The sequence below is a fragment of the Poecilia reticulata genome, chromosome 17, assembly GCF_904066995.2.
Source record: "Poecilia reticulata chromosome 17, P_reticulata-male-v2, whole genome shotgun sequence".
In the NCBI taxonomy this organism is placed as follows: Eukaryota; Metazoa; Chordata; class Actinopteri; order Cyprinodontiformes; family Poeciliidae; genus Poecilia; species Poecilia reticulata.
Window position 1 is genome coordinate 558,948 of NC_088846.1, and position 52,289 is coordinate 611,236.

Below are 52,289 nucleotides of genomic sequence, written 5' to 3' on the forward strand. Positions count from 1 at the left end.
GAATGGTCTGAAAGGAGAAAATAATAGTGTAGCGTACCAAGACATTTTTGATGATCTCTGCTGAAGGTTGGAAACAGCTTCACAAAGTAAGGAGGAGTGACTCTGGCTTAGATCAGTGGTGTCCAAATTTTTTGCCATGAGGGTCAAAATAAAAGCACTTAGAAGTGGGCTGTGGGAGGGGATTTTATTAATTTTTTATTTCTCTTTTCTTTTCAATAATGAACTCAATGCACAAGATTGTATTGAAACAAACAAAATAGACCAGTGGTCCCCAAACTTTTTCCTGTGAGGGCCGCAAAACGTTTCCCCTTCTCTGGTGGGGGCCGGATTCAGTTTGTAACAGGAAAATTGTGAAACGTTTATCACCTGCGTTGGTGCGCATTTCTCCATTGATTTTTACCCAGAAAGCACATGGGAAAAAACCGTTAGTGAAACGGTCACTGGGACTGACTAGTATATATTCCATTGAGGGAAAGTAAAGGCTCGTTTTGAAGGTGTTGCTTCGAAGAATTCGACCTGGAATGCGGCGTTCATAACAAACAAAGGTTCCAGAAGAATCACCTCAAACCAGATGTTGAACTGGAATTTATTTCAATGTCATTTGTGAAAGTTAGAGCCTCATTTTCAATAGTGGAGCTATAAAGGTTGAAAAAGGTTATTATTTTGGACAAAATCTCATCAACATCAATATTTCCACTAAATAAGAGGCAAAAAAAAGGTAACACTTTATTTGAAGGGGTGTGAATAAGACTGTCATGACACTGTCATAAACACGACATAACAAATGTCATGAACATGAATATTTATGACTGTTGTCATAAAGCGTCATTCGGTAAATTATGACACTTTTAATACAAAGTTGACATTATTAAAAATGTCTTTGTTATGACAACTTGACATTAACCAAGAAATCATTACTGTGTAAACTTTACCTTTAATGACATAAAGATACCTAATTTTAAAGTGCAATCAGTAATACTTGATACCTGATATCAGTAATGATTTCTTGGTTAATGTCAAGTTGTCATAAAAAAAGACATTTTGAATAATGTCAGTTTTCTATTAAAAGTGTCATAATTTACCGAATGACGCTTTATGACAAGTCATAAATATTCATGAAGGCTAATTCATGTTCATGACAGATGTTATGTCATGTTTATGACAGTGTCATGACAGTCTTATTCACCTCCCTTCAAATAAAGTGTTACCGACAAGGTAATTTCACATAATTATTGCGGTAGAAGCCATTTGTTTGTTAAATACTTAATAAAACATATTTACCGTATTTGATGTTTGTTGTAAATGACGTAATCACACAGAACGAGGTAATTAGTCCAAGTTTGTCGTTTATTGAACGTTAAGAAACTACGGCGGCTGTGATGAGCCACAGCCTGGTGGGGGCCCGTGAGGAAAGAATGGTTTCAAGTCGCTTAAATGTTTGATTATAGATGGAGAAAGTGCGCCCCCACCTGTTGAGAAAGGTGTATTTAATGTTAAACTTACCTTCCCCAATGGAATGTATACTAGGCAGCCCCAATGGCTGTATCACTCACGGTTTAGGCGAAATGCTTCCTGGGTAAAAATCAAAAGACAAACGCGGAATCCCCCCCCACCCCATATATATATATATATATATATAAAAATATAATTATGTATATATATATATACATAATTATTGCGGTAGAAGCCATTTGTTTGTTAAATACTTAATGAAGCGTCATTAATATATATATATATATATATATATATATATATATATATATATATATATATATATATATATATATATATATATATACAGTGGTGGAGAAAGTACTCAAAAAATGTACTTAAGTAAAAGTACAAATACACAGACAAAAATGTACTTGAGTATTTTTAAAAGCCAGTACTTTTTTACTTTTACTTAAGTAAAATGTTAATGTGGTACTTTGACTTTTACTTAAGTATTAAAAGTAAAAGTACTTGCTGAATGAATTGCCTAATCACTAATATCATTAAGTGTACCGATTGTATTTAATTTTAATACATCAGTAATGTGCCATTTTAATTAACAATGCCACAGATAAAACATGTTTTTATTGCGTTTACTCTGTAACATAGTTTTGACTTAGATATGTGATTCTATGCATAATAATTTCAGGGATGGAAACATCTTGTCTCTTGTCCTAACATAACATAACATGAACTTCACTTTTTTGCCACACATTTATTTTGAAAGAAATCCAACTGGCAGAGGAGGACATGGAACCAAGGAGCCACGTAGCAGAGTTGTAGTCTAGACCACCGAACCCAAATATTGCCAATGTCAGAAATAATAATTGTCTGCACCATTAAACATAGCAATTAACAACGCTCAACTATGAACACTGTCAAAGGCCCAATAAGCAAGAAGTAACCAAGCAGGAGGAAGTAGAACCAAGCAGTAGGAGCACCGTGACTGTTCTCATCCTCCCTCCTGCTGCAACGTCTGCCACCATGACAGGTGACGAAAACAAAGAGCAATGATCATGCTCTGTGTTCTTATGTTCTTGTTTTATTTATTCACCAATTAAATATAAAGATATTTTAATGAAATAAAATAGCTACTGCAGTGTACGCAGAGCATTACAAGAACAAAGAACGGCTCTCAGTGAGGCTTCAGTACTATAGGACTTGGTCAAGATCCATCCAGAAGAATCGGATCGTCCATGAATGTCATATCACTATATTGCACTTTGGTCACAGCGTTGTCCCATATATGCTACACCTCAGTCAAAACCCCCACACAGTAATTCAGCGCATGAGTGACAACTTTTTTTCATTGCAGATGCAACATGTGTCTCAGTACAGCTAGCTTTGCTAGCATCACGTCCACAGAGCTTACCTTTCTTTAAGGTTTCCTTCAAGGTGACGTTAAAAATTGGACGAAGTCCCACCATCTGTGAAAGCGAAGCGCTGCTGATTTTACATGTCGCCATATCTTATGATTTATTATGCAGCGCTATTATATTACTGACGATTAGAGGAAACCACTGCGCATGTCTGGAGCTCCGCGTGCGAGTAAAGGTGGAGCGGATGGGTGACAACAGACACTAAGTCACGTTATTGCTTGGATTTTACGGCGCCACCTTAAGACCCTGAACTTCACATTTTAACGGAAAAAAACACAAAAACAATTCGACTTGGATGTAACGAGTAACGCGGAGTAAAAGTAGAAAGTATCCATTAATAAATCTACTTAAGTAAAGTACAGATACACGAAAATTGTACTTAAGTACAGTAACGAAGTACTTGTACTTCGTTACTTCCCACCACTGTTTATATATATATATATATATATATACATATATATATATATATATATATATATATATATATATATATATATATATATATATATATATATATATATATATATATATATATATATATATATATATATATATATATATATATATATATATATATATATATATATATATATATATATATATATATATATATATATATATATATATATATATATATATATATATATATGTATATAAATTAGCTGCATATGGAAATGAACTGAACATGGGTGGTAATAAGTGGTGTGCGTCATACATTGCGCAACCCGCTGCGCTGCTGTGTGTGTTTTTTTGCTTAAGAAAGACGGTGGAGGAGAAGCTTATTTTGAAATCCTCGACAGGATATGTGGCTTGTTTTGGCTGAGGTACAGCGGTCCACCTGCTGCAGCAGAGCGGCTGCCAGCCGAAGGAGACAAACCTGGTGACTGAATGACCGGAGCTGCGGTGGGTTCAACTCTGCTCTGCTTCAAAGACGCCGCACGTTTCTGCACGAGACTGTTTTTCCACTGACAGCACACAGGCTGGACATGTGTGGAGGACACGGCGACTGGATTCCTGCGCTGACGGGTTTTTTTTTCGAACAGCAGAAACTGAACCGAAGGTGCGACGACGGACACATCTGCTCTGTAGGCAGCGACCCTTCATTTCCACCCCGTCAGGTGATGGAGGCTGGCCTGTAGGGAAACAATTCCACTCGGTCCAGGTGTGGGCGGACAAGGACTTGGCAGGAATTTCGCCAAAATTACGACGGGAATCAAGTACAGTTCACTGTCTCCCGGTACCGGGGGAGACCAGCGGCCGCTCGTCATGTCTCGCGCAAAGGAGCGACTGAAAGCCGGGAAGGAGACGAAGGACAGCGTCACCCTCCTGCCGTGCTTTTACTTTGTGGAGGTAATCTATCTATCTATCTATCTATCTATCTATCTATCTCTCTCTCTCTCTCTCTCTCTCTCTCTCTCTCTCTCTCTCTCTCTCTCTCTCTCTCTCTCTCTCTCTCTCTCTCTCTCTCTCATGTACATTTATTTCAGTGTGGGCAGGTGAGGTCTGTGGTTTGTGGTCACTGCTGGTTCTTTACATCCCATCCTCTCCCTCTGTAGTTATTCAGATTGTGACTCGTGCGGGTTGGAAGTTGTGCAGTTTGATGCTCATTCCTCTCTGTCGTGTTTGGTCCTCTTGTTCTGGCTGCCAGTGACTCTGCAGTCTTTTCCAGGATATTATTATTCATCCAGCATCCAGCAGTTTGGTGAGGCAGGGCCCAAAACTTCTGAGGCAAATATTTGATTGGTATTTAACGGTGAAGAGTTCACACAAAGCATATAAGACAGTCCTATGCACTAATGCACTTTAGTGCCTGGTTCCATTTAATTATCTTATTGGACATTCATTCTCACAGTTTAGGGTTTAGTCATTTTTCTAGCAAATCACTGACTTTCAGTGTAATTGTTTTTTCCTCTCAGCTCAAAGCCTGCAGTCATGTTGAACTGTTGAGCTGCCCTCCAGCATGTTCTCTCTTCTTGCTGCAGATTATATGTTTTCCTTGCTGACATCCCAATTTACAAAATCACACAATGGTTATTGTTGTTGTTAAATAGACCTATGAAATGAAATGCTGTAACTATTCTGCTATATTACATAGCAGTCCTCAGAATGAAAGCAAGTAAAATTAACAAACAGCAGAAAATGTGTTTTCACTTAGAAAACAGAAATAAACTTACATTTATTTCTATTAAATTAGAAAATTCAGGCTGAATGGGCGACTTTGGCTCAGTGGAAAGAACAGTTATCCTGCAATAGAAAAGTTGTTTCCTTGTTCCACATGCTGACGCTCCAAACCGTCCGGTCCATCAACACGCGGTCAGAAAGACGCATTTAGTTCAGAGTCCATGAGATGATATTCAGAAAGGATTTTTTTATTAACTGATTTTAGTTGCCTCTGCGATGAAATCTTTGCGTAAAGTCTGTAACGTGTGCGCATGTGCACCAGTCAAGGGCGTTAATTATAACCTGTCAAATGACCGACTGGCTTTAAATTTTCCTGTAGTTTAAAAAAATAACCGGTCAAATAAGGAAAATATTCCGTTAACGCGACCTCTGTATTCAACCCTCATTAGCCAACAAGGTAACATAATAGCGTTGCCAGAATTTTACCGCAGTTATTCGGTAAAATTCCCCCAGAAATCAGACTCACCCTCCTCCCCTCAAAAAAAAAGGACAAAAAACAAGAGCTCCGTGTCGGAAGCTGTTGTTACAGGCCTCAGTGAGGGTGTTAGCTGCAATTAAACAGATAAGGTACGTCTGAAAGGGTTGAAGGAGAAAATCTTTTCTCTCAAATAACAATACTAAGACATCTAGAACAACACCTAGATATTGAATCATCACGTACAGAACCATATTTGTAGAAAACTAAAAGCAATGTAGCACAAACACCTTATGCATGTCAAGCATGGTGATGGAGCGGTAGTGATCTGGGTTTCTTTTGCAGTCACAGATCCATGACACGTAGTCAAACTCCTCTGTATGAAAGTGTTCAGAGGAGAGGCTTCATGTTGAGCCACTTCATCCTTTAGTTCTAAATTCAGTTCAGACCATATATATATATATATATATATATATATATATATATATACACTCCTGATCAAAATTTTAAGACCAGTTAAAAAACTGCAAGAATTTGCATTTTGCACTATTGGATCTTCTAAGTAGAGCTTCACAATGTTAAAGGAAAAAATCAGTGCAAGAAACAGCGGGGAATTTTCTGAAAACTGCATTTACACTCAAACCTGATTTTTTTTCAGCTAATCAAAAGTTTAAGACCATAGTCTATAAAAGCCAAAAGCTGTGCAAAAATCTGGATTCCATGTCATTTTCTGTCAAGTCTTTACACTGTCAAGACCTCCTGATGGCAAAAGCAAAAAAGCTCACTGACTTTGAACCTGGTAGGATTGTTGAGCTGCATAAGCAAAGCCTCTCACAATGTGCCATCGCTGCTGAGGTTGGAGGCAGTAAGACAGTCATTTTGCATTTTTTAAATGATCCTGAGGGTTATGGAACAAAAAGGCAAGTGGTAGACCCAAAAAAATTTCACCAGCTCTGAGCCGCAGGATCCGATTGGCTGTCCGTCAAGACACGGAACGATCCTCTACCCAAATTAAGGCCATTACTGGTGCTGACTGCAGCCCAACAACCATCAGACGGCATCTGCGAGAGAGAGAAGGGCTTCAGAAACAAAAAACGTCTTCAAAGGCCACGTCTTCTTCAACACCACAAAATTGTGCACCAAACATGGGACATTGAAAGGTGGAAGAAAGTTGTCTTCTCTGATGAGAAAAAAATGTAACCTTGATTGTCCTGATGGCTTCCAACGTTACTGGCATGACAAGGAGATTCCACCTGAGATGTTTTCTACACGGCACAGTGGTGGCGGCACATCATGATTTGGGGTCCGTTTTCCTTCAATGGAACAGCTTCAGGTTGTGCAGGGGCGTCAAACAGCAGCTGGCTATGTGGAGATGTTGCAGCGGCCATCCTTCATGACTGAGGGCCCTCGTCTGTGTGGTAATGATTGGGTTTTTCAACAGGACAATGCTGCAGTTCACAATGCCCGCCTGACAAAGGAGTTCTTCCAAGAGAATAACATCACTCTTTTGGACCATCCTGCATGTTCCCCGGATCTAAACCCAGTTGAGAACATTTGGGGATGGATGGCAAGGGACGTTTACAAAAATGGACATCAGTTCCAGACAGCGGATGCTCTTCGTGAAGCAATCTTCTACACTTGGAGCAACGTTCCCACTAGCCTCCTGGAAACACTGGCATCATGCAAACCTAAACGATTGTTTGAAGTCATCAACAAGAATGGTGGAGCTACTCATTACTGAGTCCTTTTTTTTGACACTGATTTCTGTTTTGCGGGGTTTTCAGGTCTTTTTGAGCAATGGTCTTAAACTTTTGATCAGCTGAAAAAATCATGTTTGAGTATAAATGCAGTCCCCGCTCAAAAATTCTTGTCTCTTACGCTGATGTCTTCTTTTAACATTGTGAAGCTCTACTTAGAACCTTCTTAAGATCCAATAGTGCAAAATGCTAATTCTTGCAGTTTTTTAACTGGTCTTAAGATTTTGATCAGGAGTGTATACACACACATTATTTACTTAACAAAAATGTGTGAAACAACTGACAACATGTCTTATATTCTAGGTTCTTCAAAGTAGCCACCTTTTGCTTTGATTACTGCTTCGCTCACTCTTGGCATTCTCTTGAAGAACTTCTAGAGGTCGACACCTGAAATGGTCTTCCAATGGAGTTCCCAGAGATGCTTAGCACTTGTTGGCCCTTTTGCCTTCACTCTGCGGTCCAGCTCACCCCAAACCATCTCGATTGGGTTCAGGTCCGGTGACTGTGGAGGCCAGGTCATCTGGCGCAGCACCCCATCACTCTCCTTCTTGGTCAAATAGCCCTTACACAGCCTGGAGGTGTGTTTGGCATCATTGTCCTGTTGAAAAATAAATGATGTTCCAACTAAACGCAAACCGGATTGAATAGCATGCTGCTGCAAGATGCTGTGGTAGCCATGCTGGTTCAGTATGCCTTCAATTTTGAATGAATCCCCAACAGTGTCACCAGCAAAGCACCCCCACACCATCACACCTTCTCCTTCATGCTTCACGGTGGGAACCAGGCATGTAGAGTCCATCCCTTCACCTTTTCTGCGACGCACAAAGACACGGTGGTTGGAACCAAAGATCTCAAATTTGGACTCATCAGACCAAAGCACAGATTTTCACTGGTCTAATGTCCATTCCTTGTGTTCTTTAGCCCAAACAAGTCTCGTCTGCTTGTTGCCTGTCCTTACCAGTGGTTTCCTAGCAGCTATTCTACCATGAAGGCCTGATTCACTCAGTCTCCTCTTAACAGTTGATGCAGAGATGTGTCTGCTGCTAGAACTCTGTGTGGCATTGACCAGGTCTCTAATCTGAGCTGCTGTTAACCTGCGATTTCTGAGGCAGGTGACTCGGATGAACTTATCCTCGGCAGCAGAGGTGACTCTTGGTCTTCCTTTCCTGGGGCGGTCCTCATGTGAGCCAGTTTCTTTGTGGCGCTTGATGGTTTTTGCGACTGCACTTGGGGACACTTTCAAAGTTTTCCCAATTTTTCGAACTGACTGACCTTCATTTCTTAAGGTAATGATGGCCACTCGTTTTTCTTTACTGAGCTGCTTTTGTCTTGCCATAATACAAATTCTAACACTCTATTCAGTAGGATTATCAGCTGTGTGTCCACATGACTTCTGCACAACACAACTGATGGTCCCAACCCCATTTATAAGGCAAGAAAACTCACTTATTAACCTGACAGGGCACAACCTGTGAAGTGAAAACCATTTCAGGTGACGACCTCTTGAAACTCATCAAGAGAATGCAGAGTGTGCAAAGCAGTAATCACAGCAAAAGGTTGCTACTTTGAAGAAACTAGAATATAAGGTGTACTTTCAGTTGTTTTACACTTTTTTGCTTAGTACATATTTCCACATGTGTTAATTCATAGTTTTGATGCCTTTAGTGTGAATCTACAATGTCAATAGCTATGAAAATAAAGGAAACTCATTGAATGAGTAGGTGTGTCCAAACTTTTGGTCTGTACTGTATATATATATATATATATATATATATATATATATATATATATATATATATGCGTGTTTAGCTTACACAGACCTAATATTGGACTTAATGTACTTGATTTACATGTTGCAAAATTTTGTTTTTAAGTTGCATTGTTTCAAAATCAGCTTCATGTAGCCCTGAGGATTAAATATAATTTCTTAATGTAGTATAGTTGATTATTTTTTACATCTTTCGTACTTCTGCCAATTGATATGTATGACTGGACAAGCGCCTATTAGTCGCTGTGTGATTCATTGAGTTATGTCCACAAGTAAGTCATGTAAATAACTAGCCAATCAATGAAGTGGTTTCAGTGCTGGTTGGTGCTGCTAGTTCTATTTTTGAAGTAGGTACGGAAATCTGAGAACAGTCGGGCTGAGCCACGCCGGATTTACTAATGGAAAACGAATCTGGCCGAGGAACCGGACCGGTTAGAGACCGGCTAGTGGAACAGCGCCTTAAAAAATCAGGGTCATAGTAATTGGGGCCATATATGTTAACTAATGTCACTGTATTCATATTCAAAACACAGTCAATGAGCAAGAATCTACCATTCTTATCTTTTCCAGCTAAGTTTAGTTTGAACATTATACTTTTGCATTAGACGTAAATGAGGAAAATAAGACATGACCGACCCATTTAGCTCAGAATGTTCTACATCAGTGAGGTGCGTTTCCTGAATAAATACTACACTACATGTAATATTTTTTCTCTTTATTGGTGTGTTAATTCCCTTCACATTCCAAGATAAACAGTTTTGATGAATATATGGGAATATTTGGGAAGTGTTATCCATACTATGTGGTAAGTGGTGTAATTTCTGAAAGTACTGAAGAACATAAGCATTGATCGTACATCCTGAGTCCCTCCTCCACGGCTTACCTACTCAAAGAAGAAACAATAAAAGAAAAACCCCACTCTAACAAAAACAGAGACAAACAGTAGGTGGTAGAGATGTGCCGATCAGATACGATACCGATCACCCATGAGGGCTGATCATCGATACCGATCACCGATACCGATCACATAATTATTTATTTATTTTTTAAATCATAAACACTACAGGTTACATTATGTGGAAAAAGGAACCATGAATTCACCTTAATTTAGACAAAAACTTGTTTTTAATAACTTTTTCCAAGAAGAAAACTAAACAAAACAGGCATTGTGCAAATTGTACTGCTATCAATAATACTATCTTTAACAGACTGATAACATATGGAGGCTCTGAAGAGGCTAAATAATGCAAAGAGCCAAAATAAAACCTCTCAACATTGCCAAAAAAATTCAAGTATAAAACTTAACATTCAAAGGCAAATACAGGATCCATTACAATAAACAATCCTGAGTTACTGAATGACAACTTCCTGATAGCATGGCGGCTAACTGATTACTGCTAGTTCTGAATGATTGTTTCTGACTGAGCAGAGTAATTATGCAGAACAGGGAGGAGATCGATTATTTTTTTAGAGATTATCTGTCTCATGTTAGGACAGCGAAAGTTTTAATACGTATGTAAAATGTATTTTTTAAGTTAGATGCTGCAGCTTTAAGCAGAGGTTCGGTGTGAGAGTCACTACCAGGTGGAGCAGAAGCGGCGCTCCGTCTGAAATATCACTACCTGTAGCGTAGCAGCGGTTCAACAGTGAGAACAGAACCAGCGTCTTACATCGCAGCTCCAAGACTTAAATAATTTTATGGGTTATTTGTTTAGCTTTCTGACCGTCATGCTAATAATCCGGGTGAGTGTTTGTAGCTGTGCGCTGCTTTACCTGCTATCTGATCCTCCATATGTCTTTTTTACTGCAGTGAGCCTCGATGTAGCCAAACTCCATCAAGTATGGCATTGTTTTTATGTCTATTAGCTTCGTTGTGTTGATGTATTTTGACGTGCTTCAATTTTCCGCAGCAACATGCAAACTTCCCCATTCACTCAGTGCGTTATAGTTCCACATCGCTTAGGATTTGTTGCTGCGCGTTTGCGCAGTGTGAAGGAAAGAGGAGACCAGCTGCACAGGCAGGCTGAGAAATGAGATGCAGGTGATCGGTATCGACAACAAGAGACCGTGATCGCTGATCACCGATCATGCACTTTTTCACGAAAATCGGCCCGATTATGATCGGTGGCCGATCGATTGGCACACCTCTAGTAGGTGGCATATACTTCTTCCCTGCATTGCAGATTCAATAGTTGCTAAAAGTCTAAAACTAATCAACCTCTATCCATGATGCTAAAATAATCAGCATCATGGAGCTGAAATGCAGTTATAACCTCTAATTCTAAATTATCGGGATATTTGCCACACAGTTTAATCTCAAAAACAGAAGAACTGGAAAACTGCCTTCCTGGAGTATGTTATGTTTAATAATATGTTAAATAAAGTCAAAGGGTGGTTGTGACTTACTCAGGTCCATTGAATAAAATATAGGTCCTGTGGTAGGACTTGCCTGGATGTAGATCCATAAGAAAAGTGATTACACAACAAACTTTAGTTTTCTTGCTGGTGTGAGAAGTCCAGTGCAGTTGCACTCCACAAACCTGGACTCATAGAAAAATGATAATTTTCCATACCTTTAGACCAGGGGTCCCCAAACTTTTTCCTGTGAGGGCCACATAACTTTTCCCTTCTCTGGTGGGGACCCGAGTCAGTTTGTAACAGAAAAAGTGTGACGATTGCAGGAGAGCCTAAATGTAAAATATTGTATTGTTTTCCAGAAAGCACAATCAAATAACCCCCTCTGGGTTTTTCACAGAAAAAAGTCCAGGAAGGATTATAGTCCGTATTTTCCGAACTATGAGCCACACTGGACTATAAGCCACAACACCAAAGTTTTTTTTGTTTTGTTTTTTTTTTAAACGGTAAACATACACTTAAAAGCCACAGATTTCTCTGCCGCTCCAGGTTTTCCACAACGATGCAGCAGCAGCAGAGGGGGGAGGACACCCAAAATTTGAGTCATAACAGGTCAATTGAATATCACATTTATTACATTGAAAAAGAAAAGTTTCCAAGTTTAGATTTAACTGAACTGATTACAGTAGTTTCCGAACGGTAACTGTAACAGTAAAAGTGCTGATCCTTCGTGTTGCTACTAGCATGTGCTAAATGAAAATGGCCGCTTTCTTCTTCTTCTTCTTTAGATTTCAACGACAGCTTGCATCCATTATTGTTGCACTACTGCCATCTACTGGATCCTAATATCTATACCTCAAATTCTCAATGATCCCAGTATTATTTAAAAATATATATATATATATCTTTTCCCCCTCAATGCTATTTAACTGATCAACAACATTCTCAAATTTCAATTCCCTATTAAAACCTAATTCCATTTTAACGAGCGCTTTCTTCTTTTAATTCCAATTTTGACTTCCAATGATTCACTTCCTGCTAAAGAGCCCCCTGGTGGTTGAAGAAAAATCCACATATAAGCGGCTTATAGTCCGGAAAATACGGTATATGAAAAAAAATCTGAATGCTCTGTGGTATTGTTCAGGGGGCCGGACCAATTATGGAGGAGGCCGGATCCCGCCTCCATATTTGTAACTTTCCGTTGGTCTCCTTCCAATAAAATACATTGAGATTTGTGGTTTCAATCTGGACACCAATACTGTGCAACTGTTCTCAAGTCCTTTTTGAATTAGAAGCACATTGCTTTGTCTTGGCACTGTGGTTTTATAGTATTTTTCTGTTTACTTTGTCTGAGGCCTATATGTCTATTTTCAAGCAACTCTCTCTAGAAGTGTGCCTATAGCTCGCTTAAATGTGGCTGAAAATAGACTGACTAGACTGCAGATGATTGAGGAGTTGTTGACTTATTGCTGAATTGATACGTTCATAGAAATGTTGCTGTTTTCTGTTCTTCTGTTCTTTCTGATCTGAATGGTAAGGGAGGTTCAGTATAGTTTTGGGTTAACCATCAGAAGTGCTAATTTCTCCGTTTGCTTCCTTCTGTCCACAGCAAAGCTGTGATTGTACCTCACACACTGCCACACTATGTTACCCACTTGCTGGCTGCTAGGCAACATGGCCTTCTGAATGGGGTGTATTTTTATATCTGTGTGCTCAGGGCTATGGATGTTATGAAGAAGAAAACATTCTTACTGCAGCCTGTTTTCTGCTGCATGCTCAATAGGAAGCCTTTGGTTCAATTATCATTATGCATTATCTTCAGATCAGTTTTATGTTCTTTACAACAGAAGATTTGACTTTAAACTTTCTTTACAACTAAATTTAGATAACTGTTCTTTCTATGCGTGTCTGTGCTGGGGAATTTACCTGCATAGTGAATCCTCCCTTGATAATTTCAGCATGTGAGTCGATTTAGGGCAATAAATTAGGGCAAGAGCCTCATTGCAATGCAGCACAGTATATTCTGGCAGCAGTGGGACTATTTTACTGTAGAGAGTATGACATTATAATCTGATGAGCATTTCATTAGTTATCAATGAGTGTGAGGATTATGCTGACTAAAAAAATAAAAATAAACACCCAGAGGAAATGGTTCAGTTTGGAAATGGGTTATTCCATGGAATTGTTATAATTAGTGGAAGCTGGTTGTGGGACTCGATTATCTTTGTGCCGCTGCTACATGTTTTTAGCATTGAGCTATTATAGGCTTGAATAGCTTCACTTATAAGTTAACTCCTTTTAGCACAACTTGATGGTGTTTTCTTAGCTTCCCATCAGATGGTTTTTTTAATCAGAAATGAACCCCCAGTGGGCTGTCACTGTTGTTAGCAAATGTCGCTTGTACGTCAGATTTAAGGTTGAACCAGAAACACAATACAAAGATTCTGGCTCAGGTGATTAAAAATCTGTATATTCAATTAATAATCAAAATTGACGCGTTAAAGTCTCATCGCTAGTTAAAATTTATTGCAATTGAAGCAGTTAATTGCATACTAATATTTTGGTGTACAGTAATATTGCAATAACAATATACTTGCCATACATTGTGCAGTCCTAGAAAATTGTATTCTGGACTTTTTTTTCTCTTTGTGTTGCTTTTTGTAGCCTTTTTATCTTAGAGTAGTTGCCAGTTCAACCCGGCAGGAACTAATTTGGATGATTGGAATCAAGAGACGTACTGGTGAGACTAGCGCAGATGGAAAATGGAAAAAAAAAGTATGTGATCTAAAGAATATTGTCTCTATCTGAACTGGTTCCCCTGTGTCGGCTTTGGCCGGCAGGTTATCTCAGATCTCCTGGATGATATGTAAACAAGACTCTCTCTCACCTCATTCTCTTCCTGAAGACATTGACGCAACTTCAGAGCAGAGTTCTCCCAAGGACTTGCTCTTAGATAAGACCACTGTGTCACTGTGCCTGGGAGAGCTGGCTGCATGGGGCTCACGGACTGTCTGCACACATATCTCAAGACAAAAGATGCACACTCCCTGATTTCACTACTTTTCGCTGGCCGCATGTCTGAATGTTGCTCTGTGTGCTGGGATTCTCTATCAATCCTTCCTGATGTTATTTCATCACTGTCTATCTGTTTATTTTATTATGAATTGTGGAGTACTTATTACTTTAGATCTACATTTAGCTTCATAATTTGAATAATGGAGTGAGACTTAGAGAAACTCGTGTTTATACGTTTATAAATTATTCTTATTATCCCAGAACAAGAATCAAAGATCCAGAACCAACATTTAATGGTATTCTTTACTAATCTAGAACAAACTTAGAATTGTTTTTTCTTTTATTGTGCTTGTGTTGTTTTTGTTTTTCTTCTAATTTATGTAAAGCACTTTGAACTGCCTTGTTGCAGAAAAAGTGCAATATTAATAAAACTTCTTCTTGAGTTCAGCAATCAGACCGCAGTTGATGGGCTCCGTTCTCCTCCAGTTACATTATGCAAACCGCATGGTTTTTCTAGAAGGATAACTTTTTGGTTGATTTAACACTTTAAAACATTAAATAATTAATTAGAGACCAAATACAGCAACCAGATTTTTAATTTGACTTCAGAAAATATTTTTCTACCATTTAAAAGAACCTTAAATATGCACGATTGGTACCGTAATCTGCCTTCTTCCTCCTCATTACTCTTCTCTTCCCTCCAATCTGCTCCATACTTTGGATTTGTTAGTTTCCAAATACTTCAAACTAAGTTAGTTAATACATTTGGCCATTTGAATAAAACTGGTATTTTATTCAAATTGCTTCTTAGCTTCCGTTGATAATGTACATCAAATAATTATAATGTGTACTTATCTGACTTAATAAACCCGATTGCTTTACTGGGACCTCAAGCCCAAGCTGTAGACCAATCACTTTTTCTATTGCAGTGCTAGTGATGAGTGATCTACATTTGTCTCCGTTTGTTTATTGATTTTCGGTAAAGATATATTATTACTGAAACAGCTGATATTCATTTGCACTGATAAGGTTCAGGATGTCTTTCTGATCACTGATGGATTTTAGCTGGTCTCTTGGCTTCCCATGCCTTTTTCCACTTCCCTTTGTATATGTTCAATATTTTTCCTTGTGTCATTTCACATTATTACATGACTTAATTTCTGAATTTGATTGTTTTGATTTCTTCTATGTATGATTATTTGGGTTGTTACCAACAATATCAATATTCACCTTTATCACCAATATCACCTGTCATTATGATAGTATCATATGTTTACTATGACAAACTGCGATGTGTTCAACACTTATTTTACCCTCTGTATTTAGCTGAATAAATATTAGGACCCAGAAATAACAGGCGGGTTGTCCACCCCTATGCTTTATAGTGGTGGAGGTGATATGCTTCAGTGATCATGTTAGTGCTGCCTGGTTTTAAGTCTTTCTCTGAGGTTTTGTTCTGATCTTCTCTCTATGTCGCAGCTCCCCATCCTGGCCTCCTCTGTTGTCAGTCTTTATTTTCTGGAGCTGACTGATATTTTCCAGCCAGTGCATTCTGGGTATACTTGTAATGACCGCAGCTTGTCGTTGCCCTACATCCTGCCCAGACAGGAAGTCTGCCCACTCCCTTTGCTCTTCAGCTTGGCCTTTGCAGCTCCAACAGTCACAGTAAGTTTCACAGACATCACATTTTGTTAATGAATTTCAGACACTGAAATTGAATCTGGTCTTATTAATGAACTATCAAAACAGATATACTGAAATTCTGATCTGAGGGCTAAAGCAACACATCAGTCAGACGAATTTATCACAGTGAAAAAAATACAGGCCATTTATAAATTGTGAGATGAATATCATATTATCTTGGGTTTGTAAGTTAAGTTGCTTTTAATCCCTAATGTCAGTGTGATCATGTAATTAACCACTCAGTTACACACCACTTTCAGTTTTCATATTGTTTATTTCAATCAATCAATAATTTTGCTAATAATCCTCTAACAGTAATCTTTTCTTTATTTTTATATCCTCAACACCAATAGCTTTTTAATCAGTATTTTTATTTTTCCTCAATGCTGTAATTGAATAAACAACAACAATGTGTTATTAAATGCAGAATTAATGAAAACATTAAACTTTAAAAATGAGTGAGAAACTGCCAATGTTGGGAAAATGGTTGATCTATTCCCACTAAATTATTGTAGGTTCTGTTCACCAGCGAAGAAAGTGTGATTTTTAAAAAATGGTGCATAAAGCAAATACATACTGTACAAACACATATGAATGCATATATAGTTTTTCCAGCACTTTAGACAGCTGGCTCCACTGTCTAAATTAATTTGTCAGCAATTTACATTGTCTGCCATCTTTGAAGTTAGTTGTTAAATGATAAGAAAAAAACTGTTCCAAAAAATCTGTCACGTTCTAAAAAAATACATTTCATCCTAGATTAGCCATTTCTGTTTCCACCTCACTGGAACCTTTATGTTTAGAACATGATGGGGATTCATGTCCTTGTCTGGAAATGTATCTCACTGTCAGATGTTGCACTAACTGTGTTTCTATTACAAACGTGCAAATCTTTGTCCATTTCCTGCTAATGTCAAAAAAGCACAATTTTGCAATTGCATTGTCTCCATTAAATAATCAATTTAATTAAATTCACATGTGAATAAGCTTGCTCATGAGATGAGTCATTAAAAATCATGGCAGCACTGAATGCAAACAGTTACATGATACATATTCATAATTCAGTCATGGCACTTGTCATCATCAGTCAGAGGAGACGTTGCCGTCTCATTCAGCCGTTGGAGCGCTACGTGTGCGGCATTTTGGGAAATTGTAGTCAGTGAATTTACATAAGAGCTATGGATTGTTGAGAATAAATCATTCAGAGTTTTCTTTTTATTTAGCCCTCAAAGCTAAGATTACAGGATACTTGGAGCTAGGTAGCGCCGTCTTTGGGGCATAGCTCAGAGAAAGGGCAACAAAGGGAATGGGAAACTCTTGTGGGATGCCATTTTGACTGTTAGCTCTTAAAGGCAACAGGTCATAATGGACCAGCTGTATTTTCACTGACTCACTGACTCTTCTGTAACGTCATACACCAAGAACTCTGCATGGAGAATGGATAATTCTCTACAGGATTCAACATGTTCAAATGACACATAACTTTTTTGATTGGTGTGATGCTGTGAGAGCTCTGGTGGAGCCAGCTGTCTGAAAAAAACAAAAAGAAGCCATCTTCCTCCTACGACTTCCTGCTGTCTTCTTTGTGGTTTTTGCCAGTAGTAACAGCCAGTTGTTGTTCATGTGACTCGTGATGCAAAAAAGTGTTTCCATTGTAGTTCTCCAAAATACACCCATTTCAGTCTGGCTGAAAAGCACCTCATCCTAGTGCAAAAAACTTTATTGAAAATTTTATTTAATTTAGTTTTATTTTCTTCCATTATTTCTATTAAGCAAATTTATTTTCATAATTTCAATTTCTGCAATTTTATGGTTAATGGAAATGCAGCAACTGGTAACTACTATTTGTTGTTAAACTAAGTAGTCATTTAGAATAGTTTTTCAAAAGAGTCTGAAGTATTAGTGGATTTCAGCGAATCGTGGGGAGTTGTGAAATACATGAAGGTCTATGCATTCCTAAAAACAAAAAAATATTTACGTCTGCAATCAAACGTCTTACACTACTCAGGGTTTATTTAGTTTTTTTTATCTTAGCAGTTTAGTTTGTCAGTAGCTGTAAAAGTCTGGTTTGCCAACTCTTTTGTGCTGTAGATCCTGATAGGAGAAGCCATCCTGTACTGCTATCTGTCCAGGAGGTCGTCAACCACTCAGACTGAAGCTAACATCAACGCCGCAGGCTGTAATTTCAACTCCTACATTCGCAGAGCTGTTCGCTTTATAGGTGGGAGAATATATGCCTTGTACCACAACAGATTAGAAACATCTCCATAGTGTCTGTAAGAAACATAAAACCAGCAGCTCATCACCCAAACTGGCAGAGCTGTTTTCCAGTGTGAGAGGATATGGTGGCAAACAGAACAACTGAAGAAAGCAGAACGACTACAAAATATGTGTATTAATCTGTAGGTGTAGAAGTTGCACATTATCATATGATTATTAACACAAGCATGCTTTGAATGGGCTCTGTTGCATAGGCGTCCATATCTTTGGCCTGTGTGTGACGGCTCTGATAACGGACATCCTCCAGCTGTCCACTGGGCTTCATACGCCCTACTGGCTGGATGTGTGCAAACCCAACTTGACCCACATTAACATGTCGAGCTGTGATGAAGCCTTCATTCTGGAGGATATCTGTTCCGGACCGGACCTGGGACTCATCAACGCTGGGAGGTGAGGCTCAATGAGCCACTCAGGATGTCAGAGGATGCTTGTGGGAGTCTGGGGATTATTTTTTGAGTTCATTGTCTTGGTAGTCACACTGACTCACATAGGGTTCAATTTTGCCATCACAGTTTTTTGTGACCTCTTTGTTCTCAGTTCACGAATGGCCATATAAAGAAAATTCAAAATCAAATAAATTGTCGTGTTCCACATTATATACTTCTTTTTGTATATGTGCATATGCTTTGAATAGAGATACAAGACAATTTTCTCCCAGATCAGTTTTCCTCAGTCGATGCCATAACAAGAGATGGTAGTAAGGGTTCATGCAGTGACAATACATTCAGACGTGACAAGTCTATTCATTTTGATCCGTCAGCCAGTGGTCATAATTATTTTCTTAGAATCAATCTGAGCTGGATTGAAAATCAACTGGTCATTACTATTAATAGTGGGACCATTGCTTTTCAGATTTGGATCTTGGATAAACATTTTACTGAAAGCCTTTCTGTAACATCAGAATGGCTGGTGTTGATATTCCTTTGGTTCTAATGAGAAGTCGATTTCATTGTCTTCACAGAAGCCACGTTAGAAGCTCCACTAAAGGAAAAACAACTTACACAAATTGGAACTGCTACCCTGATTACACACTGCTCTTCCATGTCAGCATATCGCAGCTGACATGGAAGTAAATGCTAGTTTTAACATTCTTGGATCTGTCATCTTTTCTACATTTAGATATTTTTAAAAAGCTAGTCAGGTTTATCTCATTATTTTTGGGAATAGGAACATTCAAATTATTTGTTGATCTGGAAAGACGTGAGATTTTTTGGTAGATATTTGTTCAATTAAATTAAATTCAGTTTTTTTAATATTGCGCCCATCTACAACAGATGCAAGGCACTTCATAAAAAAAAAATTATTTTCAATCCAATTATACAGACAGATTCAAATCAATTGCATATATTCAAAAGGGCTAAAAAGTGTCCCACTTGGCCAGCAGATTGGTTCAAGTCATTGATTTGATGCAATCAGCATTTATTCCTCCTGAATGAGCATGTGGCCACAGTGGACAGTTGGTGTCATTGCAGCAATCCCTCATGCTGAGCATCAGGATTTATGGATAAAAATAGCTGAGTATCATCAGGATAACAGTGGAAATTTATTCAACTTAGCCTTGGGCTGTTTCCTTGATCACTACAATATGTTCAGGCCTTTATAATACAAGGATCAACTGGATCAAATACAGTTTCAAGAGGATTTATCATCAACATGAACAAACTAATCATCAGGACATGAAGTAGCAACAACTGTGTGTTAATGTAATAATGTGTTTTCACTAATCCAAACCAAAGCTACATTTTAAACCACACTAAGGAGGCATAATGTGTCATGATGTGTGGTTAAGAGATGGTGAGATGCATTGGACCCAGGTTATGGTGAAATTTGTAGTTTTAATGATGACAATGAGGAGTACAGAAAAGTCCAGGCAGCACAGGTGAGCAATAATGCTCGGAGCTCAGACTCTGGTAGCAACTGGAATAACTCAAAACAGGCACTGGGGAGACACAGGCTACCACGACAAACGACAGAACAGACGAGGACCCGACAAGGAAACAAGAGACACAGGTGGATTTAAATACACAGAGTGTAATCAGGGAAACGGGACACAGCTGGGATCAATCAAGGGTCAACGGACAACACGGAAACTCAACAGAACAGAGAAACCTAAATTTACACAGGAAAAAAACAAATCCTCACATAATGTGGCCTTAATTGTTATTCTTTCACATGCTGCATTTATTAAACACCTGCTAGTGCAGTGTTGCCATACACATAACTCATCCAAGTTTCTTTGAAAGTCACATTCCTCTTTTAGATAAATATTCAGTGTTGTCCTTGACTGTGTGAACATGGTGCAGAACACTCAGCTTTCCTTGGTTTTTGTCTTTTAGGAAGTCTTTTCCATCCCAGCATGCCACACTGGCTGCCTTTGCTGCTGTCTACATCTCCGTAAGTAGCCTTTACACTTTCATATGTGCAGAGTGAAGCAAGTAAAGGCTGAACTCTGTCATTATTCTAAAAATGATCAGAAATAATAAGTGGTACACTTGTAACTATGTCTCTTAGATGTACTTCAACACAGTGCTGACAGACTCAGCCAAGCTACTGAAGCCTCTGCTGGTTTTCTCTTTCGTCATGCTGGCCATCCTGGCCGGATTGACCCGGATCATTCAGTTCAGAAACCACCCCGTGGATGTGTACTGTGGCTGGTTACTGGGAGCCGCCATCGCTGTTTATTTGGTAAAACCCATGTTTTAACATTGAGAGAATATACTTTAATTTGATAGAAGGGAGTCAGTCAATAGCACACACCACAAGGCTGCCACTACCAGCCAAGGTGACTGGTACTCTGTTGTCTTTATTGCTCTAGTTATGGCTAATTTTAATATTAAATCTGAATGTGAATAACATGCTGAGGCAACATATCTCAAAATGAATTGTTTGATTCAGTTCCTGACAGTTTTTGGGTCAGTTCATCTTTATTTACACTTGTTTCGTCAACACTAGCAAGATGATAAATATCAACTTAAGGAGGTTAGCGAGAGCTTAATGCTGGCTACAATCTTTGTGCAATAACAAGACTGCTGATCCATCCCTCTGCCCATTTAGAAGGGCGAACTGAAACTGGGAGCTGGGTCCGCAGCGGAGCCTGGTAGTCAATGACTTGTTTGTTCCACTGAGCTGTACGGCACAGGTTGGTGCATTCAGTACATTACTTTGTCTTTCCATTGTAAAAAGCGACTATGCCGCTCCATTCCTGGGCTCCCTTCAGCTGCAGCTCCATAACACAGTGGTACTGGACAGTTAGAGTGGAGCTCTGGGTGTCACACAACACAGTCCATTGATTGGGAGACAGCATGAGACATTCTAGTGCGCCACCTTTTTCTGAGTATAACGCTTCATTAGACTTAGGTTTAACCCCACCTGCCCAACTGGCAGTAGAAATGCTGTCCCGAGGAAGGCAGACCATACATTAGTGTTGGCCTTTTGTACATTACTATTTTAGTAATCTATCAATTATTCTGATGATTAATCGAGTAATTGAATACAATACATTTATGAAATAAAATGTTGGTAAATATTTTATCCATATTTTATTGGTAAAATATTACAGTATCAATATCAGATGTCAAGAGTGGCCCAATTTTTCATATTTGAGCATCCCTAACAATTACTTTTTAGTAGTTTAGAGAATTAAAATGTAACAATAATAGCTCACTTTTTAAGTTAACCTAGACAAAAATTATACAAACATTTGAAATTATATTTAATTTAATAATAAAGCAACAGATTCACAAAGACACTTCTACAAAATTGTCTACACTTCATTTTTTAGTTTATGTATTCATCTTCAGTCAATTTAATAACTGAACTCTCACTTTGCACAGCCATTTATAGCTTCTTTGTTTATATCTATCTGTATATGTATACGGGTGAGTCTCTGCTTCACCTGGATACATTTACCTGCTAGACTCTTCGCTTCTGTTTGCTCCAAACTGGTCACTAAGCAGCAGCTCTGGAGGAAAAAGTCTGTCGTAATCCAGGCATCATGCCAGTCATTTTAAGGATGTCTATTGGTCCTCCCATAAATGATAAAAACCCGGACATTATCATCAGTCAATAAAATTCTCCTGGATGGAACTTGAAAATTTGACGCTACACTGCTAGCTCTTAGCATTCATCAACAACTCATAGGCAGAAGTGAGAACATAGCACAATACAAATAATAATCACCGGCCAGAACACGGTGCACTAAATAGTAAAACATAATTTAACCAAGTGTCGAGGCAGATAATTTCCACTAGTAACACCAGTTGTTACTAGTGGAAACACAAAGTGTCGGTGCGTAGCGAGCTCTATCACCATTTAAGCACTGGAACCAGTTTCCCTCAAACAGTTGTTTCCAATTGTTCCAATTTTTGTACATGAACCCTTTCACACTGAACATACTTGTATTTAAATTTGATACTGACATTGGTTTTCCAGCTATTATCACACCTACAGCCACTCTCACTCACCCCGGTAGCATCACTTGAAAGTTGGTGAAAGGTTGGCTTACTTTGAACATTTGAGCTTTATCAGGGCAAACAAAAATCTTCTGTATGAAGGATTGCTACAAAGCCAACGACACCAAGCAAGTGATTGTTGCTACGTGACTTGATGCAATAATCGTCTGAATTTCCTTATATAGAAACTTTAACCTAATTTGATTGATAAAGTGAAATTGATGCGCCTTTTGAAAACTAGGATTAGTTGGAATGTTTGTTTGATTGAATTGATTTTAAACCTTATGCCCACTTTTCATTTTTTTATGTTTGTGTTATTTGAACAGTTTTGTACTGTATATGCAAAAAAGACTTTAATAACAGTATCCTGGTCGTTTAATTTTTTTACATCACAAAATCCTGGCATTTTAACAGAGGCGTGGGACATTACTAACTAGAAACAGTCTGTGTATTTCCTTGAAAATGTAGATCTTACCTATAAGACTACTGACATTTTTAAAACCTAGTCTGTTGAATTTCAGTGAATGTGAAAATGTATGACCATTAATAGTTTCAGTAGAAACCATATTTTCACTACAGTTGAAGCAAATATTTATGATCCTTTTTATGTCCCTCTTGAGGGTACAATCAATCAGCACCAAGTAAAAGGATTTCTGTTCCTGCATTGGCTGCTTTGCAAATACAGGCAATAGTGTACCTAGAAGCATTGTGCATAGGTATTTCAGCTTTCCAACCTGCATTTTCTATAAGGCATTTTTAGACATGCCTTATAGAAAAATCTAGTTAATCAATCAATCAATCAAATTTTATTTCTATAGCACATTTCAGCAGCAAGGCATTTCAAAGTGCTTTACATAATTAAAATTAAAACAGCGTGTGACATTAAATAAACAGTGAGAAAGAGGAAGAGATTTTGAAAAAAAAAAGATTAAAAAAGATAAAAACATTAAAACCCGCACCCCTTTTAGGACTTCAGTTAAACGGCGTTTAACAGGGACTCTAACCCTCTGGGACTTTAGTCAAAACGCCATTTGACAAGGACTCCAACCTCTAGGTTTTTAGTTGAAACTCCGTCAACAGAGACTCTAAACCCTGTAGGACTTTAGTTAAACGTCGTCTAACTGGGACGTTTTCTGGGGGGCTTTTACATCATTAAAACGGAAACATTGAGAAAGAGAAATAAAAAGAAAAAAAAAGTGCTTCAGCCTTCAAAGTGCTTTACATCATTAAACACAAAAACAGAGTCATGCAACATTGAATCAACAATCAAAAACATTAAATTTCCTGCAGAGTCAAAGTTCTGCCCTAAAAAAACCAAACAAAATAAAAACGGGGGAGGGGGGTACTCCAACCCGTACCCTTTTTCTTCCTAGAGCTTGAACCCGGATTCAAATTGGGTTTCAAATCCCAATTGTCATTTCTGTTCCATAAGCAACTCTAAACAGGTGGGTTTTAAGTCGAGATTTAAAGGCACTCAGTGTTTCAGTTGTTTTACAGTTTTCTGGAAGTTTGTTCCAGATTTGTGGTGCATAGAAGCTGAATGCTGCTTCTCCTCGTTTGGTTCTGGTTCTGGGGATGCAAAGCAAAACAAGAGCCAGAACCTGAGGGATCTGGAAGGTTGGTACAACAGCAGATCTTTAATGTATTGTGGTGCTAAACCATTCAGTGATTTATAAACTAACAGTATTTTAAAGTCTATTCTCTGAGCTACAGGGAGCCAGTGTAGGGACTTTAGAGCTGGTGTTATGTCTCCATCTTCCTGGTTTTAGTGAGAACATCAGCAGCAGCTGGAGGATTGATTTGTTAGACAGACCTGTGAAGACGCTGCTGCAATAATAGATACGACTGAAGATAAATGCATGGATGAGTTTCTCTAGATCGTGCTGAGACATCAATCCTCTAATCCTGGAAATGTTCTTCAGGTGATAGAAGGTCGACTTTGTGACTGTCTTAATGTGGCTCTGAAGGTTCAGGTCAGAGGTCAGAGGTCATCACTACTCCCAGGTTTCGTTCTGATCACTGGTTTTTAGTTGTCATAACTGAAGCTGTGCATTGACTCTAGTTTGCTCCTCTTTAGGTCCAAAGATAATAACTTCAGTTTTGTTTCTGTTCAGCTGGAGAAAGTTTTGGCACATCCACACATTGATCTGTTCTGAGCATCTATTCAGTGATTGGATGGGTTCAGAGTCACCTGGGGACATCGTGATGTCCAAGTCGGTCTTGAAAATGAGATCTGGATCTCAACGTTGTTTACCTGGTTAAATAAAGGAAATAATAAAAAAAAAAAAATGTAGAGCTGTGTATCATCTGCACAGTTATGGTAGCTAATCTTATTTCCTGTTATAATCTGACACATTGGGAGCATATAAATATTGAATAAGAGGGTTCCTAGGACTGTACTTTGTTCTTGTAGTGTCAGGAAACAAATTAGTCTGTTTTTGTGGAGAATGTTTTTGGCTTAACTATCATGATGTGGGACAAAAAGCACAACTGTACAATATGAGAAGCATGCCTGCTGCTCAACCTGCAGTTTGTATTCAGAGCATCAAATCAGCGAGTTTTCGCTCCAGGATTTTTGGGTATCAAATCCATCCATACATCCATTTTCTTGACACCCTTGTCCCTCAGTGGGGTCGGGAGGGTTGCTGGTGCCCATCTCCAGCTGACGTTCCGGGCGAGAGGCGGGGTCACCCTGGACAGGTCGCCATTCTGTCACAGGGCAACACAGAGACAAACAACCATGCACACACACACTCACACCTAGGGGCGATTTAGACAGACCAATTAACCTGACAGTCATGTTTTTGGACTGTGGGAGAAAACCAGAGTACCTGGAGAAAACCCACCATGCACAGGGAGAACATGCAAACTCCATGCAGAAAGACCGGGGCCGGGAATCAAACCCAGAACCTTCTTGCTGCAAAATAACAGCTCTACCAACTGCGCCACTGTGCAGCCCGGGTATCAAATCAATTAAGTGATTTGATTATTCATATCATCCTAAATCCGAGTATGATCCCCATCACTTCAGCCTGTTCTCTCACTTCGTTTATCACTCTGAACACAGCCATCTGGACCAACCTGCAGGGGTCTCTGCAGTTGTGGGTTGTGTGAATAGTAGACAGGTGGCTGGTGACCCTTCTGAGTCATTTATTTGAATATATTCTAATGATGGAAAAAGAAAAGAAAGAATTCATTATTACCTTCATTAGCAGAGTGAGCATTATAATATCAAAATATAGTATATTTTAATAGTGTTTAGCATCTAGTTAGTCAGTAAGCTATCAAAGTTGCTTAATAAATGGTCAAACTTATATAACATATGGTACATGTTATTTAGATGTAAGATTCTTAGAACCAAGCTTCTTTAAGGACTGAGAGGAAATCCTGAAATGTAGGAACTGCTTGGTTGATACTCATATAGTATAATGCCTCCTACACACCATAACCCTCGGCCCACTCTCTGCTTTAGACACTGCCAGTATACACTTTCAGACTTTCTGCTGAAGCATTGACACATCCACACATTCTAACACTTCCCTCTGTAGCTACCCACGTTTTTTGTTGTTCTGGTTTGTCCTGCAGGATGAAACTCTGCTAGCAGATATGCCTGGTCATGTTGAGAAACTTTTAATCAGAATCAAAATCTGAATTTACTCATAGTTAAAGGAAATATACTCGTCTGACATGTCCTACTGTCTGCTCTCCTACAGATTTGAGGTACCCTATAATGCCATCAATAGTGGGTCAGCTCCCCAAAACATTGAATTCACGTGCCCCAATAACTTACATGTACAGGTGTATAAAATTCAGCAGCTTGGCTTACAGACTGCTTCTGTTTGATTCAGTTTATTTATAGCACCAATTCACAACACGTTGTCTTAAGGCACATTATAAAAAAGGTAGCTGTCCAATCATACAGTCAGATAAGATTTGCAGTCAGTTACATGCTTTCCAAATTGATGGTAGTTACTAAATGATGACGCCAAGTTCAGTTTATTATTCAAATTGGTATAAATTAATTTTCTGCCTAAGGAAACCCAGCAGATTGCATTGAGTCATTGACTTGGAGCATTCACTCCCCCTGAACAAACACATAGAGATATCGGACAGTCGCTTGCATTGTGTTGTTGACTGATAATCCCTCATGGTTTTGACATCCCTTCTGGTTATTACATTGTTTTATTTGATTCTACTGAGGCTGTTCTTATGGCAGATCCATTTGACATCCAACATCATTACACATCTCCATTTTCTGCTGCTAGCCTGGGTGTTTGTCTGCTTGGGATTTGTTTGTACAGGGTGTATACGCAGTAAGCAACTTCAAGCCAAGTGAAGATCGCTCCAGAAGTCAACTGAATCCTCCCTTTCTTAGAGAGCGACCCCTCTCTTCCCTCCCCAATGTCAGCCAATCAGCAACCAGCAACAGCCACCAAGGTAAAATCCTGTGCCCTTTGAAATGTGTTAAATGACACCTTTAACACACATTGTACTTTCACACTAAAGGCTCCCACATACGAAGGCATAGTGTGCATATGCTGTTAGCTGCACAAACTCTGCAGACGGTTTTGCTGCAGTCTTTTATAGTCAAGTATACTGATTGCCTGCATTTCTTGTGACAAGTTCCTTAATTTCTCACAATCTTTCCGAATTGATACTAGTTACCAAATGATGAAGTCAAGTTCAGTTTATTATTCAAATTGGTAAAAATGAGTTTTTGTCTAAACAAACCCAGCAGATTGCTAGCAAGTTTGCTGAGCCAGCTGGGTGCCTAGTCCCGTTTCTGCTTCACCAGGGCAACCACTGCACACCTGTCTGTGCGGCACAAAGTCACAGTCTGATGCGCTTTCTAGCAACTTATTGCGCTGACTCTCAGCTTTATCAGCTCAGTGTTTCATATCAAAGAGTTCGATGTGGACACAGTTTTCCACTGAAACTCTGAGCATATGCATATATAAAAATGTACTTTTGCACAGACATGTCCAGCAGACATAATGTGGAATGAAGTACACCAGAGTATGTGGGGGCCTTAAGGTACACACCAAACAGAGACAGAACACACTGAGACGATTTTAGTTTTTTTTTGTTTTTAGACTCTGTGTCTGCATGGATCCAGTGTTTTGGCAGACCAGAAACAACAGTCATTTTGAAACTGGATCCCAGAATTGATACATTTCAAAGTGAAAACCCCTGTCCACCTCACTCTCACAAATAGCAAACAATATTTTTGCTTACAGCGCCACCGATTGGCCCGGCATACCTTCTACAGCATTTTCAGTGGTACTGCGTCCTGTTGTGTGGATGCACATTTTTTATTCATTTTACAAATATGTATAAAGCATAACATCATTTTCCCCATACAGCCAAATGCTGTTATCAGTTTATGAGAGAAGGTGCATTAGACTATCATAAGAAACAAATAAATGACATATGACATTAAAATAAATGTATCATACCTTAAAATGTTTACTTTGCAAAACTTTGGTCCAAAACAACTTGGCATTCATTTTGATTAAATTGTCAGTGTTGTAAGAAGTAGATTGCAAATCAATATATATATATTTTACCCATAATCCTTATAATGAGGGGATTATGTGTCATATCTGGATATTTTTCTTTCCTTGTCCATTCTGAGCTATTTTCCCACCAGGAACCGCTCCGAAAATCCACCATAGAGAAACTACAAATGCTTGACATTTTGTTCAGTCTGTAGCAAGTTATCCATCCATCCATTTTCTTCCGCTTATCCGGGGTCGGGTCGCGGGGGCAGCAGCTTCAGAAGGGTAGCAAGTTATTATTAAAGTCAAACAGTATTAAAGCTCTGGGGATTTCCTCAGTTCTGATGTGGTCCAGATATGACTATCTGAATTAAATTTGCACTTTAATCAGATGTCCTAATTACCTCAGATTTAACCGAGCAGTAAGAGTTTAACTCCTTTTTTGCTGTCTTTGATAGTCCACCACACCCTGGCCCCCAGCCCACCAAAGCCCATCATTACAAGGACCTCCTCCCACACTTTGGCCCCTGACCATCCAGTACCCATCCTAACTCGCAGCTCCTCCTATCGGGAGCCATCTATGAGCAATCTGAAAAGAGCCAGTGCTGATGTGGAGGTGATCACTCAGTCCAGTCCACCTGGAAACCGTGACAACATAATGACCTTCAGCAGCAGCACACTGCCAAGGTAGCAGTTTGTTTCACACCAAACACATTTAGTCACCAATGTTGAAGGTTCTAGTGAAGTTATAAATTTAATCTCTTCAAACTAAAAGTTTTAAAGCACCAGGTACTTTAGCTACTCTTTTACAGTGGTTTTGATCTGAGCTTCTCTGGCCTTTCAGAGGGTCTTTCAGTTTTTCTTTTTAATTTATCTTTTAGTGGAACAACTTTATTTGAGAGATTTGTGCATACATAGTGGCCTTTGCCACAGTCTTCTTCTGTTATGTATTTCATCTCATCATTCTCCAGGTCCCATGGAGGCTCCTCTGTGGAGGAAGGCCGTATCCCACGACGACATGCCTCCATCCACACCTCCATGGACTCCGCCAGATCCAAGCAGCTGCTCAGCCAATGGAAGAACAAGAATGATAACAGGAAGCTGTCAATGCAGGTGATGGATGGAATAAGGCCACTCCCCTCTTCTCCCCAGAGGAACACAGAGTTCCGTTGCTCCTCTGAGCCATGTGCAATGGGCCTGGAAGTGGAGCTCCGGGCTGGAGCCCACATACCTTCGTCCGCAGGCCAGGAAGTGGAGATGCGTGCTGGGGCCCACATCCCGGCGCAGTACATGAAATTAGCAGCAAGCTCTGTCCCTATTGGCAATCATAATCACCTGGCACATAATGGCAGCAGTGGAATGGCCGGTGGGGCCAGAGTCTCCATGCAGCCTCGTCCTGGATCCTCCCAGCTGGTTCACATTCCCGAGGAGGAAAATCCTAACAGCAAGGATCAGGAGAGTGAATCAGAAGACAGCATGATGGACGGCGGAGGGTCAGTGAGAGAAAAATGGCTGAGAGTTGCTGAGAAGACCACCCTTCCTTGCAGACCCCTGAGTGCTGGAGGACAGCCTCGTCTAATGCAGGTTAAACTTCTTTTACTTTCTGATCCACAGATTTTTTTTAAAGGGAGGGTATTATGGAAAAGAAAAGGTTTTCTCTTAGCTTCACATCATACTAGAATGTTATTCCCTCATCAAAAACTTTTCTGGAGTGTTGCTTTGATTCTTTTATGCATGTTTGAGAGGCACCTAAACACCTGCACCTCCACCTATGTCTACAAAGCTTCTCCTTAGAGCTGCAGTCTGAACCAAGATTTCTAACCAAGAAATCATTACTGATATCAATTTGTTCTAAAAGTATTACTGATTGCACTTTAATAATTAGGTAACTTTATGTTATTAAAGGTAAAGTTTAAACAGTAATGATTTCTTGGTTAATGTCAAGTTGTCATAACAAAGACATTTTGAATAATGTCAACTTTGTATTAAAAGTGTCATAATTTACCGAATTACGCTTTATGACAACAGTCATAAATATTCATGAAGGCTTATTCATGTTCATGACAGGTGTTATGTCATGTTTATGACAGTCTTATTCACCCCCCTTCAAATAAAGTGTTACCATTTCTTTTAAGTTATATTTGATATGAACAACATTATTATAAAAACTAAAAGTAACTATACTTACTTGATTGTGCTACAAAATGGCACCATGTGCCCGAAAAACATATAATGCCACCATGACCTTGTCCTGTCAGGCGATAGGGCCTGGATAATACCTGGATAATACCTGGATAATACCTGGATAATACCCGTGTTAAACGGACGGTGGAGTCCGGCGACGACAGGCGCTTAAATTCCGTAACAAAAGTATGTTTTTATCTTTTTTTTTCATCTTTTTTTTTTTCAAAATCTCTTTCTCTTTCTTACCGTTTTTCAATGTCACATGCTGTTTTTATTTTTTCTTTAATTATGTAAAGCACCTTGACATGCCTTGCTGCTGAAATGTGCTATATAAATAAAATTTGATTGATTGATTGATGACTGGTGAGGAACAGTCTCCACCAAAATCAGATATGCAAAATCAAAATCCAATATAGAACTTATATTTTAATTTTGATTGTAACTAATTAAAGCTTATAACAATATAATAGCAAGAAAGACAAACTAATATTTAATAAGGTCACCATTTTTTTATTATTTGAATGTTTTCTTTAGCTGACCTCTCTTTCCAGATTAAAATTGAAAATCATACATACATCTTACATTTATTTTACATGACATACATGCAGCTTTCCCTCTCCACGAATATCTCATGGAGAGATTCTTGCTTCTCATTTTCCTTTAATTTTCTAAAAATCTGTCAGTCAAACAAAATGGCCTTGAACGGTTTTGTTCCGTCTGTAATCCCCCTGAACTAATTTAATTATCTTCAATGTGTAGAAGAAGAGCACCTGTTGCTCATTGTGTCTATAGGGTTCACTCAGCACTGCCCCCTATCAGTGAAGCACGGTACTTCCTGCTTCAGCAACACATTTCACTGCATGTCTATGGTCGAATAGAATGATGAAATATGTCACACACATTCATTAAATATATCAGATTGTGGAACGTCACAAAATGTAGAAAACGGGTAGTTAAACAAGTACATTAGCAATATGGTATGGAGACAGACAACAATAGGCATGCTCCAATTGCATGCTTCATTCGCTCGTCTGATACAGCGCCCCCAGAGGTGAGGCACAGTACTGCACTGCCTCACCCTGGTCTTCCATCCAACCATTTTCTAACACCCTTGTCCCTTAATGGGGTCTGGAGGGGTGCTGGTGCCGATCTACAGCTAACGTTCCAGGTGAGAGTCGGGGTCACCCTGGACAGGTCGCCAATCTGTTGCAGGGCAACACAGAGACACACAGGACAAACAACCATGCACACACTCACACCTAGGGAGAATTTAGAGAAATCAATTAATCTGACAGTCATTTTTGGACTGTGGGAGGAAACCGGAGAACCCGGAGAAAACCCACCATACACAAGGAGAACATGCAAACTCCATGCAGAAAGACCCGGGGCCGGGAATTGAACCCAGAGCCTTCTTGCTCCAAGGCAACAATGCTACCAACTGCACCACTGTGCAGCCCCACCCTGGTCTTACCTCATGTATTTCAAACAGGCAATGTGTAAATTCATTGAGTTTGACCATAAAAATGTTGGAATTAGCAATATAAACTATTATAAACTATAGCAATATATACTATAGAAAGTGGACAAACTGATTTTCTCTCATCATTGTTAACATATATATTATTTTTCATGGGCATATGTTTACATATCTGCTGACTGCTTTCTTTAACAACATATTTTCAAAAGATTTACTCTACCGCAAATCTATTTTTGTTAATTTTTACCAGAATGACATAATTGGAATAGACCACTGTAGATCCTCTCTATTCATGTTTGCAATAATTCAACTTAAAGGTTCTATGTGATGTTTTTAGAAACTTGCCTTTACAGTTGTATTTGGGCTAATATCAGTGTGCAAATTCAAAGTTACAGTACATATTTTGAATTTACACACTGTTTAAAAGACAGTCACCATGATGCACCCGAACTGTGGCAGGAGGATGATGTTATGTTTGGAACCCGAGCCTTGGGGATCAGTGGCCATCCATGGAGAATGTAGTGAAAGCAAAGCCCCCAGCTTCAATTTGAGTTCATAAAGTGAAGATTAATGTGGCAAGAAAGAGGGAAGGAGGATGTCTGACAGAAGTAGCTTGGTGACTCAAACAAACCAAACAGCTTGCTACCCAGTGATTTAAACAAACTCTGTGGTAAGTAAGTCTACTCTGCCTGTAATTCACCAGGCTGCCATACTGAATAATAGAATCAGTACTTTCAAAAACACAAATTCAGCCAGTATTCAGGAAGGTGTTGCAATTCCTGCTCTGTTTCTGATCAACAATGTTGTTCTGACACTTGTTGTTGCACAGATCTGCTCATTAGTTCAGATGTGGGTGCATGAATAGACATTTGTGCACACATGCACACACACGCACACACACACACACACACGCACACACACACACACACACACACACACGCACACACACACACTAGTGTGCCACTCTGCAGCACTTCTCAGCAGGTGAAAGAATCTGGCCCAATCAGCAGCACCCTCAACTCGGGTAATATAAGGAATCCACCAACCACTTTGCTGGTTTTGAAACAGAGCTGAGGAAGGCAAACACAGCCTCCAAAGCAGCATTTCATGGGAATGGACTTAGATTAAACAAGGACTACCGGTAAGCCGTTAACTGGACTCAATTGAAATGTAATTTGACTGTAGTTTCGCATTTGAGAAAAGAAATACAGAATTTATTGAAGGAACAGTTTGCACTGCTAGTTTTTACAGTTTGGTTCCATTAAATGTATATTAAGATATTTAATGTAAAAACTTATGTCCTAAGAAAAAGGAAAAAATTCAATTCTAAAATGTTTGGATTTGTTTGATTCAACCAAACATGGAATTTAATAATTTAATACTTGAATTTATGGTTAAAACTGTGAAAGAAATGTATGTCTAAGGTTAAAAGTGGAATTAGTCATTAAGATAAAATAACTTTGAACCAAATATCTAAAATGCATGTTAAATATTTTGTATGTGTTTTTGTAGGTTTTTCACCTGTTCATGGATTTTCACTCATTGGTGAAAATAAAAAAGATGGAGTGAAATCCTGAAGTCTCTTCAAGTCCTCCTTTTCAAATATGGGAAGCCATGAAATGATAGAACACTTGACACCTATAAGGGTCAGCACTAGAATGCTTTGTATCCTTAGCCATGCAGTCATTATAAACATTTTTATCCAATTTTTCTTAACTCTGGTCATCTGGGCCGCTGTCTTTTGCTTGAGATGTTAACAAGGAGTCCTTTTCCTAGACGTCTATCTGTAGCACTGCTACTTCACATTCAGCTGGAAAGTTGGGCAATTTTTCGGTATAGTTTCCTGGCAGCAGAGTTTGGAATTGGCCTTCATTTATTGTGTTTTTCTTTTTCCAGGTCATAGCCTTGTCCAAACAGCAAGGTCTCCTTCACTCTCCTCGTTCTGAAGATGGATCTATTCGGTACAGAGCACTGACAGACCAAGATCCATCTCCTCCGGCCTCTACCACTGGGGCAATAGGAGTTGGAGGTACCTGTGTACTTTTCTTTGGCAGTATGAATCTTGGTGTAATCATGTTGAGATATTTTCTATTTCAAAAGTCTTTAGAAGCACATAGATGTGAAAAGACAAATTCCAAAAATGGACTTCAGACAGTTCTATGCCATGCCACCAACTGTTGTATGATGTACAATAGATAGTTGTTTCTTTGGTCTGTTTTCTAGGAGGTGGTTTGGAAAGAAGTGGCAGCATAGTTCGTGTTGAAGCTCATCCTGAATCCAGACAAAAGCCTGTGGTGAAACCTCCAAGCACAGATGGCAGTGGATCATGGCGATGGAAACCACCGGAACAAAGAGCATCCCTGCGACAGTCAACGTTTGCCCTGAATGACCTAAACAGACACGCAGACAGCTGTGATTCTCTGAGAGATGGAGGTTCAGTGGATGGAAGGAGGAGCGTGACAGGGACTGAATCAGAGAGTGATGGTGGGGGGGACGGTGGAGGAGGAGGAGGTGCATACGCCAATCATCCACGTGTGATGCATCCCTTACACCCCTTACACCAAAATAATCCTAACAATTACCAGCATCACAATTTTAACCCAAACAATCCCAATAATCCAAACTTTAACAATGTTCATCCAAATTTTAACCCCAACTCCAACATGTCTTTTCCTTCTACTGTCACCTTTGCTCCTCCCTTCCACCCTCACCCCCAAGCAGTCACCACTATCAGGGTGACCCCGGTGGAGACGACAGCTGCTAGCAGTGACGGAGGTTCAGACAGCCAGTCTGTGGCCTCGTCCAGCCGGGAGTCCACTCTTCGAAGAAAGGGCAGTACTAATGTTGTTCATGTCCAAGACCGAGGGCCCACCCCAGATCTCCATAACAACCACCGCCCCAGTGATGATGGCAACCGCCTTGACAATGAGAGCAGCAACCGTTTCCATGAAAACCTTCGAAATTTTCAAGAAAATCCAATCCAGCCTAATTTCCCCAACAGGCAGATGCAGGTCGTGTTTGGTCGTCCAAGCCCAACTCCTCCCCCTACTCTGCCCCGCCCCCTCCTGAGTCACACTCCACCTCCTACTATGGGGCTGGCCTATAAAGAATGAGTCATCCATCTGTACCCGTGTTTAAAACAATGTCATCAGTTTGAGACTACTGTTAGGACCAAAACTTGTAAGAGTGTGGAATCATATCTAGCCACTGTCCGGGATCAAGACTGGGAATGTTTCCCTCTCCCACAACAGTGAGTATTCAACCCGTTCCAACCAACTCCATCAGTTGTGAATTTTATAGCCTGGGCTCTATGTGTAAGAGTTTGAACCCATTTTTCATTTTGTTATGATTTAACTTTATATTTAAATCAACGCCTGTTGGAGAGACTGGATAACTTTTGGCAAACAGTGACTTCATAGGCACAATGGGCTGAACAAACTGAGTGATGCTAGTGTATGAGGGAACCTAGATCTCCATCCGCTGTTCTCCTTTTACACTTGTGAATTTGACACTGATTGGATTCACAAACTATCATTTACATATTTATCAGCTTTTATACTTTTACTGAACAAACCAACAACTTGTGAACATTACAGAGTGAGCAAATGATCTACATCCTACGGCCACCCCTGTAGTGAATCTGCAGCCTGAATGAATCAAACCCCCAATCTTCAGTGTGAGTGGGCCGCAGTCCTGAGTGCAGTCAGAGCACTAACAGTATCTTATAGGTGTGTGATATTGTGTTTGTGGTGGCAGAGATCAATAAGTTACATATTGTGTTAAATATATAGTATAACATGCTGTCTTTATTCTTTTAGATGTAACATTTTAATTTTGTGCAGTATGATTTGCTGCTAATCTTAGGGTTGTTGGTGCTTTGACATGTGGAGTGAATGATCTAAATCCACCGAAACAACAAGGCCGAAGACTAAACACAAGACGAAGAGATACAAATTACACATTACGATTCAGAAAGATTCATTTATTGTAAAAATCTACATATAGTTTAGGGGACATAACATTATGGGAAATGTCATTTTATTTATTTATAATTCTATAATTTTTCAATGATTTTAAAACTAATAATCCATAACACATCAGAATCCTTGTTCAAAATGATCATTAAACAGTAACAATTTCTTTACATGTCTATAATTTTGGATTCATAACGAGCTTTAGACGAACCATGTTTCTCTCTTTATAGCACCGACATGAATAAGACGGTTTCTTTAATATAAAAGTCAACTTTTTAATTGCTCTTAGTTAGTTTTACACACCTAAACCTTTTTTTGTTATATCAACATCATTACAATTGATATTAATAATTACTAGGTATTTGTACATATATTAATGCCAAAAATGTGCAGTATGGCTCTGTTGGTTCTCTATTCACTAGGGCTGCATAATATATCACAAATGTATTGTCATCAAAATATCAGTGTGCTCAATATTCATATCACAAAGAATTGTTTGCATAGCAATAATTGTTGGGTAATATATTTTACAAGTTGTATTTTTCATGTTAATGTAATATTTTGCCAGTAGGATAAAGTCTGGACAGCAAAACCTCAAACCAGACAAAGATCACAGAGTAACCACAGATTAGAAAGAGAGGAAAGAAGAATACATCCACCTGATATCATCACAACAATATTTACCAAAATTAAAATGATTGCCATCAGAAGATTTTATAATATTGTGCAGCCCTTCTAGTCATTTTTACCAAACCTATCTAGTCTTGTTTAAAACCTGAAGAATATTTCTGAGTGGAACCAAAATGTGGAACTCTGTTACTACACAACTCATTAACGGAAACCAGAAACGGTGACCAGACCAGATCAACAGTCTGCTGCAGACCGTTATGGTTTATGACGAATGCTTCAAGCTTTTTGTTGCCATCATTCAACAGTGACATTATGTAGCTGGTTTTACATCAATTATATCCTTCCTTCCTTTCATCCTTGTTTCCTTCCTTCTTCCCTGTAGGCACAAATGACACATGATATTATTGCAGTATTTACTGATATGATCCTATCACAACATTTTCTAATATTGTGCAGCCCTAATGTGAACTCCATGCAGAAAATACCCAGGTAGAAATTTGAACCCAGAAACGTCTTGCTGCGAGGCAACGGTGCAGCTCCAGCAGTGATCACAGTAAATTATAACTTGAACTCCCTTCAGTACAGCATTTTAATTTTAATGGTACCATACCAACTTTATTTCTAAAGCACTTTAAAACAACCACAGCTGACACAAAGTGCTGCACATTAAAACACAACAATAAAAAAACAACTTGCAGTTTAAAGACATACACAATTTAAAACTAGATCCCGCTGAAGTTGAAAGCCAAGTAAAATAGATGGGTTTTAAGACGAGCTTTAAAAGTGGGATATATTCAGCAGGTATAAATCTTTCAGTGAATTTTTTCTTATTGTTGGTAAGTCAGCTTGTCCACAGACATGACCTGTTTTCACATTCCTGTTTTACTTCCCGCCAAAGTGCCATCAAAGAAGACATGTACAGTCAGCTGCTCTCACAGGCAGCAGTGTGTTCATCGTTTTATTGAAACTTCCTTGGAAACAGAAATACTGTCATGTTTGGATTGTTTGATATATTAGAAAGCACAGTTAAAGAGCTATGTATGTCTAAAAACACAATCTCCTTTCCTCACAGTCTGACATTTATTCAGATAAAACTGTTCTTGGTCAGTTAGAATCACTATAATGAGTGAGATGCATTAGTTTAGATTTTTTTTAAACATATTTTACATTGAAAGGCTTTGATACATTTCTTCAGTATTGAGTAGAACTCTTTAAGCTTTTTTGACGTGGGTCAAAAGTTTCTGGTAACTTTTTTTCAGTCTCAGACTGGTTTGCCTTTACAGTCCATTCTCTGACAAACTGGAACTGAGTCATGTTTGTAGGCTGCCTTGCTCACACACAGCTTTATAGTTCTGCCCAGTAATATTTTGGAACTCATTTGTCTCTTTGGGTCAGTCTGTTTGGAAGACCAATACCGACCCAAGTTTTAACTTCCTGGTTGATCTTTTGAGACGTTGCTTCAATATTTCCCCACAGCAGTGCGGAAATTGATCAGCTATTGATCAGGTGCATTGATCAGCTATTTTGATCAATGCACCTGCAGGAAAACAATCACACAGCATGACACTGCCACTCCCATACCTCAAAGTTGGCTTACAAGCTTCTGCCTTTTTACTTCAGATGTTAAAATGGTCATTATGGTCAAATACTTCAACTCTAGTTTGATCAGACCTGAACATGTCGCCAGAACCTAAAGCGTTTATCCCAGAATGCATCTGCAAACTGAAATATCATCAGCCATCGCCAGCATCTTCACCAGATCTCCTAATTTTGTTTTGTGGTTGATGCACACATTTCACACCAGGTCCTTCCTGACTGGTGTTCATACTCATCAGTGATTGTTTAAATAAACCAACCTGGCACATTCAAGCCATGGATGAACCATATTTTCAGTTGGTTGATTTCTTTGGATTTTCCCATGAAAACACAGTTTGAGTTGCAGCTCAGATGTTGTGAATTAACCTTTACATCAATAGCTGCTAAAAGCATGGCCTCATCAAATGTTGTGCTTAGACAAATTCTTTAAAGATATGGTAATCCTCATGTATAGAAATTTTTAATTTGAAGAAAGATAAAAATTCTCTAAAGCCTTTCTCATTACTCTGGAGTTCAGCAAATAGAAATATTTTTTTCTGATTTAATGTCAGTGAGAAAATGACTAATGTTTTATACTGTATGTAAGTATCAGGTTTCCACTGTGTTGGCTTTGTCAGAAAATAGCCAGAATACAATAGATATGTATAACTGCTGCTTTTGTATATTATGATTTTTATGGCTTCTGCTCAGATGTTAGTTTGCTTATTATGAAATTTTAGCTGTCATGATGAGGCTTATAGGATGATAAAATGCTGTTGGTATGTGTTGATGTATTTTTAACTTCATCCAAAATAGTTAAAGGAAAAACTATTTCAACTTTTATTACATAGTGAGCATTATTTTAGAAGCATGGCTGAATGTGACTCTTGTTTTAGCAGCTACACAGGTTGAGTCTAGTCAGGAAGGACGAGCTTCAAATATCCTGATCACTCAACAAAAAAGCACATTGTTGTGCCTACGTTTGACCTGGTTTGATGTTCTGCAGTTGTTAGATTATACAAAGGATTTTATAGAAAATTGGTTCCGTTATCTTGAATCAGAGTTGGTGGAAGGATGGAAAGCATGACCATCGTGTGATGAAAGTAGAGCCCCTAAACTCTGAAAACTGAATGTAGAAAAGGAGGAAAGAGAAGTGTGATGGCAGTCTATCATTATCCAACTGGGAGGATGGAGAAGCTGGGGGGCAGTGATTCATGGTCCGGGTGGAGCCAGAGGCAGCGCATGGTCCAGGTTCTAATGGAAGGATGGGGAAACATGGTGGCAGACTGTAGTCCTGTTGGAAGAGTAATGAAGTGAGATGGAAACGTGTCATATTCCTCTTAAGAGCATGCAGAGGTTGGTGGTGGTGGAGAACTATTTTTTATTGTTTAAATTTTTAAACATATTGGGCTCTGGTGAACTTTATTGATTAATACAGTAACTAGGGAGGAAACAGAAGACAAGCAGCAAAAGGACTGAGATAAGGAATGGAAGCGGGGACAACTGCATCAAGGACCACAACCTCTGGTTATGGTGCACGCTAATCCTTAAGCCTCCAGACCCACCCTGAACCATCCTGAGGCTCCAGAACCAGCCTGAGCCTCCAGAACCAGCCTGAGGCTCCAGAACCAGCCTGAGCCTCCAGACCCAGCCTGAGCCTCAAGACACAGCCTGAGCCTCCAGACCCAGCCTGAGGCTCCAGACCCAGCCTGAGGCTCCAGACCCAGCCTGAGGCTCCAGACCCAGCCTGAGCCTCCAGACCCAGCCTGAGCCTCCAGACCCAGCCTGAGCCTCCAGACGCAGCCTGAGCCTCCAGACGCAGCCTGAGCCTCCAGACGCAGCCTGAGCCTCCAGACCCAGCCTGAGGCTCCAGACCCAGCCTGAGCCTCCAGACCCAGCCTGAGCCTCCAGACCCAGCCTGAGCCTCCAGACGCAGCCTGAGCCTCCAGACGCAGCCTGAGCCTCCAGACCCAGCCTGAGCCTCCAGACCCAGCCTGAGCCTCCAGACCCAGCCTGAGCCTCCAGACCCAGCCTGAGCCTCCAGACCCAGCCTGAGCCTCCAGACCCAGCCTGAGCCTCCAGACCCAGCCTGAGCCTCCAGACCCAGCCTGAGCCTCCAGAACCAGCCTGAGCCTCCAGAACCAGCCTGAGTAGAGAACAGCAGAAAAAACTTCTTTGAAAACTACTCGCAGCACATCAGTATCGTGGGGAAGCTTTTGCTAATTCACTGGAACCCATCAGTTCTGATAGTTCATGTGGAGCATCCAGTGTGATGAAGGTCTTAAAGCTCCCTGTGGAGCGCTCACAGAACCATTATTCGTTTTCAAATGCTTGAACACTAATGTAGAGAAAAGAAATTATTATACAGAATGTCAAAAGGAAGCCATTGAGAATTTATCTTAAAATATATAGAAGTGTTCAAGTTTGTTTACAAATCAAAATGTATTTTAATAAGTTTAAGAATATTAATATGTTCTCTTATTCCTATTTAGTTAAAATAAATTCTATTAGAGATAATACATAGATTGTTGGAGTGCCCTAAAAGATCAGCACTCCGTCAAGAAGGTTCAGACTGAATGAAGTTGGATTTAGGATCTACAATGAATGTTAGCAACATACAATGCTGGCAAGGATGAACTATTCCAGTTTGCTAGTTTGAAATATATCTCAAAAAGTGCAATTTTTCCAACATGTAATTCTAACATTTTGAAGTTTATTCTTTCACAGTTGCATTTACTTATTTTTACACTAATAATATATGTGATAATGGGCAAAAACTACTTCTGGTGCTGTCTCCAAACTGTGCCGTTAAAACCACTGCAAAAAAAGAGCAGACCAAGAGTACCTTTTTGTTTTTGCAATCTTTATAAATAAGAGTATAACTGCTTTATCAGTCACAATTAGAAGGTAGAACCTTCTTATGCTACATACCACAAATACAATGTTTCTCACACATCATAAGCTAGGAATTGACATCACATGCAGTGTAATTTTGTTTAACTTGGATAGTTCTGAGAATAAAAATAAAACTGAGTTTATGTGTGCACATCCCACACAGAATATGAGTGAGACTGTCATATAGTCAAAATACAGAAACAAATGTGGCCACCGCCTGTTCACAGGTTGGTATTTGCAGATTTTTCTGTGAAACGTGACTATAAGATTTTCAGGGAAATTCCACCCATTCACAATTTATTCTGTACAGAATATCTAAAATATCCAAAAGAAATGTCAGCTGTAGGGAAGCTGCAAAACCCAAGGCTAATGCTACTTGGTATGCTATTGGCTAGCATAGCAGCCAATCCACGTGTACCTTTCATTTTCCTTGGTACTGATTGGATGTATCCCCAAGAGATAAGGTTGACTGTGGATGCTAGCTTCTGCCAACAGGGTACCACTGTGCACATTGATGCATATTAAAGTATATTTGGTGTTTGAAGTATTAAAACAGGGTATTCAAAGCTTTTTTTAGAGGGACTCAAGTAAATTTGAGCTATTTGCTGGTAGATGTGGTCCATAACTTCCAACAATACTGGGGGTCACCCATGCATTCATTTATCCCTGTGTATAGTTCTGCAAAAAGGAAAAAATAGTTTGATAAATGTTAGTAAATGTGATTTCTAATCAACCCATGATGTGATCTAGTCTGGTGTTGACACTTATAGCCTGACACCTGAATCAATTTCAGTTTCAGGTTGTAACTGTAGTTGTAATTATTTATGCTTTCAGCAGGATGTTGTTGAACATCTCCTTGCTTAACAACTACTGTTCAATGTAAATGTAAAGAAATTTTATTTCAAAGCCTAAAGTCATTTGTCAATGGAAACTTATGTCCATTTATTTGATGTTGTGAAATGTTATTGACCTTATTTACCTTTTCTTTTTCTGGAATATAACATTTAACATTTACCTTTATCCAGGTCCCTCACCGCCCCCACCAAAGAATTTACAGGCTACTTTGCACTGACTATTATTTTATCATTAATATTACTATCACTATTGTAGATGTTTTGATTTTTATGCTTGTTTCTGTATTTATCATCAAAAATAATTTCCCAGAGAACAAAAAAGCCATAGGAATAGAAATTATTTTCACAGGCGTCTAAGAAAAATTTAATGAACATTCAAGTTAAAATCTGTAGGCCTAACAGCAGCCAATCAGAGTGGAAAAAATATTATTTTGAGCCATTTTCTAGTTGTTAAATCTTCCACAAAATGACCAGATAAAAGATGAACAACATGCCAGTTTAAACTTTGAACTATTTGCAAACGACTGAGCTGCAACATTAAAACATGGATAGAACTGTAACTACATTAATCATAACTCTTCTTCTCTTCAGTGTTTGTCAGTTTCTGGTGGTGCAGCTCTGTGCTGCCTTCAGGAGAATGGGACATCAGAGTATCATCCATAAAACTTCACCCTCATGGCATTTATTGTTCAAACCAGAGCTTTCAGTGGAAAAACTAAAGTTCCAGATCCTTTTAATGCCATACAAATATGAGACAGAAACACGGATTATATCTTTATATAGACATGTCTATTGATTATAGATTAATAGTTTTACTGGACAGAAATGACAAAGAACAAATCTGGTTCTTAATCAAATCTGACAGTTATGATCTGTAAGATATATTTATTCTCAGTACTAGATGTGGTCTCAACAAACCCATGACACTTCAACAATATTATTTTACCTTTTATTTGGAAATAGTGTCTGTTTATTCTTGCCATACAGTCTCTGTATTAATTATTGCTCTAAAGGTCTTGCCATACCAGTTTATTCCTCTGTATTTACTTTAGTTTCTTAGTTTATTCGTTCATTTTGTTCTTCATTCATTTCCATTTAGTTTCATTTGATTAGTTTTATCCTCAGTTGGTTTATTGCTATGTCCACTTTAGTTTCTTTCCTGTTGCTACATTTATTTTATTGTTTATTGACCATCAGTAATCTTCAATCATCACCTGCTGCTCTGTCTAATCATCATGTTTCACATCATGTGTTGATTTTTCACTGTTCAGCATCAGATTCTCTGTTTTTATGCCATAATTCACATCTAGTTCGTCGCTCCGTTTTATGTCCCGTTTCTCCTGTTTCAGAGTTTTGCTCAATGTGCTCGTCGTGTTTTTAAGCCCCTAAGGTGCAGGGCGGTCGGGAAGCGTGTCGATGGGGAAAAGGCAGACTGACATAAACCTTTTAAAACAATTTCTGCATTCTGATTGTTGAAATGTAAAAGTGCTGTGTTGTTCTATCACCTCGTTTCATACCGGACCACTTACAGCACCGTGTTAACGCTATACAATGAACGCTCTCTATCGTGGTATCAGCCATGGAGAGATTTCTTGATTTAAATGGGTTCATTTTTCAGAGGGATACTCAGTGAGGGTATCGTGATTTTAGCTACCAGTAGCAGGAGAACGGAGCTGCCCCAAGAAGCTAACAGAAGCTACAAACACTGAATAGAAGAAGAGCTGCCATCGATACAGTTGCAGCCAAGCATGATTTAATGTTACACAATACAGTTTTACCAAGTTGCTCAAAGTCTAAACTGGCATTGTTGTTCATTTAAGGTGTAAAGTTTACCTTCGACCAAACGCCCCCCAAAGGCATCCCAGTGCCCCCCTTTTGTAAAAATGTCCGCCAGAGCCCCCTGCCGTCCTCTGAACGCCCCCTGGGGGGCGGTACCGCCCATGTTGAGAACCACTAGAAGTAGTTTTATCAAGTGTTCACAGTTCATGTGTTGTTTCACTCATTCAAACCATGGTGAAAGCTTTTCTGTAAGAACTTTGGTGTCCTGGATGGTTCCATACAAACATACTTAATACTAACTACTGTTCCAAAGTTAATGACACTGAAAGTGAATGGTTCAGAGAAAATTATTTAAATACTACGTATTTCTAATACTTTGTGTGTTTTCTTTCTATGGCTTGTAGTATTAAACATTAAGTAGATCAGTGGTTCTTAACCTGGGTTCGATCGAACCCCATGGGTTCGGCGGAGCCTCTGCCGCGGAGGTAAAGACACACTTGTGTAAAGTTGTGATTTGAACTTTTGTCTTTAATTACTTCAGAAAAACTCACCGTTTTTACCAAATTCTATAGTCTAAATCTGCTCCTTAGTCGCATCTTTTCGGGGTTTCTACTGCCTCTAGTGGTGTGGGGGTGGTAACACAGCTAATATAATTACATTGCTAAATCAGAATACTGCAAAGTATTTTGTATGTCGGCGGGGGTTGGGGGGATAAGAAGGGTTCGGTGAATGCGCATATGAATCTGGGGGGTTTGGTACCTCAGAAAAGGTTAAGAACCACTGAAGTAGATATTTCTCTTAGTGTATAGCTTTTATTTACTCTGGCTAAATGTGAATATTTGCCATAGCCACTATATAATGTACTGACAGGGTGGGGACTGGCTTTCCGGTCAGGCCTGTAGTGAGCTATGAAGGATCGATGTAACCGTCTGAGAGAATCAAGTCCATCTAACACCACTAATTAGGGTCACTTTGTTTCCAGACACGTTTAAATGCTGAAACACTTGCAGTGGGTTTGTCTGAGAAACTGGTGGTTGGATGTGGAAATGACATCATGCCGAGTTTTGTTGCTAACTACCATTTAGCAATTCAAGCCAACAGAATTAATTTTCTCTCTGTTTTATGTTAAAAGGCTAAAGAGACATGTTCATATGTAGGGGTCGTAAATGTGATACACAATGTTAAAATGCTGCAACCTTCACTGGATTTTATATGCAGTCATATGGGATAGTGAACTAAGGGCTGTCCTGACTGACGGAGGCATTCTTGGTACAGTATGAGTGTAAGAAAAGCAAAATTAACCCTTAAAATTTCCTACAATTTAACTTTGAAGTATATAATGTATTGCATTAAGGCTAATAATTCATGTCTGAAGTTCCAACCAGCACTGATGTCTGGTTGGATCCCAGTCAAATCAAGACTGGGACAGGCCAAAGTTTCTCCAGTTGAAGCTGTGATCTCCTCCTGCAGCCTTTAGACGTCTCACACCAACATTACTTCATCAGCAGAGCTCTGTAGAATCTGACTGCATGCAGGTTAGCCATTTACAGTAATTGTAGTTTGTACGACGAGGCCCTCAGAGACTGGAGTTTCTAGTTGCTGCGTATTTCATCTGTCCCGATTTTTACATTGGATCAGATGCCAAATCAGATCCAGTGGGTCTTGGCCTTAACAGTATGTCTCAGTAGATTTGATGCTACTGAATTGCATCTACTAGTGAAAATGGGTTTTATTGCACTTGAGTGCATAAAATAAAGAGAGTTCCACAGCTATCGGTTCTACTTTAGGCACACGTAGCAAAATGGCGCTGGGTGTCAGATTTGAACCTTGAACATGATCCCAGGTCCAAATTCCACATTCTGAAGCAAAGGAAATAAATCATATGAAATGCTACAAACTAGAAGACTCTTATATTTTTAGTGTATTAAATGAGAGGTTGCTGAGCTACCAAACTGTCCTACAGATAAACAGCACTGAGTTTCACACTCCTGATGTTTTAAGGACTAAATAACAGGTTTTTCTCACAGAGCTGCTGCAGTGTTCCCTTTATCAAGACACTGCCTCTAGACTGTTAAAGACAAATGTCCAAGAATGTCTCACACAAGTCCAACATGATTTACATTTCTAAAATGTTGCTGCTGTAAAGTGTTTTTGAAGGTTTAGTGTGGTTTTAGCTTGTTTTTTTTTTTTAAATATGCTTATTAATGTGAGCTTTGCTGTTTCTATTGCTGAAAAAAATAAATATTTATATCTTTTTACTTATCCCAGTAATGTGTTCATGAGCTCAGACTAGAGGTCAGGTTCTCCATGTCAGTGTTAGCCAGTCGGCTGATTCTGAGATCATCAGGTATGTTGGAAAGAACAGATATTTGGAATCTGTTCCTAAACTCGAATAAGTTTCACTATAAGTGTGATGACTCTGTAGCTACAAGTACATCGAAAAAATGAAGATCATGAAGTTCAATTCAGTTTATTTATATAGCACCAAAATTCACAACAAATGTCTCAAGGGACTTTACAAAATAATCATTTCAGTTCAATCACACACATTCCAATTGATTCTAGTTATCAAACAGTACAGTATGCTCAACTAATTATTCAAAGTAGCTTAAAAAGATTTTACATAAACCCAGCAGAGCATCGAGTCATTGACTTGCAGCAATCCCTCATGTAGTTACAGTGGAAAGGAAAAATCCTGTTTAGCAGGAAGAAACCTGCAGCAGAACCAGAACCTGGATCAGTACAAGCAGCCGTCGTCCACACTGAGTTCAAAGTTTATTTTATTTGTGAAACTCACATCAATAGATTAATCACATAGAGGGAAATGTAATTTTGATTATTATTGAACACCTAAAATTCAATGTCTTGGAAAATGTGAATATTACAAAAAGGAACATTTTAGAATCTCATGGTGAAACTGACCCCATAATAAGCGAATTAACCTGCAAACAGCTGAAGGTTTCCTGAACGCTCTCACTCTGGGTCAGTCGGCTGCACAGTCTGCTGACTGGACAGACGGCCAGAAGACAGTCATGGACACCGTCCACAAGGAGGGGAAGACGCAGCAGGTCAATGCTGAAGAAGCTGGTTGTTCAGAGTGTTGCATCCAGCATATTCAGAGAAAGTTGAGTGGAAGGAAGAAGTGTGGTACCAGAAACGGGGAGGACTGGCCTGACCTTTAACCCCGCAGAGAATCTCTGGGATGTTAAGACAAAGATGAGGCCCCAGATCCAACAAGGCAGATGACCTGAAGGCAGCTATCAAAGCTACCTGGACTTGATCACAGCTGAGCAGAACCACAGGCTGATCTCCTCCATGCCGCGCTGCGTTGATGCAGTAATTCATGCTAAAAGAGCCACAACCAAGAACTGAGTGCAGAGAAATTTTCAGCAGCTTCATATCTGTTTTTAAAACATCCTTTTTCATGAATCTAATTTTCTGAGACGCTGCATTTTTGGTTTTCATTATCTGTAAATCGTAAGTAGCAAAACTGCAAGACATAAGGACTTGAACTATTTCACTATGTGTCTGTTCTGACAAGAAATATTCAACTTTTTCACAAGATTCACATTTTGAGAAGTATGTCTATTTCTGAGGACAGCATCATCGACTTGAAACAATAAACATTTTAGATTGTCTATATAGAGAAGCATAAAGCCTTCAGAGATGGAAAAAAACTTGTATTTTTTTATATGACAGTTACAGTGATTAATCACTGTAGCGCAAGATTGTTTTTTTATTATTTCTTCTCCATTCTTGGAATTAGAACAGCAGCATTTCTTTTCCCCAGCCTTTAGTGAGTGAGCTGCTGCATCGTAAACGCCTCAGATGAAGACGTTGTGTCTAACAAAGATTTTTCTCAGCCTGTTTCGTGCTTTAATGTCGTCTTTGCTGTTGTTTGCCAACATGCAGACCATGGAGTGTTTTAACTAGACCATCCAGCTCAGACATTAAAACTGGGATCAAAGTTAAACAAGGGAAATGTGAGAGTTGCTCTTGAGCCGACACTCTGTCATCCATAAGGTGACTTCCACATTCAACGTGTCCCATGAAGACAAGCAGCTAACTGTTGATGTGATGAAGAGAATGAACTGTTACTGATCAGTTCAGTGTACCTGACAAATACTGACAAATATTAAAGTTTCTGTTTTGCAGTGGTGTTTCTGTAACAAAATAAAGATTTGATATCAAAAGACACTGTCTGTAAAATTTTTGTTATATTTCTCTGATTTGCATTTATTGTAACAGAAACTGTATTTTGTTTCTACAGAAAGACACGAATCCATTGTTAGAAGGAGAGAGACATCTGAAAACAGGAGAAACGCCCTCTAATATTTCTGACACTTTGTGTTGAGAAATTCAAGCTGCAGGGACGATTCAGCAGGAACAGTGAAGCTGGTCAGAAGTAATTGAAGGATTTAAACCTGTTAGAGCTGCAAATCTTCACTGGGCAGAGATTTACCTACCTGGACAGGCTGCTGGAGCTGCAGTGGAACGGTCTGGGTCAGGGATCTGCAGCTCTACATCCTCTACAAAATGATAAAGAATTTTTTTCAATTTAAAGTTAATAAATAAATAAATAAATGTTTCCTTAGCAGTTTCTCAAATTTATATGCACTGAATAATTTGGTGGTTATGTTTTGGCCTTCAGGTTGCAAAGTTTTTTTTTTTTTCCTTAAAGAAATGTTATAAAATGTGAATGTTCAGGGCTGGTGCCTGTCCAAGGTGAACCCAGGTGAACCCAGGTGAACCCTGGTGAACCCAGGTGACCCCTGGTGAACCCTGCCTCTCAGGAAGGGAACTGGTGACCCTCTGATGACCCCGTGGTGACCCTGCAAGGAGAAGCATGTTAGGTAACATGGATGGATGGGTGAATGTTCCATTATAGAAAAGTTGATGTTTATATATATATATATATATATATATATATATATATATATATATATATATATATATATATATATATATGTATATATATATATATATGTGTGTGTGTGTGTGTGTGTATTTTTTTAGAATAATAATAAAAGTTGATGGCAAAATGTAAAGATCAGTGACCTTTACATTTTGTAACATTTACTTCAGAAAGTTTCCAAAAAACAAACAAAGACAACAACATAGTTTTAGGAGTAGCTTTACTACAATGTGTTTAGTACTTTTGCTTGAGTAATATAAATATGAAGTATTGCTACTCTTAATTGAGTAAACTTGAGAAAACATTCCCCATGTTCAGTAACTTCACTGAATAAAGACAAAGGTTGTTTTAACCAAATCCTTGATACAGAAACATTTTGAGTTAAAGTGAGACCTCCTGTTTACAAACAAGCTTTGTTGTTCTAACGTTAATTTAAATTTATGCATCATTTTCCTTCCAGTCATGCTCTACTTTGTGTTGGTCTGTCACATAAAATCCTAGGTCTGAAGAACGCTTGCAAAACACTGTAAGTGATAATTGCTATGAAAAACTTTGATTTCTGCAGTCAATGCTTCTTGTCAAAGTGATGATTAGCCTTAGACTGCATGATAATCACTGTGAGGATGAGAGCAGAGGAAGGGGATGTGTTAATGGAAGCTATTAATAGCTGACTGAGTGACAGTGATTAGGGCCAACGTGGAACATTATAAGGTCACTGAAATCTGGATTGGTTTGAGTCAGGAGAGGGAAAGAGAAGCACAGCACGGTTTAGTGGGCTGAAATGTTCAAGGAAAGCTTCTTCACCCCCTCAGTCAGAGGGAGGGACAGACAGACAGCTGCTGACACGATGACCTCCACATCACCTGATTAGATATTTAAATCAAAAGTATACAAAAGCATCCCTTCTGTCTTTCTCGTTCCCTGGTTTCCACCAGATCTCCTCTCTGCAGCTGCAACCCTGCAATTTCAGCTGAGTTTCCATGGCAATAAGAGGAGGGAGCGCTGAGGAGCCAAACAAACCGGGGGCGGGTGCAGAGACACCAGAGACGTTTTGGTATAGAAATGCAATCTCTTCACGTCTTTATGTAGTATGAGCTTTACATAACCATGTGAGTACACATTTGCACAAACACACACAAGTGACAATTACACTGCTGTGTAAGCTTTGATTGGCTGGTCAAAAATTCACCATGGCAACAATGCCAAGAAGCTCACTTCACCACAGTGTTGCACACGAAAACACACCAAAAAAGGAAGAGATGGAGTGAGGTAGGCCAGACCTGACTGAGGCTGCAGAGTGTTTTACGGGGCCAGCATCATTCATCTGGGCTGAACCGGGGCACAACCAGCACTGCTTTGTGATGACGGCTAAGGGTCAGTTTTATCTCACAAAATTTGCATTAATGCATTTTTTTGTTTTCTGATGTGGATGCAGCCTCAACAAGCTCTGACAAGGACAGAGTGTCAACACCTGAACTGATTGTCTCGGATGACACAGGATGACCTCTGCTTCTGTCTGGACGGTCTCCCTCATAGTTTAGCTTTTTAGTGTGTTGGTGGATGGAGTCACTTTTCCAGTTAAGCTGACCACTCAGTTACACACATTTACCCATTTGCATTTACAAATCATCATGTGACTGGACTCAAACCTACAACCTTCTGATTGCAGGAAGGTTGTAGGTTTTCCTATTTCCATCAACTGGGTCTCACCAGGCTGCTTCAGTTCATGTTCTGCTTGGAATGTTTTGGTATTTTGGTTTTCAAATGAATACAGAAAAGCTTTTGACTGCCATCACAATGAGTTTAGCAGCTAATTACCTCTGATCCCACAGTCGTCCTCCAAAAGACTGTGATCTTCTCTTCCTGAAGGTGAATCAGTACCATGAAGGTGAATCAGTACCATGAAGGTGAATCAGTACCATGAAGGTGAATCAGTACCATGAAGGTGAATCAGTACCATGAAGGTGAATCAGTACCATGAAGGTGAATCAGTACCATGAAGGTGAATCAGTACCATGAAGGTGAATCAGTACCATGATCAGTACCATGAAGGTGAGAGCTGCAACTATAAATCCAGTGTGTTCTTACCAACAAAATCAGACATTTTCATGAGTTTCATTCTTCTTTTAAAGCTGGTTCTTCCCAGTTTAATTCCGAAATACTGACCTGTCTTTATATTTGGATTTTTTAAAAATACATGTTTTGGAGCCCCATTAATTAATGATTGATTAAAAAGCACTGTAGTGAAGAAAAGCTTTCTCCGACTGAAGAAAAAACAAACAAGGAGAAATTGTTGGATAAGGTTAGAAAACACACTGAGACTGAATGTGATCAGTTGATAGAATTTGAACCATATATTCTGGTTTATGCTACGAGATGGAGACTAATTTGACGAAGTCTAAAAACCCTCAGCTAGGATGACACCTTCTGGCCAAAGTTGGTACGACAATAGAACGCGGAGTGAAATATTTTAGATTTTTCTGTTTTACAGCTCATAACATCCTACAATGTGTCTCTCATAAGATTACAATATAACATGAGATCAATAAAAAAAATCATCTTTAATCCAGATAATGTGTTTTTTAAAATTGTGTCTCCATGTACATTATATGATGTGTTTAATGAGGGGATTAAAAAGACTGTATTTGAAGGAACGCGTGCATTTTGAGTGCACACATTATAAAGGTATGAAATCCTGCTCTTAAACTGAAAATGCAAGTTCTTAGCTTTAGCATTTTTAGCATGAAAATTCCAGTGAATTGCTGGACATATAGAAGAAAAACTGTAAACAAAAGTCTCAACCTCATCACACTAGTTATTGATCCGACACCAACAGATGAATATTCAGTTCAATATTTCAGGCCTAGCAGGAAGTGCTTCAAAAGGTTTTGATAAAAGATGGCTGCATTGGCTTGGGACCAACGCCAGCAGAGGACACGAGTCCCCAGATCCTCGCTGACTGTGAACTTCATATTGGACTTGAAGAAGCCTGGGTTCTGTGCATCTCAACTCTTCTTCCACATTCTAGGACCTTGATTTCAAAATAAAATGCAAACTTTACTTTCATCTGAAAGAGACTTTGGATCACTGAGAAACTGTCAAGCTCTTGGATTTAAGTTCTCAGGTTCAGAAGTGGCTCAACCCGAGGAATCTGACAGTTGAAGCCCGTCTTCCCAGAAGCGTCTCAATGTGGTGGTTTTTGACGTGGTGACTTCCTCTTCATGCCACTCAATCTGTTTGATAATACATTAAAACCTACAGCCATCTCTTTTGCTGGTGCATCTTCTACTGTCACATTTTGCCCTTCCACTAGACTTTCCGTTGAGAGGTTTGGACACAGCATTCAGTCAACAGCTCTCCTTAGCTGTGAACTTTGGAAGCTATCAATGATGGTCTTCTGGCCAGTTGTTAGCTCTGCATTCTTCCCCCTATTGAACCAAACTGAAGCAGTTTATCGATACCTAGTGACAACCTGTGCAGCTTTGAGTTTAGATGATTAATGTGTCACTCAGTTGACAACATTCATGCCCTGTAGAAATCTGTATTCTTTGAACCTGTGTACTCTGCATTGAACAACTTGTAGTTTGAGCAAAGATCAGTTTCAAGTGGATGCACCGTTTTTCTCATAAGGATCATATATCCATACGAGTAAGATCACGCCACGTATGCATGTACACGAATATGCCCCTTATTTTGTTTTTGCCTTGACTGCCACCTGCTTAAATTAAGGGTT

The 52,289-nt window shown here is 39.1% G+C and overlaps 1 protein-coding gene across 1 annotated transcript; it reads left to right on the plus strand.

Annotated features, from left to right (window-relative positions):
• The first annotated feature begins 3,566 nt into the window (after positions 1-3,566).
• LOC103479244 (phospholipid phosphatase-related protein type 4-like) lies at positions 3,567-45,903 on the plus strand. Its single transcript, XM_008433569.3, has 11 exons — positions 3,567-4,220; positions 15,841-16,026; positions 18,136-18,265; positions 18,519-18,714; positions 20,661-20,718; positions 20,836-21,009; positions 27,077-27,212; positions 28,732-28,960; positions 29,245-29,857; positions 33,831-33,963; positions 34,158-45,903. Exons 1-11 carry the CDS (start codon positions 4,137-4,139, stop codon positions 35,045-35,047), a joined length of 2,829 nt encoding a protein of 942 aa, XP_008431791.1. The 5' UTR covers positions 3,567-4,136; the 3' UTR covers positions 35,048-45,903.
• The last annotated feature ends 6,386 nt before the right edge of the window (positions 45,904-52,289 follow it).

Bases quoted from the DNA above. Each gene is read 5' to 3' on its own strand.
- LOC103479244 (XM_008433569.3), top strand. From the start codon at position 4,137: ATGTCTCGCGCAAAGGAGCGACTGAAAGCCGGGAAGGAGACGAAGGAC. The intron at 20,719-20,835 runs GTAAGTAGCCTT...TATGTCTCTTAG, and splicing joins TTGCTGCTGTCTACATCTCC to ATGTACTTCAACACAGTGCT. The intron at 27,213-28,731 runs GTAAAATCCTGT...TGTCTTTGATAG, and splicing joins AACCAGCAACAGCCACCAAG to TCCACCACACCCTGGCCCCC.